This window comes from Papaver somniferum, chromosome 9 (genome assembly GCF_003573695.1).
Source record: "Papaver somniferum cultivar HN1 chromosome 9, ASM357369v1, whole genome shotgun sequence".
NCBI lineage: Eukaryota > Viridiplantae > Streptophyta > Magnoliopsida > Ranunculales > Papaveraceae > Papaver > Papaver somniferum.
Window position 1 is genome coordinate 118813126 of NC_039366.1, and position 72089 is coordinate 118885214.

Genomic DNA, 72089 nt, shown 5'->3' on the forward strand with positions numbered 1-72089 from the left:
CTCAAAAAAGAGAAAAACAAGGCTTTTTTTTTGCTAAAAAAATAAAGTTTTATAGTTATCATACCGGTGAAAAAAAAACCTAATCTAATCTCTTCTCTCTTACGAAACCTTACATGACCTAGGGAATTCTTCTTCTTCATGTTTCCTACGGGCTACGACAAGAAAACCCTAATCACTAATCAATGGCAGTTTGTTTTTTGTTCCTTTCACTCCTTCTCTCTGTTTACTTTTCTAAGTTATGTATAATCAATAAACTTTAATCCATGTTTTATTTTACAGGTACAATCTTGGTAAACCGTAACACTTTTCTTTCCGTCTTTTCGTTTCTCTTAATCAACATGTTTTGTTTTGTATGTATAATCAATAAACCCTAACCCATGTTTTATTTTGCAGGTATGATCTTTGCTCATAAGGGTTTTTGCTAAATCCAGGTTTATATTCTTCTTGGTAACCCATTTTTTTGCATTACCAGTTCGTGAGCATCTGTTTTCCATTAGGTACAGATATATTTAGAAAATACTGAACTCTATGAATAGTTATCTTTCATGAAATTTCTTAAGATGTACTCTTTGAATTGTTATCTACAGGAAATCCTCTTCCTTCGTTGGTCGGTTCCGGGACGCTTTCAAACTCGCTTTAAAAGAATTAGTGAGGTAAGTTAAAAGAATTGAACTCCACCCAGGACTGTTTATAAAAATGCTATAAAGAACAATGTGCCCTCTAGGATGAGCATCATATTTTCTGAATTAGATGTAAATATCTTATTCGCTTAACAAATTTGAGTACGTACAAATTGTGTTGCAGTTGTGGTTCCTATTGCTGATGAGGACGATAAGGTCATGCCTGTTTGCTCATTGCCAAAGGTTTACACTATGTGTCATCAATACCAATTCCCCCGTACTCTTTCTTCTCTGGTTTTCTTACGGTGATTGCTCTTTGTGCTTTAGGTTTCTTTATGTAATTAATTTATATTGTTTGCTGCAGGAAATTTAAGAGGCATGGTTGAGTTGGGAGAAAGTGAAAAAGAAGGTAAACATGTAAAAACCTAGAATTTTTTACCTGCAATTCTTTTTTTTTTAATGATTGTTGTAGGTTGATCTTTTTAGTATATTAAAAATCAACTTTGATATGTTGCATTAATTGAACAGAAAGAATAAAGAAGATAGGTTGCATTAAAAATTCTTTTTGCTTTAGGGTTTAATTATGCATGCGGTTTGCGTTTGGTTTGTTGATGGTTCAATTATAAGGCTTGCTGACGATGGATTTGGAGTTTAAGTTGTCAATAATGCTACCGAATTCCTCATAGACGTAAAGACACTGCATTATTTTAGTGGTTCATCCACTGGATGTTTACAAGAGTTTAGTTTTGAAGAGAATATGGGCAGGGAAGAAAAAGATGATGATGCCATCCATTGTGGCTGATTACAGCGTTCTATGTTGAGAGTTGTCTTTTTGGACCCTAGATGGATTTGGAGTTTAAGTTGTCAATAATGCTACCAAATTCCTCATAGATGTAAAGACACTGCATTCTTTTAGTGGTTCATCCACTGGATGTTTACAAGAGTTTAGTTTTGAAGAGAATATGGACATGGAAGAAAAAGATGATGATGCCATCCATTGTGGCTTGATTTGAGTGGTCTAGACGAATTTCGTTAAGGCTAGGATATTAAAGAAGTGGGAAACTTGGGTTTGAGTCGAATCTGAAGTTGGCAGTAAGATGGTGCTTTTTTGGAGATTTCAATCGTATTTCATCACAAGAAAACGCGGAATGATGAAGATTTTGTGCCATTGAGTGTGTTGCTGAAGGAGAAGATTAACGGTGATTACGAGCTTTAAGAAGATGGAGTTAAAGGTTATTATTATTCTCAAAAAAAATAATTAATAAGGTTATTATCATTCTCAAATTTGCAGGAATTGGTTTGCTAGGAAAAGGGTTTCTCATTAACAGCAACACCTTCAGGTTGCAAATAAAGAGGATAAGAGAGAATAGGTTGCTCTCCGCTTGGTTTTGGTGTCGGACACTGGGTCTGATGGTTTGGTCACTTCTTATTATTTTTAATTCTTATTTTGAAATTTAGAGCAATAAAAGCAATGGAAGATAGAGTATAGTGAGCCATATATATTTTTCGTTGTAGTTTAATATGGATACTCTTCGTTTCTAATATGGTAGAGACATCTCCATGAGCTTTTCGTTGCCAGACAATGAAGGCGTGGATAAAAATAAAAATAATTTATGCTAACGATAGTATTGAGAAACTAAAGGAGTGGCCCGTACATGTTGTTGCGTCGGATTCCAAGTTTGTCACTGGATTCCCGTGCAGCTTTGCGATGTGCAGCTTGAGCAGTATTAGGATATGCTACTTTTTATTCAGCATTACTTCGTTCATGCTAAAAAAATAAAACTGCGGAGGAAGGTGAGACCTTCTGTAGCTGCAAGTGATTGTATTTAGATGAAAATTTTAGTTGCATATCTAATACTTAACCAATTAGTTGAGTGTTTTTCCTTTTTACTTTGGTATTTTCTTTGTATGTATTATCAGGAACAACAGGAGTGAGATATTATGTGGGATATATTTTTGCAGTGTTGCGACTATCTGCATTTTATGGATTCTTCTTTTGCAGAAAGTGCTCACGAATGGTCTGGCAGAAGCTAAGTATTTGAATGTTGGAATGAAATAAAGCGGCCAGCTACAGATACATTATAAGATCCTTTCAGAGACAAAAAAATCAAGGCTTAAGAGTAGTAATCATTTGTCAGGTACATGATTTACGGAAAATAATTATTAAGATTAGCGAATTATTAATTTTCCCTTCGTGCTACCATTATTCTTATGTCCACTGCATTTCAGTAATAACTACACTACTGATTAACCTGGCGCAGATTGTTTAATTTTGTTATTTATCTACCCAAAATCCACATGGTTGGTTGCTGAGCACACATTTTTCACTCCATATTATCATCGCAATTGTACGACTGAATTCATCATGGGTGTAATATCGAACCTTCTTTCCCTCATTGTTAAGAAAGACCAAACTGTATTTAAGCTTTACAACTACTTCAATTTTTTTTGATTTGGGTCAAAAAATGCTATAAAGAACAAACTCAATTATGATACATAAGCTACCTTATATTATTTAACTTTCTCGACGCAATTATGCTGCTCTTATTTGTGTCTTAGGATTTCAATAAAGAGCTTAAGGGATTTGGATTTGGGCATACTGTCCGAATTCCAGGACTGTTTTGGTGAAAGAAATTTCCATCTCCTGTCCTTTCATAGTCACAGCTTTATGTTATACATATATGTTAGGTAGTTCTATACCGACAACAAATGTACAAGCCAGTCTTGAATAAGCAAAAATTCCCCAATGTCTTTCGTGATTTTCTTGATACCAGGAAGCAAATTAAGAAGTGTTTTCTCACTAGATATTTTTTTTTATATTTTCTATGCCTTTCGAATTTTTCGGTTGAATATGTTTAAGACGTTGTTTCAAAATCACCGTGTGTAACAACTGACTGTTCTGCATAAGGTGACATGAACTACCTTTGACCTTCTATAACACTAAAGGACCAATAGCCTACAAGTTGCAGTCAAGCAGCGTACTAAGCAATGATTTCACAACCATTTAATAAGTTACAGCTAATAAATTGGGGCATTTTTCAGCTGTTGACATCCATTACTACTAAGCAGTAAAACTATCATATTTCCAGGTAATAATAGGTGAATACGGCAAAAGAAAAACTATATTGTTCATGATAAGACATGACTGAATTTCTTCTTTTATTCCCCTATGGGGGCACGGGATTAAGTTTGTATTTTTATTGAGATTGCAATGGAAATGCAAAGTCTTAACAATTGTAATTTTTTCTAAGTTATGTGTGCTTTGCAGATAAGGAAGTGCAACTTAAAGATTTAGTCTTGCTCGGTTGCTTGCTAAGACATTTCATGTCCAATTGAGATCTAAAAAGCTTCAGCACAACAGACAAACTTTGCGACCTTTAGTTCACGGAAAAGAGAAAACTGAAAAACAAACTTTGGAACAAAGATGCAGAACCAACAGGAAAAGGTTGCTAAGAAGATTGCGGAGTACAAACAAGTGAAAAGGTTCTAAAAACAAGCGAAAAGGTACAAAAACATCCATAAATCATGTTTTTTTACTGAAAATTTTGCATATTCAGAAGGAAAGTTTACATGTTCTTTTTGCTTACATATACGGTTTCCTATCAGCAGCACCCCAAGACATATCTGAAAGAGCTATGAAACAAGCAAAAACATTCGATGTCAGTTACATGAATGGTGACAATCTTAATTGCATAGGGCAAGCACATCTCTAATGTGAAGCGAAAATATTCTCTAATTTCGATGTTTTGTTCATGAAGCACTTATTTCACATAGGTAGATTTACCTGCTCTTACTTAGGTTGCAATGGGTGATTTGAGAAACTTCTAATAAGGTGAGATTTATCCATCTCTTGAGAACTATATATAACTATCTATATTTTCATTTTTTTTTTATTTCGAAACAGAGGCCAATTCACTTGCACTACTAGATTACAGGTTGGGGAAATCAAGGAGAAGGTAGCATATATCGAACATGTTTAACAATGGTCGACACACCGAGTTAGAGTTGAATGTGAGTTTTTAGTGATACGTATTATGAAATTTAATTTCATCCAATGTAATAAACGTATAACTAAGTAATCAAAGTCATTTCAGGTGATACGTCTTTGAGTAATGAAGTCGTCTCTTACACTAAAGGTATGTTTCGATTGCTTAGAACTCTTGGGTCTCCACAATAATAAATGATCATTGTTTACTTTGGCCAGTTCTGTATTTCATTTTTATATATTGCTTTGTAGTGTTTGGATTGTTTAGCACATTTATATGAAAAAGGACTCCTAGAGATAATCAGAAACTCGATAGTTTATTCATAGAGAGGTAAATATTTTCAAACTTTTATGTAAGCGTATATTAGGTTGTGAAAGGCATCAGATGCTCGCTCAAGTAAAGAGTCAGAAGATTCCTAGGGCTATTACCTGTTAAAGTAATTGGCATGTTGTAAGTCATAATTTTGAAAGCGTAAACAGTGAAAGGCCTTATATGTTGTCTTCAGGTAGAAGAAATGCGGTTTTTTATTTACTGATTAGTCTGCAAAGGAAGCAACATGGAATGCAAGATTTGGAGCAGTTGAGAGATGGATTGTTTGACATTGTCTTGGTAATTCAGTTTTCTTTTTTTTAATTGTTGCATATCAGTAATTTACAACATTTAACTTTAATTCAGTTGCTGAGCTTTCAGGAAGAACTGTTGTGATAAAAAAAATTGTGTAGTGGATATAATATGTAACTAATCATTTCTTTACAATATCCTAGCAATTTATCAAGTTTTGCTAATCAGTTATTGGGTGCAGTCACAATATAATAACTACATCGTCTACCACATTGCATATGAAGATGATGGTGCCGCTCTAAATCGCAATCAAATCAGGACTGGGGCAATGCGAAGCCGTTCTTTACTAAATAAAATCGGGACTAGGGCGAGGCAAAGCGAGCTTTACCATATGGGGCGAGGCGAATCCGAGCTTAACCAAATCAAATGGGGACTTGGGCGAAGCCGAGTTTTACCAAATCATATCGGGACTGGGGAGAGGGGAAGCCGAGCTTTACCAAATCAAACGGGGACTTGGGCGAAGCCGAGCTTTACCAAATCATATCGGGACTGGGTCGAGGCGAATCCGAGCTTTACCAAATTAAATCGGGACTAGGGCGTGGCGAATCCTAGATTTACCAAATGGGGCGAGGCGAAACCGATTTTTACCAAATTAAATGGGGACTTGGAAGAAGCCGAGCTTCACCAAATGAAAAATATTGTTTAAAGAAAGAGGCATTGATGTATTGTATTTGTAGTTATAGATTGAATTGGTGAACCAAGTTTGAGAAGCTACCCGGGCGTAGCACGGGAACAAAATCTAGTTTTAATAATAATTTTACACATCAAATAACAGACGATGATATCTCCCGAGGGGAATGAACTTTGGTGTGCCCTCTGGTATTCGGATTGCTTCAATTTAAATGGCCCCCACCCGTTTTAATTCTATCGGGATTTTTTTTTGGATTTCTCCCGAAATAAATCTATCATTTTTATTGTTTTTTATTTAATGTTTCGGCAAGTATTTCTAGTTTTCTACGCCATAAATTGCACATTAATGTACCCAAATATCTGCAAAATCAGGTTGCACCATAAACTGCTTATCAATATATCCTATAATATCTACAAAATCAAGTTGTACACGCCTTTGCATGGCTGCACTACTATGAACTTATTCAGAGGTAATCATTTAGATCCAATCCAGTTATTTTATTCAGTGTAAAATGAGAGGATATTAAGTATATCACCAAATTTTTAGTTTCGAAACCTATAGATATATTTATTGTGTGAAATTCAATCAAAGATTAAACCAGACAAGAAATATCCTTGGATAATCTCTAAAAGAGATTCTTGAGATTAACGTACAACTTACTTGTACTTTTAACTATAAAGATAAATCAGTATAATGCGGGAAATAAAAGTAAAGCAAGAAAACATAAATTGTTTTAATAAGGAAACTACGAAGTAGAAAAACCTTGGGACCTTGTCCAGTTTGAATATACATTGTATTGAATCATTACAAACATTAGCCTATTATATGACTTTGGTATTGAATGTAGTTGAGACAAAATAAATATTTTTAGATACTTTGTTGCATTTGCGCTCCTGCGTCTCTTAATTCCCACGGGAACCTACGCACTTAATTCCCTTATATGATGTCTTTTACAGGCCTAGGAGTTACTCCACAATTCTTCTTGAAGAATAGCGTTACCCTGCCTCAAACACGAGGCTATGATTTCCTTTTTTATTATTAATCAACAGAAATAGTTTCTTTTATTTAGTCGAATATAAATAATGACACTAGGTTGTCTACTTCAAAGAATCCTAATCATCAATATATCTCACTATAATATCAAGCTAGATCTTTGTCTAAGATGTATTTTTATTTTTATTTTTGAAAACTTCAAAATCGGATTTCAATAGATAAGCGTTATACCTGATCAATAATTCTATAGTGGCCTTTTATCAGAAGAAAAAGGCCTTGGAATAGACAAGAATTATGAATATATCACATCGCGATACATATTACATAATTAACTTAGAGAAGATAAGTGAACTTGTACTTCACGATCCCCAAGTGAAGTCTTTCAAAGTTTATAACTTAGTTCTGGAAGAACCCTCAGTATTTGAGGGAAAATTTTACAACAAAGATACACATTGGGTAGAGGGTTGATTTTCCTTTGTTGTTGATGTATCCAATATATATTGATCGATTAAGTCACGGTTTCTTAAGATGTAACCAGCGATTTCTTTTAACCCAAGTAAATTTCTCAAACTGCTAAGTCTAGGTTCTTTCCTAAGTTACATAAAAACTTGTTTTTTTAGTTAAAATTTGATTTGTGTATTAGGTTATTTCTAATTTGAGTAGTAGACATATTTAGCGTCTATTAAATTCCATAAGAAAATTACTTTCAAAAATAACTTCAAACTAATAACAATAGAAAATTTTCATACAATGTAACAATTACCTAAAACAGGTTCATAAGTTAGATCAATTCTTGGAAAGAATTAAAATTTTATTGCAAGGGAACTAACTAGGAATAACAATTTCCTGAGCGTGTGAAAATTTTATCCTAAAAAACAAATAAGAAAAGTGAATAGACCCCCAAGAATAGGAATTGATCGATTGACTTTTAGGATCGCGAACTCACCAAGGTAGGTTTAGGAACTCAAGTGTGTTCCGGGTTCAAGTAAGTTCGCGAACTCCAAATGATTTCGGGTTCAGGATCATTAAATTTTATTTGGGTTCGTGAACTCACCAAAGTAGGTTCGCGAACTCAAAGTGAAATTGGAGTTCAATAACTTCAGTTTCAATTGGGTTCGAGAACTTACAGTTAAATTGGAGTCCGGGAACTTCCGATATTGAGTAGGTTTGTGACACCAATTAGTTTCGTGAACTCAAATGCGCCAAGTTCAGAGATATTTCTCACTTGGATCGTAGTTTCTAAAACTTTCAAGTCAAGATTCGAAATAGAAACATCACTAAATATTTGCCATTTGTTTATCTTTGATACGATCCTTCTTCGAAATTTAATCATCTATTAAAGCTGAAAAAACGGGGGTCTAACAACCACACCCAATATTTTGCTTACCAATCTGTATGGACTAACTCCAATATACTTTCAATAGAATCAACTAGACAGTCAGACTCAATCTTAAGAAAAGTATATCAAAGAGTTATATCTCTGTTTCTTAATGTAATCAGCAAATCAAACAGATAGAAATCCGTGAGCCTGATTATTATAAGAAAAAACTTGAACGGTATCAAAAACAAATATCCAAGTGTCAATAAATTTAATCAACAACCAAAGGTTGGATTCAAGATTGATTGAACTTACGCACAACCTGTGATATTCCAATTATATAGAAAATATAATGCGGAAAAGAAATAACACGGACACCAGAAGTTTTGTTAACGAGGAAACCACATATGTAGAAAAACCAGGGACCTAGTCCATATTTGAACACCACACTGTATTGAGCCGCTACAGACACATCCTACTCCAAGTTGACTTCGGACTGGAATGTATTTGAGCCCTAACCAATCTCATATTGATCAAGGTACGGTCGCGTTCTTTATGCCTCTAGAACCACGTCGGATTCTGCGTACTTGATTCCCTTAGCTGATATCACCCACAACTAAGAGTTGTTACGACCCAAAGTCGAAGACTTGATAAACCAATCTGTCTCTCACATAAAAGTCTATTGAATAGATAAATGTGTCTCCCAAAGATATACCTATGAGTTTTGTTCCGTCTTTTGATAAATCAGGGTGAACATGAACCAATTGATATACCGTATTTATATTCCCGAAGAACAGCCTAGAAATATCAATCACCTCACAATAATCTTAATCGTATGGTAGCGAAACAAGATATTGTGGAATCACAAACGATGAGAGGAAGATGTTTGTGACTACTTTTTATCTTGCCTATCGGAGATAATATCGAGCAAATCTTAGAGAAGATAGTACGTTATACGATAGAAAACAGCAAGATCAGAATGCGCAACTACAGAGAAATAGTTCAGTATGGCTTCATAATCCTAATGAAGTGTTCAAGTCGTTAACCTACTGGGTTTTAGAAAAACCTATGGTTAAAGGAGAATCGACTCTAGTCGCAACTACTATCACACAGGAGTTGTGGGGATTAGGTTTCCCAGTTTCTGGAGTTCTCCTTTATATAGTCTTCAAATAAGGGTTTGAAATCAATGTTACCTTGGTAACAAAGCATCCAATATTCATTGTTAGATGAAAACCTGATTAGCCTCAAGCTAATTTTGTAGTTGCAGGAAATCCTACACCACACCCTTTGTATTATCATGACTATGATTTCTATATCTAAACTTATTTGATATGAAAATAAAGATAAAGATAATGAAAATAGAAAATAAGACACAAGATTTACGTGGTTCGATCAATGTGATCTACATCCACGGGGTTAGGGATCTTCACTATGATTGTTTGTAATTACATATGGATTACAATTGAGATTCCATTAATGAATATTTGGAGCTCTAGGTTGATGATGGAAGAAGAAGGAGATAATAATAATAATACAAATTATGTTTTCTCTCTCTCTACAAATGTGTCTCCCTCTCTGATCCTAAAATGTGTATCCCTTTATGATTATTATTCTTTCTCTCTCTTGCCTTTCTCTTTATATAGGTATTTACATAATGGATGACAGCTCATATATGGTGGGGTACAACTCATATTCCCCCATTTTCGGATCCCGTGCTACGTTCTTTCAGGCTCTCATTACAATTTCGCAGGCTCTGCTACATTCTCGCAAGCTTTACTATTGTGCGATATTTGGATCCTACAAATATCTTTCAACCGTTAGATCGAACTTATTTTGTTACACACAAATGAAATGTACCCTCATTTAGATATGAATAACCTTACCTAAACGTGTACACCTTTGTTGGCTCAACAATAGTTAACCGAAGTTAGCCATATGAACACTTTCATATCAACCATATTCATCTTAACCATAACTAGTTCAAATGACTCAAATGAAACTAGTTCTAGAGTTGTTCAATTGTTTATATTCTCATAGAAGTATACAAGACACAATTAAAGCAAAATCGATTTTGATCCACTCGAATCAGTTCATGAACATTATAGCCACGGTTTGTAAAAGATTGCATTCTTTATTATATAAATGCATTAGTTCATGAACAAACCGATTTTAGAACATAACCTACTCAAGTATGCAAACGGGTACGCATACCTAAGTAGCCGGACTTAGACTGTGTTCGCCAGTATGCAAACGTCTACGCATACTGTCGTACACTTCCAAACTTCAATTGAATCCAGTACGCGTACAGGTACGCATACTATAGTACCCAGATTTCAACTGACTTCGCCAGTACGTATACATGTACGCATACTCTAGCTCTCGGACTTTACCTTACCTCGTCAGTAGACATACGGGTATGCATGCTGCATTCTGGTCTTGGATCAACACATATGCAAGTACGCATAGTGTACCCATAATCCAATTATGGTTAAGTATTCTAAACTCCCATTTCAATCATTAAAACATTCTTAGAAGACGACAATAGTTGTCTCACACAAACTATTAGCTTCAGAGCAATTTTCAAGTGATCGAATGATCAGTACGAAACATTCCGAGTCTACATCAAATGACTGTCTCACACAAATCATGTAAAATGTTACAAGGCGATTTTCACATGATCATTTTTTTACTTTCGTCAAGAATATAAGATGAACTTGGTTAAATCGAAAGATTGCCAACACATATTTCGATAAATATGTAAGCGAGTTAAACTCAGCTCGAAATATCAACTGTGTATAATCGAAGTCTATATATCTATACGACTTTTGTCTCAAATAGGAGATAGAGTAAATAGACTTTTGAGTGATAGAGGATATATGGATTACAAAATAAAAAAACTTTGTAGCTTCTCATCCAAATGCATGATTTCCTTGGTTCTTCAACATTACTCGAAATCTTCGTCACTTCCAAGTAATCCAGTGATTCTGAACGTGTTCCAATCAGCATCATAGTTGTTGAAGATCCGTATCTATAACAATGATAAAACAGTAGCTCTCAATCATTGTTATACAGTGTCATAGTATTATTACACAGCATCAAAGTCCAATTGTATCACAACTTTGACAATAATACTATGGTGATATGTATCACTCCCCCTTAGTCAATACTTCATCTCACATGAAAACCACTCCCCCTTACATAATGATCCGTAAACCATATGTATTTGTAGTGTGAACTACATATTAATTCTCCCCCTTTTTGTCAATATAAATTGGCAAAGGTACGAAAACTAGTGGGATCATAATGAAATTCTCATAGAGATACTTCATGACTAAAAGAGAACATATCAAATTTGTTTCGATGATTTCACATAGTCGAAACTTAGTGTATTCATTAAGGAGTTTATAAGGATACAAGAAAACTCCTACAATATTTCACAGCCGCACTCCCCACAAAGATTTGGCAATTAAGCACAAGTTCAATTAAGAACTCTCCCCCATAAATTGTCATTCCCGAAAGAACAACAAGAGCGACCTTACTTTCACAAGAAAAGAAGGATTTATTTGGAGATTAATAAATCACATGAAACATGAATTTGTATCCAAAAAACTCAATTAAATTAACCACAAGAGAACCCATGATTAATTTAATCGGAAATGCTCAACATAAAAGAACTTACGGAGCTACACTGTACTTTCACATAGAAGTGGACCAGGGAAACACCAATACTGCAGAATATTCAAAGATTCATTCTATTTTTCATCAATATTTGCATAAAGACATATAATAGACATAATCTTTGCAATCAAAAGTTCATCCTATCTTCATCAATATTTGCATAATGACATAATAGGCTTAACTTTTGACATATATGGAACAATCATAGTTCACGGATGCAAACACACATATCCCATAACAAGTTGCAATATATAAAACCATAAAGATTAATATTGCAAATTCATCTTCCAAATAAACTTTAGAATTTAAATAAATAAATCTAAAAACATTGCAAGATGAAAAATCGTTGGCAATAGCTATGTGTACTCACAATAATTGTTATTCCAAACCCTAGTTATCCTTCTTAAAACACAAGAATAAATTCTCATAAGAAGTTTCCTAGACAAAAATAAAGTGTAAATCCTAAGAAAAAACGAAAACTGAAGGTCTTCAGACATAATCAGCAGAAATTCAAGATTCTTTGTTGCAATTTCAAGCTGTTCACGAACAACCCCAAAACTCGAAGAAGATTTCCCACCAATTGAGACGACATCTGAAATGGCAGATCTTTTTCATGATCAACTGCATGGAAGCAGCTTATGGAGAGAGGATTTCGTGAAACTCAATAACTTTGCCGCCTTCAACATTGTCTTCCTTTTTGCATCCAACCATTGTGCACACCATGATCTCACAGGAGAATTTTTGACGTTACCGAACGAGTATATATCAAAGGAAGAATTTGTGATATATATATATATATGAGATGTTTATATTCGATAATGGGACGTGCACACACACTCATGGTTATGAACCAGATTCAAAACCAAGAGAGCCATGGAGCCTAATTTAGAAGTAGTTTTCATAAAAAACAAATCCAAATTCTAAACACATTGACAGAAGATATTAGATCAAGAGGAAAGAACATAAGATAATTTTTAAAAGACAACAAATCAACTGTCATAAGGAAGAAAAACGAGGGTTTTCAAAGTGGGCAACAAAGATAACTTTCTCAAAAGTTACTGATCAAGTATACTACAAATGTAATAATTAACCGGGGCAGGGCTCAATAGTAAGATGACCAATTTATTTTTTAAACAAAAAATAGATACAACAGAGACCACTTTACCAAGAAGAAAAGCTTCTTTAGAATTGTGAGCATCCTCACACGGACTCAAAGAGAATGCTCATTAGTAAGCAGTCAAATTGTAGTTTGACAAGCAAATAGCTCATCAAGGGCATTGATATTTTCCATTTTTCTTTCCTGACTGTCATAAGAACCATCATCAGACTTTTCAAAAGAATTAATAGGAGAAGAACAAGTATTACCTGATGTAGCAGTTTTCTTCGCCTTCTTAATACTGCGTTTAAGTCTATTTATACTGGTCTTGAGTTCCGAGACACGATTATTGATGTGAATGTATTCGGGAATAGAAATTTTAGATTCAAGACATTCTTCAGCGAGAGGCAAGGAGTTTGAAATTTTCTTCTTCCTTCTATGACTTTTTCTCTTCACATAGCAATTTAAAGAGTCAGCCGTCCATATAACATTCTTTCTTTTACAATTGTAAATATATTTTGTGTCATATTTACAACCAAGAATTGTCCCATCACAGCACTTTTCTTGATTGCAGACTAGACCTTTAAAACCAGCATAATGAGAAGCAGGTTTGATTACTTCTTTAGACATCCATACAAGAATGTTATGAAGTTTTTCATTCCGCAGTCGAAAACGACATCTCCTTTCAAGATGACCCTTTTTGCCGCAATAATAACAGTTAAAAGGAATGTTTTTGACTGTTCTCATATGAGTTGTTTTTGAAGGTTGACAATCTTTGTCCTAAAGAACATCAATTGTTGAAGGTAGTCTTTCACTTTTCATATCAGTGAAATTTTCACATGGGAGTTTGCCATTAGTACAGACAAAATTGATATTACTAGTATTTGGAGCGTTTATTCCTTTATAGCCCAGACCACGTGTATCACGATGTTCTTTACATGCTCCCAGCATAGTGGATAATTTGTAGAGCTAGCATTGAATATTTTCAGATTCTCTTCCAGTGATTTGACCTTATCAAGAGCAGAAGCTAGTTCAGCCTCCAATTGTTTTTCTCTGGTGAGAAAGCTGATTTCTCTGTCGTTAATTTTTTTTGTTGAGAGTCATATCTTGCTTCAGTTTCTGCAAGTCTTTCTTTCAATACAAAAAGATTTCGACGAAGATTATCACATTCAGAATTTTTTGAACGCACATCTTCTTCACGATCTTTAAGAAGAGATTGTAAGAGTTTGTAACCACAATAATATCCCTTAAAGAGTGTTCTCAATTTCCTGTTTTCTAGACAGAGAGGTTTCAGATATTCAGCCAAACAAGCTGTTGACTTCTTTTTCTTTATGAGATGGTCGAAAAGATAGATATATTGTGAGACTTCCTCATCAACATCTTGTCCTTCTTCTGAATCACTTTCATCTGAAAGTTCATCCAACTGTTCATCTAGGCGTTTTTCCCAGTTGAACACAGTTTCAGTCCATGGAGAAGATGTGAGAGATTTCTCAGGAGATTCAAGGCCTTGAACCAAATCAGAGTGTTTCTGAACTGGTGTTGCGTTTTCATAGATAACACTATCGTCCACAGAGCCAGATCGCTACAAACACAGACTTATGAGGTCTTAAACGTGTTTTCCCGCTCTGATGCCAATTGAAAAAGCGGGGGTCTAACAACCACACCCAATATTTCGCTTACTAATCTGTATAGACTGACTCCAATATACTTTCAAGAGAATAAACTAGACAGTCAGACTCAATCTTAAGAAAAGCATATCAAAGAGTTATATATCTGTTTCGTAATGTAATCAGCAAATCAAACAGATAGAAATCCGAAAGTCTGATTATTATAAGAAACAACTTGGACGGTATCAAAAACCAATATTTAAGTGTCAATCAATTTAATCAACAACCAAAGGTTGGATTCACAATTGATTGAACTTACGCACAACCTGTGATATTTCAATTATATAGAAAATATAATGCGGAAAACAAAAAACACAGACACCAGAAGTTTTGTTAACGAGGAAGCCGCAAATACAGAAAACCCCCGGGACCTAGTCCAGATTGAACACCACACTGTATTAAGCCGCTACAGACACTAGCCTACTCCAAGTTAACTTCGGACTGGAATGTAGTTGATCCCTAACCAATCTCACACTGATCAAGGTACAGTCGCGTTCCTTACGCCTCTAGAACCACGCCGTATTTGGCACACTTGATTCCCTTAGATGATCTCACCCAAAAATAAGAGTTGCTACGACCCAAAGTCGAAGATTTGATAAACCAACCTGTCTCTCACAAAAAAGACTATTGAATAGATAAATTTGTATCCCACGGATATAGCTATGAGTTTTGTTCCGTCTTTTGATAAATCAAGGTGAACATGAACCAATTGATATATCGGACTTATATTGACGAAGAACATCCTAGAAATATCAATCACCTCACAATAATCTTAATCGTATGTTAACGAAACAAGATATTGTGGAATCACAAAGGATGAGACGAAGATGTTTGTGATAATTTTTATCTTGCCTATCGGAGATTAAATCTCGAGTAAATCTTAGAGAAGACAGTACTCAATACGATATAAAACAACAAGATCAGAACAAGCAACTACAGAGAAATAATTGGGTGGCTTCACATCCTAATGAAGTATTCAAGTCGTTAACCTACTGGTTTTAGAAAAACACAAGGTTAAAAAGGATAATCGACTCTAATCGCAACTAGTATCACACAGGAGATGTGGGAATTAGGTTTCCCAGTTGCTAGAGTTCTCCCTTTATATAGTCTTCAAATCAGGGTTTGCAATCAATGTTACCTTGGTATCAAAGCATCCAATATTCACCGTTAGATGAAAACCTGATTAGACTCAAGCTAATATCTTTCAATCGTTAGATCGAATTTAGCTTGTTACACACAAATGAAAAAGTGACTTCATTTAGATATGAGTAACCGTACCTAAACGTGTACACCTTTGTTGGCTCAACAATAGTTAACCGAAGTTAGCCATATGAAAACTTTCATATCAACCATATTCATCTTAACCATAACTAGTTCAAATGACTCAAACGAAACTAGTTCTAGAGTTTTTCAATTCTTTATATTCTCATAGGAGTATACAAGACACAATTGAAGCAAAATCGATTTTGATTCACTCGAATCAATTCATGAACATCATATCCACGGTTTGCAAAAGATTGCATTCATTATTTTATAAATGTATTAGTTCATGAACAAATCGATTTTAGAACATAACCTACTCAAGTATGCAAACGGGTACGCATACCTAAGTAGCTGGACTTGGACTGTGTTTGCCAGTATGGAAACGGGTACGCATACTGTCGTACACTTCCAAGTTTCAGTTGAATCTAGTACGCGTATAGGTACGCATACTATAATACCCGTACTTTAACTAACTTCGCGAGTACGCGTACATGTACGCATACTCTAGCTCCCGGACTTTACCTGACCTCGCCAGTACGCATACGGGTATGCATACTACATTCTGGTCTTGGATCAACGCATAAGCAAGTACGCATACTGTGCTCATAATCCAATTATGGTTAAGTGTTCTAAACTCCTATCTGAATCATTGAAATATTCTTAGAAGACGACAATAGCTGTCTCACACAAACTATTAGCTTCGAAGAAATTTTCAAGTGATCGAACGATCAATACGAAACATTTCGAGTCTACATCAAATGACTGTCTCACACAAATCATGTAAGATATTACAAGGAGATTTTCACATGATCATCTTTTGACCTTCTTCAAGAATATAAGATGAACTTGGTTAAAGCGAAAGCTTACCAATACATATTTCGAGCAATATGTAAGCGAGTTAAACTCGGCTCAAAATATCAAATTTGTATAATCGAAGTCTATATAGCTATACGACGTCTGTCTCAAATAGGAGATAGAGTAGATATACTTTTGAGTGATAGATGAGTTCAAGTCTCCACATACCTTTTGTTGATGAAGTTCTATAAGCTCCCCTTAGTAGTTCTTCATCTTCAATCGATGAATGTCGTGAAGTCTAAAGCTCAACTACACTTTCTATCCTAATCCGATACTTATCTATAAGTAGACTAGAAATCAAGACTTATAGTTTTGGCAACAAAAATTGACAAACAAGATTGAGATAGCAACACTTACGAGTTCGGCCGAGCAGTGCTCTACCAAAAGCCCTTGACTTTGTTACGGTAGATAAATAGATAAAAGTTATAAAAAAATAAAAAAATAAAAAAAAGGGACTACAAGGAGAATCAGCCTTTGTTACTGTCCTTTGATGAAGTTCCTCAAAATGATGTCTTCGTGTGATCTCAAATATTTGATTGCTAAGAGTATCTTAGATGATCTCAAGACTTACCTAATCTAATATAGACCGAAGCATATTTTAGTAAGTTATAAATCTAAAAATATTCTGGCATCTAAATATGACAATAGACTTGACATACTAATGTTTATGGGTTTAACCGAGTATTCGCTCTAACATTAGCAATTAATAATATGGAAGACCATCATTTTCTCTCTCCCAAAAGAAAAGAAGAAACAAAAACCCTAAATACTTTTCGACTAGCCCTCATCACCTTGTTCAGATCAAGTCCAAAACGAGCTAGACCTAAGCATGGATTTTACTTTATATCTAGTGCTACAAGGTTTTATATATTGAAGGATTTTAATTTTGTTGTAATTTAGTGTTTTTTTGTTTTTTTTTGACATTTTTCTTCGCTTTTGGGGAAACTATATCTTCGCTTTTGTGCGATTTTGCTTTCTTTTTTTTGGTGATTTTTTTGCTTCTACAGTGATTATTTCTAACTTCTTCAATGGGTTTATGGTTTGTTATTTTGGATTATTCAAGAAAATCAATGATTTAGTCGGGGCCACTTTATTTCTTTTTCAACTAAAGGGAATGAGGGTATTTGGGTTCAACAAAATGGAATTAGGGTATTCAGGTTCATTTGAAATAAGGTTTTGGATAAACTGCTTCTTTTCTTAGAATCATCTCTTATTGAAAATAGCAATTATCTTATCTTTAGTAGCCAGATTCGATTCTATCGACAAATATTGGATTTTATCATAATTCATTATTTTTTATTTCGTGGTGTATTTAACCTTTATTTATATTTTATTCTTAATTTTCTTGTTCGGTGATGATGTTCTTAATTATATTGTAAGCATTCACATAATACCATTTTGGTTTGAAATAAAATATTGCTTGTTATAATTCTTAATTTACCACTTTTTTTTTTTTTTGCTAAATCACATGAATTTTTTTAAATTGAGAAAAAGATTACATCATCTTTGGGAAACATAAAGTTTTAACTAATATACATCAAAATCAAATAAGCCCACTAATTAAGGCTCATTCCCAATTTCTTTAACAAAACCTATAATAGTCCACATTTGGCAATTCAATTCTGACTAAGGATTGAGGTCTCCCAGTATGAATTTGTCTTTCTCCTGGTACTAAGAAAGCTCCTTTTTTTGTTATACTGTCAGCTGAAAATTTACTTCTCCGTAACAATGACAATATTTGACTTGTGTGGGTTTACTTACTGCATCTTCCACCTTCCTCTGATGAAGGTCCTTGAGAAAATTCAGTAACTATTTTTTTTTTTTTTGAGTTAGAGATTATTATAATGTTCTGTTTTTCCCACTCAGATTCCAGCTCTATAGCACACACAACTGCATATATCTCAACCATATAATTTTAAGTGATACCAATACCTTCAGTGAGGGTACCAAGCACCTGACAATTGTGATCTCTGACAACAACTCCAAATCCTGCAACTGCAGGATTCCCCAAAGAAGAATCATCACGGAAAAACATTGTGAATCCTAGATCTTGAGGAAACCATTGACACTTTTTGATGCATTGAAATCCGGAATTTATGGAACCCAAGTTAAATAATGCAACGATCTTCTAATCGTAGTTTTGATTCCATTTATTTCCTGTCATCTTCAAACCTCATTGATGTACTAATTTAATTATTCTACTCTTAAAACATTGTAAATTTGGTTTGATTTCTTCAGAAAACCTTTTATTCTTCTGGAACCACAACACTTTTAGGATGATACAAGCTGCAATAAGCCAAACTTGTTTAACCAGAGAACTCTTATTTTTAGCACACTTTCATACATCATCAAACGGTCTAGGCTGAGTAAAATTAAAGAATGAGCAAATCCATCTCCAAACTGAATTCCCATAACAAATGATGAATACTATCCTGGTATTCCTCACAAATGCAACACCTAGAAGCAATTCCATATCCTTTACTAACCATAATTGGATCATCCAGATAGACACCCTAAATAAGTTTTGATAATTACTAGCTACACTTGGATGAATAAAATAATTCCAGGTGTACCTTGGCTAGTGCAGATTATTCTCTCTCAATCTGAGATTATTAATAGCTGCAGGAACTGAAAATGAACCATGTAAATCACCACTCCATATTAATTGATCTCTTCCTCCAGTAGTTACTGGCACAATGGAAGACTGAAGAATTTTTTGAAGCTCTGCAAATAAGGACCACAAACCATCGATCAAAATATCTGACACTTTTAAATGAATATTGTCATTTACATAAGGAGTAAATCCAACTTTTTCAATCAAATGACCATCTCTAACCCAAGTATTAAAGCACAAAGAAATCCTTTTGTCCATCACCTATACACCAACTTATATCTTCTTTAAGTGGTTCCCAAGCCCATTTCAAACTTGGACACACAGAAGACAACTGCCAATTTGTACTCCACTGCCCATTTTTGTTTTGATATTTTGCTTTGAAATATTTTTCCCAATATTTTTCTGAGTTATTGATCTTCCACATCATTTTCTGAGAAAACCTCTATTTATAATTTCTAATCTTTGAATGCCCAAGCCTCCTTCACTGTAAGGAGTACAAACTTTTCTCCAAAAAAAAAAAGTAGTGTACTTTCTTGTTTCACTATCTCTTGACCGAATAAAGTTCCTTATAATCCTTTCACAAATTTTGATTACTGGAACGGGACATTTATACACTGCCATATTATACATTGGAATCTTTTTTTTTGACATGGAATACATTGGAATGTTGCATAGAACAGATTTAACCAAAACTAGTCTTTCTTGAAAAGACAACAATTTACCTTTCCATGTAGCTAACTTCTTCTGCATCATCTCTACCATTGGCCATACAGTAGTAATTTTCACTCTACCAGTTGTAAGAATCATTCCAAGATATTTTTCAGGGAACTCACGTATCTCCATTTGCATTATATTTTTAATCAGAACTTTCCTCAAATAAGAAGTACCATCTATGAATAATTTGCTTTTACATTTGTTGATAATCTGACCTAAACTTCTTTGATAATCTTCTAACAACTTCAGAAGGTTCTCAATGCTCTTTTTTCCTCCATTAGAAAAAATGAAAACATCATCTGCAAAGAATAAGTGTGTAGGATGTATACCTTTACTTTCTACCATTGGTTTGATTTGTCCTTTATTAACTGATTCAGTAATCCTTCTGCTTAAAGATTCTTCCATTAACACAAATAAAATTAGAGAAAGGGGGTCTTCTTTCCTTAAACCCCTCCCAACAGAAAAGAAACCACAAGGAGCTCCATTCACCGTGACTGATATTTTGGCTGATTGAAATAAAATATGTAGCCACTCACACCAATTATCTGAAAAATCAATTGTTTTTAAAACCTGAAACATGAACTTCTAACTTACTGAATCATAAGCTTGAGAGATATCAAGCTTAAGACCCACATTTCCACATCTCATTTTCTTCTTCATTTAATTAACCCTTTCAGAAGACAGAAGTATTTATTCATGAATGCATCTTCCTTTGACATAAGCCACTTGTTGAGGTGTAATTAACTTGTGCATCAGTCTACTCATTCTGGTGGAAATAATTTTGGTGAATATCTTAAAGCTGACATTACTGAGATCAATTGGTCTGAATTGATTTAGATTTTTTGCACCTTCAACTTTTGGATGTAGAACCAAAAAACTAGAGTTCAAACCTTTAGGAATGAATTTTTTTCTCTAGGAAAGTTGAATGGCTTGCACTACTTCTTTATGAATAATATGCCAACAAGCTCTGTAAAAATAACCTGAAAATCCATCTGGACCAGGAGCACTGTCTGGATCCGTACAAAATATTGTTGTTTTAATTTCATCTTCATCTGGAATCACCTCTAACATTCCTTGATCCTCTCTTGTAATAACTTCAGGAATGACTTTCAAAATAGACTCAACTACTTCAACTTCTTGAAACTTGATTTTCTTTCAAAATGGTTTACCAACTTGTTAGAGCACTGCTCGGTCGAACTCGCAAGCGTTGTTATCTCAAGATTGTTTGTCAAGTTTAGTTGCCAAAACTATAAGTCTTGATTTCTAGTCTACTTATAGCTAAGTCTCGGATTAGGATAGTAAGTGTAGTTGAGCTTTAGACTCCACGACGTTCATCGAATGAAGACGAAGAACTACTCAAGGGAACTTGTGGAACTTCACCAACAAAAGGTATGTGGAGACTTGAACTCACCTATCACTCAAAATTCTATCTACTTTATCTCCTATTTGAGACAAAAAGTCGTATTGCTATATAGACTTCAAATATACACATTTGGTATTTCGAGTTGAGTTTATCTCGCTTATCTATTTCTCGAAATGTGTGTTGCTAAGCTTTCGCTTTAACCAAGTCCATCTTTTAATATTGACGAAAGTCAAAAGATGATTATGTGAAAATCGCCTTGTAACATCTTACATGATTTGTGTGAGACAGTCATTCGATGTAGACTCGGAATGTTTCTTATTGATCACTTGAAAATTGCTTTGAAGCTAATAGTTTGTGTGAGACAACTATTGTCGTCTTCCAAGAATGTTTCAATGGTTGAAATGAGGGTTTAGAACATGTAACCATGTTTGGATATAAACATAGTGTGTATTCACATTTGTGTAAAGTCCAAAACCGGGAACCATGGTATGCGTACCCGTACGCGTACTGTTTGGTTGTTGGATGCCCGGGAACTAAGTATGCATACCCGTACGCATACTGGCGGAAGTTCAAGTCCCGTGAAAATCTGCTGGAGTTTGGAAGTGTGAAGTGGTATGCGTACCCGTACGCGTACTGGCGTAACCAAACTTGGTCCGGCTACTTAGGTATGCGTACCCGTTTGCATACTTAAGTGGATTATGTTCTAAAATCGGTTTATTCATGAACTAATACATTTATATAATAAGGAATTCAATCTTTTGCAAACCGTGTCTATAATGTTCATGAAATTATTCGAGTGAATCAAAATCGATTTTGCTTCAATTGTGTCTTATATACTTCTATGAGAATATAAACAATTGAACAACTCTCTAACTAGTTTCATTTGAGTCATTTGAACTAGTTATGATAAAGATGAATAAGGTTGATATGAAAGTGCTCATATAGCTAACCATTGGTTAACTATTGTTGAACCAACTAAGTGTACACGTTTAGGTACGGTTACCTTTATCTAAATGACGTACATTTCATTTTTGTATAACAATCTAAGTTCGATCTAACGGTTGAAAGATATTACGTTTTCATCTAATCAGGTTTTCATCTAACGGTGAATATTGAACGTTTTGATACCAAGGTAATATTGATTGCAAAACCTGATTTGAAGACTATATAAAGGAGAACTCTAGCAACTTGGAAACATAATCCCCACACCTCATATGTGATACTAGTTGCGACTAGAGTCGATTCTCCTTTAACCTTAGATTTTTTCCAAAACCCTGTAGGTTAACGACTTGAAAACTTCATTGAGATTGTGAAGCCAGACCCAACTATTTTCTCTGTAGTTGCGTGTTCTGATCTTGCTTTTTTCTATTGTGATTGAGTACTATCTTTTTTAAGATTTGCTCGAGATTTATTCTCCGATAGGTAAGATTGAAAAGTAGTCACAAATATATTCGTCTCATCGTTTGTGATTCCACAATATCTTGTTTCGTTAATCGATTAAGATTACTATGAGGTGATTGATATTTCTAGGTTGTTCTTCGGGAATATATGTCTGGTATATCAATTGGTTCATGTTCACCTTGATTTGTCAAAAGACGGAACAAAACTCATAGGTATATATTTGGGAGACAAATTTATCTATTCAATAGTCTTTTCTGTGTGATACAATTTTTTTTTATCAAGTCTTCGACTTTGGGTCGTAGAAACTCTTAGTTGTGGGTGATATCTTCTAAGGGAATCAAGTGCGCGGCGCGGTTCAAGAGGCGTAAGTGATAAGTGCATAATTCATATGATTTAGTGTCCATTCCATACTTGTTTTAGCTATTATTCTTGCATATTTTCGTATTATTAATCTTATTTTATCTTATTTGCCTCTATTAGGTGAATCATCCAAAAAGAATCTACAAAGTTCTTAAAAGAGCTAATAAGAGAAGTATTCCAAGTATCCAAGTGCCTAAGTCCAAGAGAAGTGGAAGAAGTGCGACGGAAAGGAGCAAAACGCTCAAAATCAAGAGATGGGTCAAAGGTCGAGATTAACTCATTCAAATTAAAGATTTCCTATCACCATCTTGAAGAGAATTTAAAGAGGAAAATAATGCAAAAAGAATGAGGTCATTCCGAGTTCGGACGAAGGCGTTGTGGCCAAAACAAGCTTTTTATCCAATACCGAAGACAAGCAAGTATGCAAACGAGTACGCATACTTAGTTCCGAAAATTTCTGCTGGAATTTTAGGTACGCATACCGGTACACATACTTAGCAAGTATGCAAACGGGTATGCATACTTGTGAAGGTCTAAGGTCACGTTTGGGGTCGTTATTTCGTATTTTCAGGTCGGGTTCTTGAACCGAACTAAATACTTGAAGGCCAAGCAATGTAAACCTATAAAAGGAGGTATTAGGTCATGAATGAAAAATAATCAATAGGTCACGAAATTGTAAGGTTTGGAGAGAAGAAACATCACACGGAGCGAAAGCTAGGGTTTCGGAGCGATCGATTCCTCTTTCGTAACGTTATATCTTTACTTTTATCATATGTATACCATGGATGCTTCTACATCCATGAGTAGATAAACACCTATTGATTGAGGATGAATTCTAAGTTGTAAACAAGATTTGAGTTATTATATTAATCTACTTTGAAGTTCTTCATATGATTATCGTTTGTTTATACTATAATGAATATTTATGATTGATTGATAGATTGTTTAGGTAGCCAACTAAATTGATTTGTTGATGTAATCTATTGCTAGTATTGAGTTAAGAGATAAGTAATCGTTGAATAACCTTTACACAAGTAGAGAACCTGAGACCTTACAGAGGGATTATGTGGAGCGATTGTGTGTATAAACAACACTAGAAAGTGGACCTTGAGCTAAGATAAAGCATTCTACCAAATTACAACTTGAGTGAGCTACTACTAGGTGGTTTGGACGAATAGAATCTGGTATTGGAGAGCTTTCGTACTCAGTGATAAAAGGAATTTAGGGAATAACACTGAGCTAGCTGTTATTCCACGGTTGGTGATAATCTATGATTAACGACGAGTAGGTAATTATAATAACTCATTGACGGTTTATTAACGAAGAAGGATTCCTCGATCATATCTCTCTCTATTGTTTACAATTCAACTTTATTTGCTTTGATTATTTATTTTGTTTAAAATCTAAAACAAAACCCCCCTTTGTGACACTTTGACAACTAAAAATCACTGCTTTTCGTGGGAACAATCCTTACTTCCATTATATTTCCAGTTAATTGTGTGGAAAAAATATTATTAATTTGATTGCACTTACGACAGCCATCAGTAAGGAACGCAACTGTACCTTGATCAGTGTGAGATTGATTAGGGCTCAACTACATTCCAGTCCGAAGTTAGCTTGGTAGTAGGCTAGTTTCTGTAGCGGCTTAATACAGTGTGTTGTTCAAATATGGACTAGGTTCCGGGGTTTTTCTGCATTTGCGGTTTCCTCGTTAACAAAATTTTTGGTGTTTGTGTTATTTCTTTTCCATATTATATTTTGTTATATAATTGAAATATCACAGGTTGTGCGTTGAATCGATAAATTGGTAAATCCAACCTTTGGTTGTTGATTGAAAATGATTGATCCTTGAACATTGGTATGTGGTACCATTCAAGTTGTTTCACATAATAATCAGGCTCACGGATTTCTATCTGTTTGATTTGTTGATTACATTGTGAAACAGAGATACGAACTCTTAGATATACTTTTCTTGAGATTGAGACTGTCTAGTTGATTCTCTCGAAAGTATATTTGTCCATACATATTGCTAAGCGAAATATTGGGTGTGGTTGTTAGACCCCCTCTTTTTCACAACTCATCAGCTATCCTTCCTTGGTCTGAGATAATATCCCTATTTCTGTCTTCCAATTCACTATAATGTTTCTTGCTTGTCTAATTTTAAGATTTGCATGAAGGAATCCCTATTAACAACACCTTCTTTAATCCATTTGACTCTTAATGTATTGAGTTGTACTTCCTTGGAATTAAAATCATTTTGAGCATCAACTAAATTATTAAGAGCAGCTTCATCAAATGGATTATTATCAGAATTTTTCATGGCTTCTTGAAATTTAACTTCAGCTTCTTTAATTTGAACATTTATATTGCCAAATACCTTCCAGTTCTATTCCTTAAGCATCATATTCAACTTCTTCAATTTATTTTGAAATACAAAAGTAGGATCACCTTCTATAATTTCAGACCAACATTCATGAATCACTTCCAAAAAGTTTTTTATTTTTTATTTTGACAAGGCCCGCTGGGTTAAGGACACCCAAACCAAAGAAAAATAGAAAAAGAAACATAAAAACAAAAACAGAAAACAAGCAGAAAATAAACAAACTATCTTCTGTTGCGCCTATGGTAAATCTGTTGAGCCTTGTCAGCAGCTAGGATTTCTCTAAAGTCAGGAGAGAAATTATCATGTCGAAGATCCACCCAAGTATCAATAGGATACAACCCTGCAAGATGATCAGCTGCTTTATTTTTTTCTCTGTAACAATAAGTTACTTTCCAAGAGACAAATCTTCTTCTTAGAGACTTTATTCTTCTCCATATTTGTAAAACATTCCAAGGTGGTTCAGGCTTAGGATTGGTGAACAAATTATACACAACCATGGAATCTGAAGCAATATGCACTTTAAGTTTATCAAACTTCAGAGCCATTTTTAACCCCAACTCAACACCCTGTAATTCATGAGCCAAAACTGTAATAGGGGCACTTCCACCACTCACAACCTCAACATTATGATCTCTAAGAATGGCACCAAAGCTACCAGCATCATCAGATTTTGATCCATCAGTGTTTATCATAGTTTCATCAGGAGCAGGAGCAAGCCAGGTACAATTTATAATTTTTGGTTGCACAAAAATGCAATCAAAACTCCATCTGCTCATAAACCATCTCACATTAGGATTATCCTCTTCCTTGAAATTGAGAGCAGATAATTTGTATCTCACATCTTGAACAATGAGTAAACTAACTTGGTCTTGTGAGTTAGAAGAAGATCTAAACACCCTATTGTTCCTTTCTATCCAAATGTGGTAAATAAAAGCATTCAGCACCAGTCTTTTGATAGCAGCAACACAATCATGACTTGTAAAGTTTGAGCACACCAGCATATTTCCTCCTCCCAAGAGTTAGCAAGCTCTCTAATGAAACCTAGTTTTAAAAGAAGACCAATCCAAATACCAGAAGAGAACATACAATCATGAAACAAATGGTCTTCAGTTTCACTTGCAGCACCGCAGAAGATACAAGAAGCATTTGATATTATTCCCCATCTTAACAATTTACTTCTAGTTTTTAACCTTCTATGAAGAGCAAGCCAAGAAATAAAAGAATGCTTTGGAATATGCTTTTTAAACCAAACAAGAGAATGCCATAAAGGTGAAGGAAGGTGATCAGAAATAGCAAGGTAAGTATGTTTCATTGAGAACTGACCAGTAATGCTAGATTTCCAAAAAAATTGATCCCTTTCTTGAATATTAAAATCTGCAGTAGAAATTTGCTTCACCACTTCTTGGACAAAGTCTTCCATGTAAGAAGGAAAGTTCCAGCTCTCATTAGAAATAAACTCTGCAACCTTAGTATCATCAGAAGCTCCAATAGTATCTAAAGTGTTTGAATCAACCCAATCCACTAATCTGCCCTTGGAATGCCAATTATCATATAAGAAATTAGTAGAAGTTCCATCACCTAAAAGAATGTCAATATGCTGCTTTGCTAAATCTCTGTGCTCTAAAATTCTTCTCCAGCACCAAGAGCAATCTTGGGGAATAGGCATACTCCAAAAATCATGGTTTCTAATCAGATTGTTTTTAACCCAAGTTATCCAGATGGTTTGTTTTCCAGAAATGAGGTCCCAAATGTGCCCAAGATTAGCAGCAATATTAGTGTATTTCAAATTTTTAACACTAAGACCTCCTTCCTCATAAGAATGACATAAGAAAGTCCAACTGATGGGATTATAGGTCTTTTTCATGTCATCTCCAGACCATAAGAATCTCTTGAATTTAGAATTAAGCTCTTTTATAACCCTTTTAGGAAGTATGATGCAAGAGAACTAGAAGAATAGCATGCCACTCAGAACAAATTTAATAAGTAAATCCCTTCCAGGGTAAGCTAGAAATTTAGGCTTCCAAGAATGTAATCTATCATCTACTCTTTCCAACAAAGGAAGGAAATCTCTATAGGATAATCTAGTTGATAAGAGAGGAATACCTAAATATCTAACAGGTAAATCCCCCACAGAACAATCTAGAATATTTATAATGTGGTGTAAAGTATCATCATCAATGGCAGAATAGAACAAAGAAGTTTTTTGACTAAACTCATTCAAAGCATCTTTAACACTAGAAGCAGCTGAACTAGTACCTTTGAAGAAGAGCATAATATCATCAGCAAAACATAGATGAGTAAGTCTAGTAAGCTTGCACCTTGGATGGAAACCAAAGTTCTGTAACTGCACTTGTCTGAGAAGAGTAACATTTAGCATCTCCATAGCAAGAACAAATAAATATGGGGAAATTGGATACCCTTGTCTAAGGCCTCTTCTTGCTCCAAAAAATCCATAAGGAGAGCCATTCACAAGCACAGAGAATTTGGCTGAGGTTATGCACAGAGAAATCCAATTAATAAAAATATTTGGGAATCCCAATTGCTTTAAGACATAAAAAATAGCACTCCATTTAACTGTGTCATAAGCTTTTCTCAATTGGAGACCCATTTGATCTGTGGTAGTTCCTGACCAATTCATGTGCCAGCATAATGTTGTCTTGAATACTTCTCCCAGAAATAAAAGCTGATTGGTTCTGACTGATAAGACCCCCTAAGATCCTCCTCATCCTAAGAGAAATGATTTTAGTAATGCACTTGTAGATTACATTGCAGCAAGAAATAGGCCTGAAGTCACAGACAATTGAAGGATTCTTTGTCTTAGCAATTAAGGTGATGAAAGTACTATTAACTTCCTTTAGAAGTTTAGATTTAGTGAAAAATTCTGAACTACTGCGACCAAATCATCACCAACTATGGACCAAGTAGTCTTAAAAAATGGCTAGAAAACCCATCTGGACTTGGGGCTTTGCTAGACCCAATAGAATTCAAAGCAATAACTACTTCCTCTCTAGTAACAGGTTTAATGAAATCATCAAATCATCTTGTTTAATACAAGCCTCAAACCTTAAACTAGTAAAATCATCATGCCCACTTTCCTCTTGATCACCACCAAAAAGATTAGAAAAATAATCAACACATTCTTTAGCAATATCTTTGTCTTCAGTAAGTTTAACATTATCACCACTATAGAGAAAAAGCATATTATTCCTAGAACTCCTCTCTTTGAGAGAGTTATGAAAGAAAGAATTATTAGAGTCTCCCAAATGTAACCATTTAACTCTAGATTGTTTTTTAAGAGCACATTCCTCATATTTAGCCAATTTTACATACTCAGCAACATAAACTCTCTCTCTTCTAGCCAAATTATGATCAAGAGGGTGAGTTTGAAGAAGTAATTGAGCAGAATCCATATTATCTTTAGCCAGTCTCACTTCCTCAGATATAGTTTTGAACCTAGACTTCCTGAATTTAATAAGATCTACCTTCACATTCTTCAACTTATTAACCAATTTAATCATAGGGTTGCCTCTCACAGATAAGGTCCAAGACACTCTAACCACATCCAGAAAATACATTTCCTCAGAATGATAGTTATAAAACCTAAAAAGAGGAGGGCCATGTTTTCTATTCTCACAAATTGTCACAACGGCAGGAGAGTGATCAGAGATACCTGGAAGGAGAAACTCTGCTTTTGACAGTTGAAACAGTTGAATCCACTCCAAGTTCACCATTACTCTATCCAATTTTGATCTGATAATAGCACCATCTTGCTGACAATTAGTCCAAGTATAAAAACAACCAGTAAAAGAGAGATCCATAATTTGAGACATCTGGCTACAATTAGCAAAACCATCATAATGATAAGGTAAAATGGGAGAACCTCCAATTTTATGAGAAGGAACAAGAATTGAGTTGAAATCGCCAATAAGAACCCAAGGCTTGCTATTTGAGGCAGCAAAGGAAACAATCATATCCCATAGATAATTCCTTATAAGATAATAATTATCTCCATAAACAACAGTAACAATGAAATTCAGCCTAGCAGAAGTAACTTCTAAAAATAAAGCTTGATAAGAATCCAGAAGCAGATTAACTTGAATTATACTTGGGTCCCAGCCAACCCAAATTCTTCCAAAACAGTTATTAGTATCATTGTCAAGAAAACACCAAGAAGGATTTATATTATTTTTAATTCTTGATTTGTTGATAGTCTGAACATGAGTTTCAACTAAGCCAATAAGAAAGAGATTATTATTCCTAATAAGATTTTTAACTTCCACTTGTTTCAAAGGGTCATTCAACCCCCTGATGTTACACCCTCAAATGGTGAACATCATTTTAACTTAGGGATAGAGATGGTACCTCTAGCAGACTTGTTCAAGTCTGCAATCTTTGGATAAAGGTTTAAAGCTGGTGGTGTAAGAGCTCCTTTCTTCTGAAAATGAGATCTATAACCGTAACTAGAAGCTTCATTTGAAATTTCAGCATCAACTGAAATATTCCCTTGGATGTTCTCCTTATTTGAATCAGGAACTCTCAAGCAACTATCTTCATTCATCTTATGAAGTAGAATAAACTTATTATTTATAAGAAGATTTCCTTGTTCTCTTAACTGAATAATGGGGACTTCATTTAGAACAGGATTATCTAAATTAACATGCACTGTATTACTGCTAAGGTCCATCATAACTGGATGAACACTTTCATTATTTTCAAAAGCCACATTTTCTTCTGAAGTATAGGATCCAGTTTCTGTAGGGTCTCTAACTCTCTTACCATTCTTTGCAATCCTACCTTCAACATTATAAGAAGTACTATTTATATTAATATTCTTTGCACCATTCTTAGATTTTGAAATCCAACCCTCCTCATCTGTAGAAGTAGTATTCTTCTTCTGAACCCATTTGTGCACCATCTTCTGAATTGGTTTAACTTGTTTTGGACATTGAGACAAAGTGTAGGTTTCCAAGAGTAATACATTTTAATTTCTACTTTATCCTTTCCCCCAAGAGTAAATGTAAAGGAATCAGGAAAATCACAATTAGCATCTACTTCAACACATATCCTAGCATAACTCATTCTGGTTTTATTTAAAGTCTGAGTATTCATCATAAGTGGCTTACCTAGATAACTAGCAATCATGCTCAGACCCTTATTGTTCCACATAAATAGAGGAACATTCCTGAAATTCATCCATACAGGTAAAGATTTTAATTCAGCAATTTCTTGTTCCACCTTCCTAGACCATGGTTTGATAATGAACAATCTATTAGAGATAAACATAGACCCCATTTCCAGAGCACGAGTTCTATCTTCAGCTGATTGAAAATCAAAAATAAACATACTCTCACCATGAATAGTCATTTGAAGATTACCTTTTGGTTTCCAAGCACGGTTTACAGCATTTCTCACCCAATTAAACGGCAAACGTCTACCCACAAAAGCTCCAATAACTTTGTCTTCACATTGACGAATATCATCATTAAAAACCTCATAAGGTATATCCATATTTTTCTTCACATCAAGAATTGGGTAAGAATAGAACTCCATATCAGCAGAGATAACCGATTCCTTCTTCTGATCGAAAAGAGAGGACCAAGCAGCTGGAGATCCAATAGAGCCAGACTGAGGGAAACCTTCAAAACCCGGAGGAACAACTGGATCGAGAATCAAATTACTACCAGAAACTTGTGAAATAACACCATCCCCCATAACAGGAACCTCTAGAGACATGGGGGTAGTCGCTAGAGGGAGTATTTCCGGAGAAGAAAGCTGCATCTCACCAGAGGAGATGCAGAGATGACGATCAAAAACCTAACCTAGATCGCCACAAAATCGCCTTTGACTAAGTCAATGCACGACGGATCTAATATTAATTAGTTAGTGTATGTTGATGTTACTTAATTTCGCTGTCTCCACTTCCACTTCCAAAAAGTTAGGATGTGATAACCACATTTTTTTTAAAACCTCAGAGGATTCTTAGGTTTAGGAATATTTGCACATCCTCCCAGTAATGGAGCATGATCAGCAGTTACTCTCAAGCCAACTTTGTATCCCCGATCTTCATATTTTTGTAACCACAATTGATTAAAAACTGCTCTGCCCAGATTGCACAATATGCATGTTGACAATTTGACCAAGAATGTTGTAAACCTGTTTTTGGACTTTGGAGCCTACATAAGTTCACAAGTATCCAAGAATGAAGTAAAATCCATCGTTGACCTTTTATTAGGACTTTTCCCTCCAACCTTTTCATCTGCTGAAGTAATAACATTAATTTAACACTTAATTGGTTTTAGTATCAGAAAAATACCAAACTGCCAATAATTTTTTTAATTTTCCTTTTCCGGGTCTTGGTTGAAGTTTCATTTTTGCAACTGTATCGTTCAACCAACCAGCTTTGATTTCGTGTCGATGCCACTTTGTTAGAATACAATATTATGTTACCGGTCTTATAGACACAAATAGTGAGCACGTGCGATGCACGTCAGCAACATTACTTTTTCTTAATTTTTCCTTCCATTTCTGAAAAAGTAGTACTTTCATTTTACTTTTTAATTTGGTTTAGTATTAGGTAAAAATGAAAGAAATGAAAACATCACTTTTAGCGAAACGGAGACAATCTTTCGAATCTTTCGTATCCGAAACTAAAATTTATAAGTAATTTTATTGTATATCAATGAAGTATTTGAGCATCATATAGGCAACATGCAAAAAGTATATATGCTCTTTCAATTTACCTTTAAATTATAGCTATTTTTTTGGAGAACTACAAATATATTAAAAAAATAAAAATTTGATATAGTTGTTTATACTCGTCGCGCAGATGATTCAAAGAGCTTTGCAAATATATAAAATTCACAAAAATCCGACGTACCATTTGGAAGATATGAAGTTTTAAAAAATGGCATTTCTGTAAATAAACGATTTCACATATTATTATTTTTAAGTCCCTATTCTGTTAGGCATTTCAGTCCATATTGAGATTTGTTAACCAAATGGTCCCTATTTCGTTAAGCATTTTGGTCCCTGTTCCGTTTGGTGAACCAAAATCCGTTTGGTGAACCAAATTCCGTTAGGTGAACCAAAAATGGATAAGCATTTTTTATTTAGCCTGCTTGCATTAAAGAGTGGGAGATAGTCAAGGATAAATTATAAATATGGTCATCAGATGGATCAAAAATATTCCATCCAACCTTTCTATCCAAGATCTCTACTGATCCAAAACAAAGCTGAGTTGTTATCAAATAATCATTTGCATATTAAATATCACATTATGGGCCTTACTAGTGACAAAATGGGCTGTATAGATGCAAGCTTTTCTCTTTACGGTGATAAAATCGTTCACTTGTAATATTCATTAGTCCATCAAAACAAAACAAAACAAAACAAAATCGATTATATTCACTATTTAAGGGCCAAGTTTGTGTATTTTTCATTTACCAAACAGTTAAACAAAAGTTCGTACTTCTACAAGTACGGTAGCACGAATAAGCAAGGAGCAAATCAAACTAGAGATTTGGATATATCATATATAGATATTGAGAAAGATTGATGGAGAACTAAGTAGTATATTTTATTATTTTGATGGTTACGTCTTGCAATGTGTAATAAGAAAACAATTTGAATTGGAGTTGAGTAAAGACAAGTTCTGATGCGACTTTTACAAGTAACCTTGATGGAAGACCAAATTCCATCACTTTTTTTCTGTAATTTAGAGGCTAACAATAACAGCCATCTCATCATCCAGATATGGTATTACAGGAAATAGAAAGAACAAAAAAAAAAAAGAAAACTGGAAAAAAAATTACGGGGAGATAGTGTTGGCCTGCTGGTAACTTAAGTTCCTTGAAATTTTGTTGCAAACTACTCCCTCCGTTATTTTTTAATAGGTCAATTTTTATAAATAAATATTTCAAAAAATTAGGTCAGTTTCCTAATTGGGAAAGCCAAATGTTGCTTTAATTTTCTGTGACCACTTTTCTTTTAATTTCTTTTGATGACAAGTGTTATGTGGACCATTTCACTTATTTATTTGGTTGACAAGTGTCATGGAGATCATTTCACTTCACTTCTTTTATTGACAAGTGTCTAAAGGACCATTTTCAATAATTAGTTCTCTTAATTTCCTTAATTTTCTCAACAAAAAAAAAACTGGCCTATTAAAAAGGTAATGGAGGGAGTAATATATATAGTTTACAATAAGTGAAAAATTGGAATATTAAGGTCTTGAAAATCGGCTGACCCCTCACACTCATGTTCATCTTTACACGCCAAAAGATAGAAAAATATGTTAGGATGCCTGCTAGTGCTAGATGATACAACTTGCTCTCGTATGTAACGTGACATTCGCAGATGCCTTAAATATCGAAATGGTTAGCCTATTTTGGGTAAATACTATATTTACTTGTTAATAGCGAATAAGTACTGTCAATATGTGTTTGCTATCTTTCTTGAAAAGTATGCTACTCTAACTAGCTAACAAACGTTATTGAAGAGTTTGATCAACAAAACAAAAAAATGATTAACGATTACCCAACAGTGAACGTGCTCTAATTTTCTTAATTACCAGAAGGTCCAGAACCACAAGTGATGGATGGTATCCTTGAGTTAAACTTACAACAACATTTTCTTTACAACGAGATTATGAAATTTTCATTTTAATTTGTTTGATCGGCAAATGAGACTTTCGTTCGCTAGTTGAAAAGATATCAGCTTTTGCATTAATAAGAACCAAAGCTTGCAGAAAGGGTACGTATGGATTAAATCAAAGCAACTATATACCTTTTGTCTCCAACGTCTTTAATGTTCCTTCAGATCATATTCTTCTCTCCTCTTGTTTAGGAGACATGCATGATGTTGAAACTTCATATTTTCAGAATTCAGAGAGATCAGGCACAGACAAGCATGTCAGCAACAATTAATTAACACTCTTCTTTAACTCTAGATTGACTGTAATACATGATATAGTCGACTATTTATGGAACTCACCCACACGTGCAATTTAAGACTGCCTAACTTTCTCTACTTCTTCAAGCTTCCCATGTAAATAATATGACCTTTTTGATCCCGTATTGCCATAGGGTTTAAGGTATATTCGGACCGGGTTTTAATCCGGCCCTGATGGTGAGCATGCCACCTAAAGACGACCATGAGTGTTGCGGTCATCATAACTCGCCGGCGTGGCCTGACCGCCTCAGCGTCCTTGTTGGAACCAAGGAGAACATTCTTCGGCTCAACCTGCCGATGCCGATTGATTAGATCGGCTTTCCCAACTCGATTTATAATCCTTCTCGTGTTTAAGCAATGATCCGTCTCGATTTTTAGACCGTATACAATTGTTGGGTCTATTCCACTTCCCCGATGACGCCCCTACCAAGTACCTCCACCCTAACCGATGATGTCCAATCCGGAATAGCGCGCCCGGGCATGGCCAACAGGCTGCTGTTCGAGTCGGATCGGTCATCATCATTTGTCGGCTAGTCGTTTTCGTTATCGGGGCAAGCTGATCCGCCAACAAGGGATTGAATGCCCTTGCTTGCACAATCTATCAAGCTTCCCATGTGTCATATCATATGTCTACTTGATCATACACAGACTTTGTTTTGCTTGTTTTAGAGTACACAATGCTCAACTGTTCCCAAGGAATTCCCATTTATCTGTCTACGCAATGTTGCGAGAAATATCGGTGGTTGTTAATTTTCACGACCTTAATTCAAAACTCATCACTTTAGTGACCAATCAGAAAAAAAACAAAAATATCCGAGAGAAGTGTACGTGTGAGAGAAAGATATAGAGTTGTATTTTTGTTTCATTTGGTTGCTTGAAATAATAAAGAAAATTCAAATTTCACCTACTATTAGATAGAACTACATGATAGAATTGTTAACTAATGAATAAGAAAGAAGAAACAAGAACAATAAAAATTTGGTAAAAGTATGAACTCAAATATTTCAATCAAGAATCATAATAACAAAATTCAGGTGGGAGGAGAAATGAAGTAACAAAGCCCCGAATATGATCCTATATATATCTATATGCTCTTGCTTTATTCCAAATGACTCATAAACATAGAGATGAAAAAGAAAATTTATAAGGTTTTGAGTAATATTTTTAGCTTAACAAACTCTTAGCCAAAATATGAGACATTTTCATTAGAAATTGAGCTATAATCAGTTGTGCTAGAAGGAGGGGTCGTATACATGGACGAAGAAGAAGCATCGGGATGTGTAGAAGGTGGAGGTGGTGGTGGTGGGGGAGGAGGTACGTCATGGTTTGTTACGGAGACAGATGAAGATGGTGGTGGTGGTGGAGATACGGATATAACACCGGATGGCGAAATTAAAGCATGATGTGAATTGTGATTATTGATATCATGAGAAAGAGTACTACTAACTTCTCTATATCTATACTTGATTATCTCAGCCCTTACTACATTAAGTTCTGATTGTAAAGACTGAACTTGTTGCTGCAAAGCTGAAATTGCTCCCATGCAACCGTACACCGGATCCCTTAGTCTAACATTTGCTTCATAAACAAGACTATTTGCTGCATCTGCTCTTTGATTCTCTGGCACCTCCTAAAGAAAAGAAACATGAAACACGTTGGTAACGGTTAATTACGTTAATCATTTCATAATTACGAGTTACTAATATCTTACAAAGGAAAAACTCGCTTGCGTGTATTAGGGTATGTATAATTACCATTAACATCTTGGAGACATTGCTAGCACCAAAAACTTTGTGAACAGAAGCAAATTTTTGAGGTTCATGAGGTGAGAAATAAGGAGAGAAAGGGCATTCTTGTGCACATCTTCTTCTAAGAAGCTTACATGCAGCACATGGTGTGATGGTGTTTAGGGTACCAGGAGGGCTTAATAAGGGTCTCCTTCCCATTCGATCTGATATAGAAGCCGCATCTGCTTCTCTCTTTATTTTCTTTCTTACCTCATGCTCAAATATCTCCCTACACATAAAATAAATGCAAGCTCAAAATATATATAGATATAGATGGATTTGAAAATTTAGATTCAAAACTTTAAACAAACATAGTATACTATCACCAGGGTTTTAGGAAATAAAATTTGAAACAGAAGTGTTTTGTCTGATCATATATGTAAGTACCTTTCTCTGGACATCCAAGCATGCTCTTTGCCTATGGTGATGGATTTGCAGAGAGAGTGAGATGTGAGGGAGAGAGACAAAGAGAGGATGGAAGAAAATAATAGGAGATGGATATAGATTAAAAGAGAGAGAGAGATAATAAAGAGTGCTTAAAAGGCAAGATATGTGAGAAAAAGTGGGCCAAAAGGGAAGGATTGAAGGGAATTATAAGTTTGTATATATTTGTTGTCGTTGTTGCAATTGGTACGAGGATCTTGATTAAAGGGAGAAGCTGAATTTTGCAGAGAAGATCAAACGATGGACTGAGAAGAAAGCTGTTGAATAGATGATGAGGATGATGATCAATGTAGAGAGAGAGAAGAATTGATTAAAGAAAATAGAGAATATCTTCTTCTTCTTCTTCTAGCTAGGCTTTCGAGCAAATGTAAATGCCAGCTTCTTCCTCACGTGTACTTCTTTAAAGGCTTTAAACCTATTGACTTTCTTCTAAGCAACCGTGTGAACTTTTTTTACTTTGGAAATTTTGCTATTTGTTTGAAGTTTTTAGCTAATGAAAACTGAATCAATCATAGGTTTTTCTGTAGGCACAACATCAGAAAGAGACAGAATTTGCAATCGGCCTCTTGCCACGGACGGGAGGCTATTGCAGCACTAGAAACAGTCATATGAACGAAGTAAAAAAATATGGAATTACAAGTGTCTCAGAATGGAGACCGTTTAAACCTGACCTTGATGCAGACTAGAAACATGTCGTTGGTGTATCGTGTATCATTTTGCTCTTTGTGTTGACAAAACAGCTAAGCTAATTTAAAACTGTTAGACGCTCACCCTATGTGCCCCCCTAGATCTCCTCTCACTAGTATAATATTTCCCATTGATTATCAGGTGTAAATGTATGATCGTGGCATCGTTTAACGCGTTATCGTTGAATTTTCGTGGGTATCTAAGCTAGCTACCTACAATCTAATTAAATAATTGTAATGGTTTTTAAATTTTAATTAAATACTAATAAGGATTAACTCGAATTCAAGTATGTGTCGTATACTATCTGAACAGGGTTTTGGTGACATTTTCAAATCATTCAGTGTGTAATCTGTTTTGTCATTTGTAGGGACTACATACAGTTAAACTAGACCTGGATGACATATTGTCATGTTTAAATATATAATCTGCGTGCAGTCACATTCGTACATGGCGTTAAACAGGCCTTGGTATCTTGATACTAGCAAATTTCCTTCGATTTTATTTGTGTTGCAATCTTCTAATTTGATTTTTGAATGTTTGTTTATCTTTCAATGGTAAAATAAATTAAGCAAATGGATAGGTTACCTAAGTTAGACTATTGTCATGCTAAAATCAAACATCACAGTGAGCTCTGTCGGTGATTCACAGAAGACACAGTTGTAGCTAGTAGAAATATTATTATTGTTTTCAATAAAAACAGTAAACTGGAATTCGTTAACAGTAGATGAAGAAATCCTAATAACACATAGTATATTAGATGAATCTTCCCACAACATGGTTCAAAATTGAGATCCATCCTCAATGTTTAATATAACCTATAGTAGTTGGTCACTTGAAAGAATAGATGTGGTAGCTCTTACAGTCATTAATTACTCCAAACATTTAGAAATGCAAGAATCTAGCTATAATTTGTTTAACTAATCATTTGACTAGATTCAATTAGAAAGAAAAGGTTCTGATTTGATTATAACTGCATACTGTTTAAGATGTACTGCAATTGGTTTATGTTGATTTGTGTGCTTAGAGACAAGTCATAACGTGGCACATGTGATCTTCACCAATTCGTACCATTATAATACCATAGTAGCCAAGTGATCAAACTAGTTGCTCTAAGATCGTTTTCCAATGGAGGCTATCCTAGAAGCTACCTTGATTCTCCTCAATTTCAATAAGTTGACATCTAAAATTCTAAGTCTAACTAAACATGTTAAACCTCCTAATCGAGGAGAGTACGAGGGACTAGAGTGTCGAGATACTAAACATGTTGAGCTATAAAGACAGATGAAAATTCTGACTTTCTCAGCGAAAACTTGTGTTAAATGAGATATGAGATCGTCTCATCTGGTGTGTGTGGAACCAATTAGCCCATTTGTCGAATTGACAGTAAAAGGGAAATCTAGAGATGCAGAAAACTTCCTTAAACTGCAAGTGAACGGAGTCTACTACTCTTCTTGTTTGACCCTAATTTTTAGGCTCGAAACTTGGATTCCCACACTTCTCAAGTTCCCTACCACGACTACTTCAGAATTCAGACATCTTATGTGAGTGCCAAATCTAAGGCCCCAGAGAAACGTCACAAACATTTTCGGTCTCATCATCTCAGGAAAAAAACGGTCAATGAATCCAACACAACTATGGTTAGACTGCTTCGGACCGCATTAGATTCAGTTCATTACCTATTTTTAGAAGTTGGATCAACAAAAGCTATTTAAATCTGATTTTTATTTCAAGACAAAATTGCTACACTTAGTATAGCTGTTTAACCAACATGTCCCTCTAAAAAGTATCAAATTTGTCATACCTTTTGGGACAATTACATGCACCCGATACAAAAAACAACATAAACTAGAGATTGCTTAGCTTGTGTCTTCGGGCAGCACTGCTTAATGCCGCTACAAGGGTTTCCTAGCTGTATTCTTTTGGATTTTCTCTGTTTTGAATCACTGGAACACCGTCCTCTCTCCAAATTATCCTATCTTCACATAGAGCCTTTGTAACCTCCACGTACAATTGATGTTCCTGTGTTAAAATTGTTGATTAGAATGCAAAATACTAGACACAAATATTTGATGGGAAAGAATGTAAGAGAATACCTCACGGAGAACCCGTGCAGCCAATTCCTCTGCTGTGTCATTTGCTAAAACAGGTACAACTCTTTGAGCAAGGATACGACCAGTATCAAAATGTTCGTCGACATAGTGAACAGTAGGACCTGAATACCTGAAGAAGGAGGAAACACGTCATATAACCAATTTCTTTTCTGGGCATAAAGGTAACCAAGTAAAGGACATGACACAAACTCGTCAAAAATATCCCTAGACAATAAAAGCAGTATGCATATAATATTGTTTGTTGCATCAAATTTCACAACTCTCAAACAGAAGAGTAGTTTAACAAATAGTGCAGATGCTTTAAATTGCAATAGATTGGCCAGGGGTTTTGTGCTCTAAAGCAATGTTGCCAGATCTTTTACTTAGATAACCAAAAGGGAACATATTGGAAAAAATAATGGACAAAGAAACTACAAATTTAATTTTACCTGGCTCCTGAAGCGATTACAGCTTTATGCACTTTCATACCATAGTAGCCTTTGCCCCCGAATGCTGGAAGAAGCGATGGATGGATGTTCAATATAGATCTGTCGTAGGCTCTAATCAACTCAACTGGTATGAGCTTCAAATATCCGGCCAAAAGGACAAAGTCAACCTCAAATCCCCTGTTTAAAAATAGAACATCCATTCAATTGGATGCTAAATGATCTGTTGTTTAATAAGAATGGATGTCCATTTATAAATATTCTAGTACACACTAAGCCTATCAGAAAGATTATAAAAGCTCATTGAAAGTATATTTCTCTTTAAATTTTTCAATATAAAAATTAAGTTGTTGACAAACACCCGGTGTATGGGCCTATCTCGAAATTTTGGTATATGCTTGGCAATCCCAAATAACATAAGAAGCAGAAGTGATTTGGAGCTTGAAATCTTTAAAATGGGCAAATAATTGCACTGTGTGGCCGAAATTCATCAGCTGGCCTCTGTATAATTACACTAAATGATTAAGCATCAACGCTTGAGACTGTTATACACTTATACTAGTGTACCTGATAGGAATATTTCCTTTCCATATATTAAAGTTTACATTCAGAAGTTCCTTGGTTTGTGATTCGTTCAGGCACTTAGATGATTAGGTGGCTGACCTATCTATTAAAATTTCAATCCAACCAATCATCTGGCAATCTGGCATCCTTTCTTTCAACAAAACCCAAACAAAGAGAACAAATAATAGCAGTTATTCAAGAAGAACATCACCTCAGAGAAGTTACAAGGTCAGCAGATGATAGTCCGTCAGGTACTTTTGAGGTTTGGGGGAACAAAATAACTGGGATGTTATTCTTTCTTGCATATTCAGCACCTCCACAATCTACTCCTCATTAGATTAACAATTAAAAAACAGTCAGAAAAACTTTAAGAATATCTCCATAATTCAAGCTCTCAGTGTTTATAATGTCAGACGAATTTCTACAGGTAATCATTAATAAAAATTCTAAAATACAAACATAACTGAGTTGCCAAAGTACAATGTACAAATAAGCTAAAGTTAGAAGAAATATTGAACATGAAGGAGGGAGGGAGGGAGGGAGGGAGATACCATGTTTATTGGTAACGAGAACCACAATATCTCCATACAGCGATCCTTGAACAGCTGCATCATGAATTGATCTAAAGTTCGATCCTCCGCCAGAGACAAAAACAGCCAACTTTTTTCTTTTAACCTCAACTAAGGAATCCTCTTCAGGAAGACAAACAACATCCTTTTCAACACTGTTTCTACACACCAATTTCTGTTGAGCTCTAACCCTTTGGGAGACACATGTAGAATGAAAATGAGTTTTTAGATGATCAAATTTTGGAGATCTAATGAAACTTACAAAGGAAGTATCTTTGATTTTTTGGAGTACTGGTTTTACTGATATTGTAGGAAACTGAGAGGTCAAACTTTGGGTCTGCATTGATACAATAATGAACTTACGGGTGGTAACTTTATGAATTGCCTAACCATATAAGCCAATAATCCCTGTCGTGAAACCTTAGCATTCAATCACTTACTACGTCATCATCTTCAATCCTGAAGATGGACCAAAAAAAAATAAAAAAAATTAGACTTCAATGCTTATCCACATGAACTTCGACCATTAATCAGTGTAAACGAAAACATAACAAATGGGGAAAAAAAACACAAGTTCATCATTTTCAAGATAAAAATTAAAAACTCAACAGCCTGCTTGGTTTAAATTTTGTGCAGAATTCTCTGGAATTGTTCTTAAGTAGTACTACTGCTACTACGATAATGGTGAAAGAAAATAAGCAGTAGATGTGAATAAGCTGAAGAAAGTACATAAAAATCTTGTCGGAGTTTGAAGACTACAATAGCAGTAATGAGATGGAGAAGAAAATAAGCAGTAGATCTAAATATTATGTTAATGGTAATGATGCCACCAAATTGTGCTTATTCTGTTCTAATAATAACATCAAAACTAGCACTGCTACTAGCACCACTAGGGGTCCATTCCATATTAGAAAATCTTCCCAGGCGCAAACTGAAAATTCTGAGTCTTAAGAACAACCAAAAGTAGCTTCCCACCACAGAAACAAGAAAAAAAAATGGGAATGGACAGTAAACAGAAATTTGATAGATATTAAGCAATCGAAACGGTTTGACGGTGGACCGCCTGCACTTTCTAAAGTATACTACTTTAACAGAATGCATGGTTTAACAACCTGAATAATATTCATAACTTACAAGCACTAGACAAAACAATGCAGTGACGCGACTGAACAAAATTTTGGAAGACTATTCTCTACAGGTACTTATAGTTACTCTAACTAAAACGCATACTCAGTTAAATTACTACAACCAGCGAAGACTAGCTTCATGCAACATTGAGGAGCTAATGATCATAACAGGCCAAAGATGCACAAGTGATGCGCTTGCAGTTCTGTTCCAAAACCTGTACAACATCTCTTTCGTTGAATGGTTTCTTACCAATACACAAATAAGATGTTCTATTAAAAAATTTAAAAACGCAGTCACCGCGATGCACCAAAGAGTTAACAACTCAGGTGTCCAAAGCAAAAACCCATGTATTATTTACTAAGAAATGGAACATCAATGACGATGAAAAGGAGAAAAAAGAAGCAAAAACACCTAAAAATGCAATTATTGAGTTATATCCCCATTGTGTATATATACAGCTCTATATAGAAAGGGAAGTTCTAAACAAAATGCACAACATCGACCAACAAGGCAACCAAAATTTGCTTTCTACCCATATTACAGTTTCTAATCCACCAGTACTTGTTTCTTTTTCCTACTCATCACAGATTTCATTTCCAACTCTAATATTCTATGCACAGTAAAACTATATTCATGGACTAGATCTTTTACAATTTTAATCATTGAACTTTGCTTTACGCTACCTAAAATACAGCATGTCTATAACTAAAGTTTCCTATGTTCTGTGTGACTCTTATGTTGCCGCTTCTTGCTTCCTTCGATCTCTGTACCCTCCAATTCTGGATGCCAAAGTTGCTCCATATTCTAGGGCTTCGACCAAGATTGGAGACTTTGTTGCACCTTATTGGTGCAATTCTTAAATGAATACCATTTGAAGTATGGGTGGAAATGTAAGTTGATATTCACATCCCTTGATAAGATTTTTCACTTCCCAGATTGCTGTAAGCTATAGTATTATCCATTAGGGATTGCTTTATAAGTTTATCTATATATATACATGGATGTATCTACCTCATCCCAACCTAATCTATACTAATCTAGACATGAAAAGAAAGACGCAGAGTACTTTATACAAGAGACTGGAATCTGAAGATTCAATAAAAGAGACTAAACCCAGCTATATATACATGATTCATTATTTGGACTATGTACCCATGGTTGCATTTGTAGATAACCCAAAAATGCTTGAAGTTATAGTTCTGAAGTTAGATAACTGTACATTGCAGGAAGCCAAACAGACTTGACTAAACTGCAAACAATGAGTACTTATGTGATATTGTACTTTTATATTAACAAGATAAGAAAACAGCAGTATACAATCCTGCCGCCCACAAATTTAAGTAACATAGACACATAAAGGAAAAGAATCAGCCTCAGACTGTTGCGTCACAATTATTTTCTCCTACCACATTTTGAAGGAAAAGAAAAACAGGCAATCCCAATCTATTTCATCTAGATGAGAAATTCCCAAATACGCAGAAGAACTTCAAAGATATTTTCATCCAAAAACTGCATAAAAGGAAAAGAAAACTAAGCTAACTGTGAAACCCACATTGAGATAGATGAGTAGGCTACAACAATTAACCCAGTTTTCGATGGCAATTGCAAAGGAATGTCATAACATATGCATTCTACAAAAAGTGTTAGCCTTTTCCAAAGATGTTTGAATGACTGCAAGAAACCAATACAGGCTGGTTACTGTTATAGGGTCAGTGGGGGGTGTAGTGTGGTGTATTGACATCCGGCGACTGCATTTTTGCCTTGATTAGGTGTACTGAAAAGTTTAGAACCCTCTTAAAAGCAGCCTTAACTTGAGCTGATAAACTCTCCACAGATGTGTATCCTACATATGCTTCATAGCTAATACCAGGCCCTATCATACCGGTATCACTCAATTGTTTTGCAAATTCCCCATGAAAATTTGGGCAAACTTATGCAAAAGGAGTATACATAACAAGCATCTATAACCTATATGCATAGAGCAAGCAAAACTTATATAAAATCACCAAAACTTGTTTTAAATATTTGCTAAAATACTAACTTTAAAACCCCTAACTATACACCATAACACTGTTTAAAAAACCTAAATGCTCTATATAATCACAGTAATTTCATACCACATTCGATCATATCTTAATTAACAAATACTATTTTTCATTCGGATATATAAATAGACACAGAAACCCATTTTTGGAAAAAATCAAATCGCAAGATGAAAGACAGTCATGTAACAGAAATTAACAGAGATAGGAGGTGGGAAGAGAACATACCTTGATGCAGAGACTGCTTTCTCCCCTTCACTTCAATTGAAGAAAGAAAAAAACTGTAGAAAATGAAATTTTATAGTTTCTCTTTTCAGTAATCGAAAACGAAAAGTTATTAGATTACCGTTTTTAAACCCTAAGACATACAGGCCATTAGGAATCTTTCGATTGAACAGAATTTTTTTGTAATGGAAAATCGAAAGAGGGGCTTCTTCCCGTTCACAGAAGAGAGGAAGTGGAATATCCGTCTCTCTAGGGTTTATCTACACTAATTATTGAGTAATTTCGCGCCTGAAAGGAAAGGTTTATGGTAAAAGACTAAGTTGCCCATTAGGACCGTGAGGAAAATCTCTGGAAGAAGCCCAAGCACATATTAACTATTACTAAGAAATCCAGTTTTTATTCAAACAAAACACACCACAGTGTTTACTCTCAGTGATGGCCTTACAAGCAAGGTATAATAGGCTTGAGCCACAAAAATACTGAGTTAGACCAAATATGTGAAGAGATGGATGGTAAAGACTAATAGGTCAAATCAATCAAGTATACAGATAAACACTGGTTCCATTAATTACTCCTTCGATTTCTTAAATCAGTGTCATATAGCTACACGCCTACACCACATTCGATCTAATAATACGCATCCCAATTTTCCGCGCCTGTCTATAAAGGTATAAGGATGTACATGTCGTCTATACATGCCTGAACACACTGATGTTACTAACTACATGAGCATCATATGGCTTTCCCTTCTGATGGGTTAAATCTTTTTCCTAGTAAAATTAAGTTTGAGAGCAAACTGCTATTCTCAGGCAACCAGCTGCTTCCTCCCCAACCTTCATCGTTCGCCTTGGTCAATCCTTTGGAAAGAAGAGTAGTAATGACACTCAAGCTCTTTCAGGCAACCAGCTGCCTCCTCTCCAATTCTAAACAACATTCGCTCTGTATTCTCGGCTTGTTGGTCAAATTCAGCAGTCTTCTGCTCAACATGCTCGTTCAAAGATGCCAACCCAGAAAAGATAGTTGTCTGCTTCAGCTCTGACACCAACTTCAGCAGGGAATCTGCTGCCTGAACCTGTTCGTTAATTTAGTAACTTTGATCAGTGAAAGCCAGAAACCTTATAGTAAGTTCGTACTATGCCGTAAGATAAAGCCTAAAATAAGCATTTCACAGAGAACCACTAGTTGCTCAACAAAGAGTAGCCGCAACCCACTTACTAGAGCAAGGGCAAAAAGACAACCGATAGATACAAATTAAGTCACGGCGTACATAAAACATGGAGGAATCCACTAGCACATACAAACCTGGAGAAGACTTTTTGACAACATACGCACATATATTTATCTTGACTTCATCTAAGTTTTTTCCTGGGAATGCTCAAAAATATGACGAGGAGAGATGGTCTAACCAAGTGAAGAAAGGACTCTTCTTTCGCCCTTCTTGTCCTTTATCCTTATCCGAAGGATGATGATACATAATACAACAAGTAATGATTTTTCTAGTAGATGTCACAACTTGAAGGAGCATAGGTGGACATTCAGGAACTGAATTCAAGAGTTGGCTATTACATGTAGTGTACATAACCTATAAATGCAATGCCATCAATGGGCAACAGAATGCTAGAAGTGGAAAATCTAGCAAGTTCATAGAAAATTCAACATAGACCTACTTCCGTTTCTATGTTTTAAAATGAATTCAATAATGAGGCTAAAAAACTTGCCATTCTCGCTCCACGCATCTCCATCATGAATGCTTCTTGTGAATTCCTAACTGGTGGATCGCTTACCTACAAGAAGATCAGTACGGCAAACAGATATAAATGATAAATATGGTAACACGATAGATACAATTAGCTTATGCTACAGGACAGTAGAGAAAAAGCTCTCATGAAGGAAAAAACAAATGATAAGATATTTCTGAAGATATTATAGTGACTAAGAAACGAGGTCACCAAAATGGATAAGCATGCCTCAAAATTAAGAAGTATCTCTAAGCATGACTCGAAAAAAATTGTCAAAGACGGAACCCTCCTTTAATATCAAAACAAATATGACTCAGACATCCAAATTAAGTTCCAACAAACTGGAAAGTGGAAACAAACCCATTATCTCCATTCAAATTTTAGTAATAGTCGGATGAACTATTTGAAAGCCTAGGCTGGTTTCAAATTCAGTACTATAAGAGCATCATTAAAGCAGGTGGTTTTCACCGACTGATTTTGAGTGATCTAAAACCATTTACAGAATTTTGAAACTTGCAGTTCCACGCAGCAAGTGACAATATTGCTTCAAGGTGATGATTGACCCTGACATGGGAACTCCATTTAAGTCTTCTTCAAGCCAGCATTTCAATAAAGATGCTTTTACTTTTTTTTTATTTTGCACCCAAAACTACACATTTCATGAATGCTTATATACAACTACAAGATAAAGAGCGTGTCGTTCAACTCCCTTCAGAGAAAAGAAATTGATAATAAAAAAAAAATCCTTTAGCAGAAAAAAAACGCTCGAAGTCTTACTCGACTAGCGAACTGGGTTTCAGAGAGATCGTCGGATACAGCATAAAGAGAAACTTATCAACCACCTAAAAAATAGTTATTTCACTATTTTGTTGAACACTAGTGTGACGTTCCAAAAGCATTCCACTGGACCTTGTACGAGGTATACTTTTAGGAAAAGACTTGCATGAAACAAAGAAACCAGGAATTCATACACTCTAATCTAAATTACAGTGTTCAACCGAAACTACAAAACCAGGGTTCAACCGATATCAGCTTTAGTAATCAAATGAACTCAAGGACAATGCAGCAATAGTAAGACCAATCAATGTACTTAGAAACCGAAAACTGAAATGACTGATCAAGTATATAGTATGCATGCACCTATAGAAAGATACCCTTGCAACGTTAACCAGGTGATTGACATTATCAACAATATTGGTTATGTCGGTGTCGACTCTTTGCAACAGGGTCTTCTGCTTCTGAGCTGCTGCTGCCGCCGCCGCTGCTGTTGGCCCACTGCATCCACCAGTGAGACCTACTCCACCTTTGTTCATTTTCCTTTTGGTTTCGGCATGATGAAAAAAAAATATAAAAACTAATATTATAACATCAAAGATTAGGCTTTTTTTTTTCTTTTTCTTTTTTTTTTTTGAAGATTAGGCATGAAGATACTGTTTATAAACAAAAAAGAATAGCATGTTTTTTATATTTCTTCAAGAAAGGGAAAAGAAACACATGAAGAGAATGTTTTAAAGGGGGAGTACAAAATTTACATGAGTGTATGACTTACAGAAACCACTATAATTAAAGTCAGCAGTCTATCGTTAAAAAACAAAAGTTGATAATAAAACCAAAATACTGATAATATGGATGTTTAAGTTTTCTTCCTCTAGCTACATCACGACACCTAAATATAGAAATCTAATATACTCAAATGAGAAAATTAAGGGCAAGACATCCCACATTTAAAATTGACGCCTATGGTTACGAACCCCAATTAGATAACAGTAGTTCATATGCATATACTACAAAGAAACATACAATGTGCAACTTTAGAGTAAGGAAACAATATTAATCCAATATTGAAGTTCATGTTAACAGTGATGCTGGAGTGCTTTGTCGACACTTCTACCTTTGAATCACTTGTATCCCTGCTCCAAATCATTAACCGCGAGACTCAGCCAAATATCTTGCAATGGTTTGACACACTTCTGCTAGACAATCATGCATTTGAAAGCTTTGGTTGGTCTATTAGGAGATTCGGGTTTATGCATCAAAGCAACAATCAGACAGGCAGATGGTGTTGGAAAAGCAATAAGAATAACGAATTTGACATTTACAATGTTGTAACTGGAAAATCAAGAGACTAGAAACCATATCCATTACCAATTTATCTTATATTATCTGGTCAATAGGTTGGGTCTTCTTCATCCAAATCGTACTTTGGTCACTTGTTTAAGAGCAACAATCAAGTTCATAGTAACAAGTAAGCAATTAAACTAGCTAAAGAAGGAACTTTCAAGAGCAACTATGATGCAGCAGCGAAGCAACGGATTCACGACCAGAACCCAAATAAAATTGATAACGAGTTAGCTTAAAAATAGCATTACTTTTTAGTTCTGGTTTAGATGAACCCTAAACTCTAAATCTGTTGAATTTGGGACTTTTACAATATAAATGTATCCCAAAAATCCATCGTCAAGGTCACAGCACTCTAAACCTCACAATCATGGTCCCAACCATCCACATGATTTGTGGGTACACCAGGGCCAAGCATTGACTTCCCTGCGGGCAGGGTGCTTGTGAATCCATTTTCCTCATCATCGTTACATATGATTTCTAGGTACTGCACCTCTTAATAATCCTTCTAAAGCAACCTTCAACTTTACAATGTAATCTACTCCATCTAGTGTCGCTCAAATCTCCCAGAAAATGTGTGTACAACATGGATAAAAACAACACACATACAGGCACAGCAAATTGCAGAACAGGTTCTGCAATAAAATTCTATGAAAAACATTTGCATCCAATGAAATAACTGCTGTAGTCAGCTATACAATAATGACGAAAATGGTTATGTAACTTCTTGAACATTTATAGGACTAGTACTGAAATTGCAGTATCAAGGTTTTGGGTGTTCATGGAGTAGATGACAGTGTCATGTTTTCAAATCATGGTGAGTATTATAAAGGAATAAATCCCAGAGACGTGTCAATCAGACTCCTAATGGAAATGTTTCAGTTGAAAAAACTCTGCAGTCAATGTCTACAAATCTATGATCTCGTTTGTTTCCTACACTTGATCTTACAGTTACACAAAAATGTCTTGGTGTGCATAATGAATTTACCGAGTGAAGAGACATTCCCTAACAAAAACACTGTCCAGAAGACGACATTGTGCTTGCATCTCCAGATGCAGATAACCATGTTTTGTTATCCAATGTAGTAGTGATGAACTTCAAAAACTTGTAACCCCTTTTTGGCTTCTTTATGAACCAATCCAACAAGATAATAATATTTATCACACCTGGTTAAATCCTATCTAAAACCTAAGCAAAAATAGTATACATAACAAGTGTACTGTCTAGATAACTCTGTATGCAGGAAACAAAACATTAGAGAAAAAACCCCAAATTTGCTTTAAATTGTTAAAATTATAACTTACAATACCCTAAAACGAACCTACATGCTATCTCATTACAGTAACTTCATACTCGTATCGTGATTAGGGTTCTTAGTAATCAGAAGTTAGCAAATCCTAGAGTGAAAAATACTACTTTTAAGTAAGACCAGAACCCATTTTCAGGGCAACCAAATTGCAACGATGAAAAAGACAACAAAAAATTAAAAAAATAACAGAGAAGAGGTTTTGGAAGAACATACCTTGTTTGTAGGAGATTGTTACAGAGAAACTTCACTTCAAATTCGCAATGAGACGAAAAAAAAAACAGGTGGAAATTGACTTTTACTCCCAAAGTTAGTAGGCTTTGGACTCTTTATTCCACTCATCTGAAGCCCAGTACTCTCTAGTCCAAATAAACCCGCGTCCAACAGTCTAGTCTAAATAGTAAATAGTAGAAATTGATGTTTAATCCCAAATTAGTTGGGATTTAGACACTCTAGTCATATCCCTTCAAGCCTAGTACTAGGAGGTCCAAATCTTCCAATATCTAAACGAGTTAGTCCAAATCCTAACGATTCAGTCCAAATTTAAGTTTTACCATGACTAAAATAACCTCCTATCAAACACAATCCAATATTCTTCCAATCTTCCCACATATGTTTCTACTTTTCATCCACCGAGAAAACCTCATCTTTCTTCCTCTTTTAGATCTGCTGAAGACGGTGATGGTGATTTTGGCTACCGTGGATGCTTAACAAGTGGTGTGTGGTTGTTGGTTCCGAAAACATGTTTTTTTCAGAAAACATTTTCAGATCTAAAATTTTTAGGTGAGAAAAGACGAAATTTCGAATCATTTTCATAATTTCTTCTTGTATATTTTCATTTTATTCTCATATTTTTCGTTCCTCATCTCCAATATTGTTGTTGTTTCATCATATTTTAACTTTTGAGGTTTGATTTTTTCTTTCGTTAAAGGATTCTTTGATCGATCCTTTTATTTCAATTGAAGCTTTTGAATCTGTAGCGGATTAATTTAATGATAATTAATTCATGCAAATTTCTTTATTGTGATAGTAGGTTGAGGTAATTCATTTGATTGTCTCTTTAATTTTTCATTTATTGTTCTTTAATTTTGATCGTAAGCGAAATATTATAGACGGAGGGGGTAGGTGTGTCTTTAATTGGACATTCTGCTGGAGGATGGCTTGCTCGTCTCTACATGGAAGGATTTGGAACCTCCAATGTTTCCTTACTGTTGACTCTTGGATCTCCTCTCTCGTACGTTCCCTAACTTCCTTTATACTGATTGATCTCTTAGTAGTATTATGCATAAATTATTTCAGGATTGCCCACAGTTGTGTAACTCTTAGACATGTTGATACTTCTTACCGAAATGTTTACAATGATCCACTTCCTTATATGAAATGTCTTTCATTTTGTTTAATAGCTATATTGGTTTATGCTCTACATTTTCCATGGGTAAATATAATTCTCTTGCTGCATGTTTGGTTCAACATATTGGCTCTAATTCCTGGTAACAGTATTTTTAAATAATAATCCAATTGCATTTGTAAATGTAATTCATTTACTTAAGAAATGGAAATTTTATTTTCTTCTCTGCAATTTCTTTCGAATTGCAGTTTGACCTTTGTAACCAATTTAAGAATTTGGTTCACGAAGTCGTGTCTACTTTTCAAGGACTTGACAACAGTTACAATTTTCTTTAGGTCCGCCTCCAAAAGATTCACCAAGAGTAATTGATGAAATTAGAGGCCTCTTGGATTATGTTGAAATACATTACGCTCCTGTTGTTTATACTTTGGAGTTGAGATATGTATGTGTTGCAGGGAGGTAAAGTAAAATCCAGCTCTAACGAAATTCATTACTGCCTACGTTGTCAGCAGATGGGTCTTTACTCTTTAGCATTAATGTTGCTTTTATCTACATCACTTCCACATTTGTCAGTTTGATTTGGCTTTGTTGCTTAGCTCAACTACTTTGAGTGAATGAATTGTAATGGCTAGAGATAAATATATTGAAGTCTGGGCTTAACAACCTCCATTGTTCTTGTGAAATGCAAGGTCAAATCACTTAAGTTTTATTCCATTTTGTTTCATCACCGTCAACCATATGTTTTATCATAGTAGAGGTAGATTTTCTAGGATTTTTGTTTCACTGTTTTTGTTTAAAATTGTTGAGTAGTAAACAATTAAAGATCCTCAGATTTTGAAAATCTTTATTCTCCGTTCAAGTTGTAGATATTTTGTTTGTGTCAAGTGATACTGTTTGTTTCTTTATGGCAAATGGATGTCACAGTGTGCACATTATTGTACATATGTTAATTCTCAATGTGTACATAATTGTACATATGTTGATTTTTTACTGTGTAGATAGTTGTACACACGTTCTTTAGGTGCATATAATAGTGCACTTGTTGATGGTTAAGATTATGTGTGGCTTGGGGTACTGAACACGTGGTTCCTAGCTAAGATTTTGTGTGTCCTGGGGTAATGAAAATATTTTTTAATATATAAATTGAGCTATAACAGAGATTCGCCATGTTCAAGGTAGAAAATGAGAAACCGAGAGAAAAGAGGTTAAGGTTTATGAGTTAGCTGGAGGGTGCTTTATAACCAACTGTTACTCAAAAGGGACAAAAAAGAAAGAAAATGAAAAGAGATTAAAAACGCGTTAAGAAAAAACATTTTGAAAGGATTAATTATAGTCTGAGTAGCAAAGAAAAGGAATTGTATTTATGGAATCAGATGGTCCACTAACAAATTAGATTTTCTTCGTGCACATTTAATTAGTGTTAAATACTTAGCAAAGAAAAAAAATGATATTTATGGAATCAGATGGTCCACTAAGAGCAACTGCAGTGGACGAGTAAACCCAAATATTTGGTCCAGTGGGCTGGCACAGTGGGATGGATTATCGATCAAAATTTGATCAAAGAGTAAAAACCAGACCAAATTTGGTCGGCGACCAAGACCAAACCAAAATATAGTCAGACGTTTATATAATCTCCGCCTACACCACGGACGTTGATATAGTCTACGCCACTCATCAGGCACTCGTATAGTTAACGCCCAACGAACAGGCGTTGGTAAAATGTACGCCTGGATGGGGCGTTGGTTAAATGTACGCCCCGTCGGGCGTACGTAAAGTTAACGCGGGCAACAGGCGTTTATATAGTCAACGCCTAAAGTTTTAAAACTTTAGGAAATTTGCTTGGGGCGTTGTCTTTATCAACGCCCCATTTTTTTTTTTGAACCCGGGCGAACGTATAATCTCCGTCCCACACACCAGGCGTTGCTATAGTTCACGCCCCATACCAGGCGTTATCTTTATCAACGCCCCATACCAGGCGTTATCTTTATCAACGCCCCATGCCAGGCGTAATCTTTATCTACGCTGGACGATGAAGCGGACTTTATATCAACGCGCGACCAAATTTACTCGTCAACCGCTACGCCACAGGACGGACTAAACCCAAATTTGGTCTTTTTTTTTAGTCTTTGATCTTTAGTTATACTCGCACCACTGTGGACGCTCTAACAAGGTCTCCTTGGTGTTTACCGTTTCATCCGTTATACTGAATAGTCTTGAGCACCAATGATTGGGGAAAATAAGATAAGCTACTGGCCCACGACTTTTGTACTTGCGTTATCCAGGGTATGTACTTCTATCTATCCATGATTAATTTGTATGTTTTTGTTGGGATACCAATACCAAGTAGACCTTGCACTTCAGCTACCTTAGGATCCAATTTGTTTATGCTTCCAGTAGAATTTTGTTTATGTTGTCAGTATTTGTTTAGCAGTAATTAGGTCCTTAGTTATATCATTGCGTATAAGTGCCCTTCCGTCATAAATATTCGTTTAATCTTTCAGTCAATAGTCAATATAGTTAATTAAGCTCGCTTATGGGTAGTCTTGGAGGTGTTTTTCTTTGAAAATTTGATACGTCTTCCAGTTAAATCGTTATTGCTATAAAAGTCTGTATGTGTACATAGTTGTACACATGTTGATTACTAATGTGTACACAGTTGTACACGTTGGTTATACTATGTACACATACATAATTTTTTCTAAAGCTGCGCATAATTCTGTATTTTTTTTGTTTTCTGTTTATATTTTTTTTCTTTAGAGAAACTCATTGATGTAAATATAGTCCGGCAACTTAATGTGCACATAGTTGTACATATATTGATTATATTATCTTAACAAGAAAGTAAGTTGCATCTCTAATCACATGTCTTGATACTACTTCGATGCGAACCTTCTATTGTTGGAGTTTGAGTAGAGAAGTGAGCTTGCTTTCCAAAATAACAAGACTATGTTAATATTGAAGCGTCATTTGTTAGTTATATAACCCAAGAATGTAATACGGAAGTTGGTTGCCATTACATTCCTGAATATGCAATTGTACAGCATAGGCATGTGAATCATTCAGTTCCTTATGTGTGTTGTTGTATTGATCGGAATGCAGACATCAAGACCAGAGTACAATCAAATCCTTGTGAAGATGCCTGGGGTTGTGACTTATAGGGAAATCAGGTAAAACATCCTTATTAAACAGTTTTTCATCTATATGCAGATATATGACATTTTACATAGTAACATATGACAAAAATTACATTTGTACATATTAGTACACATGTTATATAAGTCTACATTTTTGTGCACATGTGACAAAATTACATGTGTACATATTAGAGAACATGAAATTCAAGTGTACATTGTTGTGCACTTTATTTTTTTTTAAGGCTGGGCATATCTCTGCAATTCGTAGCTAGTTTGGCTTGGCGGTAGGCATCACTGATGAGTAATAAAATATATCTTTCATTTTATTACTACCAAAGAGTTGTGTGTTTCAGTCTGAAACTAGTTTGGCTTGGCGGTAGGCATCGTTACACCAACTTCCCTTGCTTTTGGTTACCAATAGTGACTACAATTACTGACATGGAACAGGTGCTCTAGCAATTGCAGTTGCTAATCCTACTGAATCTTTTGAAAGTCCAACTTCAATCAGAAGGAAAATTGTCACTTGTGTACATAGTTGTACACAAGTGAAGATGGTGTTACTGAGATTTCAAGGGTGTTAGAACTGTTGATTTTATGAATATGAGATGGAGACAGTACTTACTTTGTGTGATTTAGAGTCTGCAGTGACTAAGATGATAACAAAATGAAGAAGCGCTGTGTATTGTTGTTGGCTGAGCACTTACAGGGTATGGATGAGCTGCAGCTAGATATGAAGCAATTGCAGGTGATGCTATGGGAAATTTGGAAGAATGGGTTTGCTTCTATGTTGCAGTACAAAGAATGGTGCATCTGAGTAATTGGTGCTATTGAGATGGTAGAACTCTAAAGTGGTGATCAGGTGAATAAATATCAAATGCCGATGGAATTGCAAAGATAAAATCTGAAATGTGTGATGTTGGTGGTACTGAGGAGCAGAATTTATGTTGTTATTGGATGGGTAGTGTTGCTGCAGAAAAGTGCAACTAAGATTGGAAAGCTACAGAAACGGATAAAACATTTGAGTTGAATGGTTGAGGTGTTGTAGTTGTTTGCAGCAGAAGGGTAAAGAGTGGTTGAGCGTTGGAGCTGGTGTTGGTAATGAGTTTCGGTTGTAAACAGGTTGTATTTTGTAGATGTGTACATGTTTGTATGCCAATGTAAACTAAATATTTTAAAAAATGAGAACTATATAGTCATATGGGTACTCTTTTTGTATCTCTCGGAAAGAGCTTTCCGAATATATAAAGTTTGTGAATTTTGGACAAACGGTTTGAAAGATAAATTTATTTTATTTTATTTTTTTATTATTTAAAACTGCTGACATCATTATGAGTCACTTTGGACTAAATTGCAAATATTTGGATTAAATTGTAAACATGAAGGTTATTTGTGTATTTTCCATAAAAAGGACTAATTTGTACCTAGTTGAATGGGTTAGGACTAACTAGTATATTTTGATGGGATTTTGGACTAAACCATATTTTTCCCAAGTAAATATGGACGAGTTAGTCCAAAAGCATGACGATTCTGGATTTTTTGTACTTTCAATACACCCTAATTATCCTTGAACCGATTCCATATATATAATCAGTGTTTTGAAATTGAATATTTTGGATTCCAAACATGAATATTTTGGAGGCGATTTAACAGTTTCAGAGAGGATTTTTTTTATTTAATTGTTTCTTAAACATAATTCAACTTCAAGTTACTTTGGAAGCGTTTTGAAATCGATTTTTTTGATCTCATATTTGAATTCACGATAGATTGAGAGATAGGTCGATCCAGTATAAATTTCATAGGTGATTTAACAGATTCATAGAGGTTAGGTTGGATTTGATCGTTTCTGCAGCAGAATTCAACTTTAGGTTAGTTTGTTCTCTTTTTATTTTTAGTTTTCTTTTGCTTCATCATTGAAATTTTTTTCTGATATTTAGTTTTATTTTATTTTACGAGTTGATGATATGAATACAATCTGTTACATCTTATTGTTTGTATGTTCTTCATTTGATTTTTGTTATATTTTAGCTTTTGATTTTCGTCAAATGATTTTGATTATTGTTTTTTGATTTTGGTGTTATGATATATGATATGAAATCGAGATATTAGATCGTAGGCTTCTGATTTATTCAATTATGTGTTCTAGTAAGATTTTGAAACTTATATCTTCGATTAATCGATGGAGTATTTGATTTAGGTTTACTATTATTTGATTTTTGGCTTCGGTTAAATGTGTACTTTCCTGTACACTGTTTAAGTTTATTCAAATCTGAAATTGTGATTTGAAGCTTCAAATGTTTATTATTATTTCTTTTGTAATATATAGGGGTATAAAATATATCTGAGAAGGTTATTCATGTTGTTTTGAATCATGGTGAGCATTCTGCTGCTTTTCGTGTTAATACTTCAACAACCATAGATGAATTAAAGCATTTTGCATGTAAGCATTGGAGGTCTTTGTATCCTGAGAGTATACGTTTCAACTATATGGATAATGATCAAGTAGTTTTTGTACAAGGTGATATAAAACTGCAAGGTTTAATTGCTCTTGTTATTCTTATTAAGAATGAAGATTTCTATTTGAATGTTGACGTGATTCGGAATCATACTTCTTGTTCTAAGTCTCGTTGTAGCACTAGTTATGGTTCTAGTACTGCAAATTCTTGCGTAACTTGAAGTCCTAAGCTTCGGAGTCATGATGCAGACAAGGCCAGGCCTCTGATTTCTGATGAATGAATTTGTGTTTTTGACAAAGTTGGTAGAGAATTTATGGGTGGTGTTAAAGCTGTTAGACTTGTTGTTGATAAGTACAAGATGGCTACTGGTTACAAGATTGTTATTTTTTAAAATGACAAGACTCGTTTTACTGCAAAGAACGAAGAAAATGGTTGTGGTTGGAGGATTCACTTTGGGCATGTGAATGGTGACATTTCTCGGTTCGTGCTGAAAGATTCTAATGTTATTCACAGGTTAGTGGTGTTCATATTAGTCCACATTACTAATTCTTGTTTTTGTGATCCACGTTACTTATCTTTAGGCTTTTATATGTAGGATTGTTTTAGGTGTACATTGTAGTGCACATTAATTGTTGTAGTTTTTTAGGTGGCACATTGTGGTGTAAATTACATATTATTGCTTGGTCTATGTTTTCTTTTTGCCTATGTGGTATTGTGATAGACGCATTTATGTGTCTATATTAGTCTCAATTCTCTGTAATGTTAGTACTCGATTTTGCGCTTATTTTGGTATTTTATGTCTTTGTAGGTGTTTTTGGAGAAATAAGCTTTTGCAGGAAAATTGGCTCGAAAAGTGGTATTTGGGCTCGTAGGAGAAAATTACTATTCGGACTCTCATTTTGGATAAGGGCAACCTCGGGGTACATGTTATTCGCACCCCATCAGAGGATGAGGGGAGGTCATCTTCAACAATTCAAAAACGAGATTTGGCGGGAAAACTAGTGGCAGCGAAGTTGCAGATTAGGGTTGGATTTTTGAATGGGTATTAACGAGATTCAATCACCAGATTTTAATGGGATGGACTTGAATTAACTAAACAGGCCTGGTATGATGTTTTTGATCGAATAACTTGGGCTGGATAATCCGGATTTCGTTAAACAGGGAAGGATAGTTCTCGGTTTGAACAGGGAAGGTTTTGTGTGAGATTTACTCGGGATTTCTCACATATTTGGATAGTTTGGGCCTCTTAGGTCGAGTCAGGGTTCGTATGTGTTTGAGACTCGATAAATAAAGAAGTTTATCTAAAGCAGGGCACGAGAAAAGTTTCCGGGATTGCCTGTGATAAATTAAGACATTACGTGGATAATATGGAAGCGTTTATCTCGCAAGATTGCGTTGTAACGTTGGACAGGGTCGGGAACAAATCAAAGATGTCACGTAAACACGATAAAGCAGGGAGTTGAACTATCTCGGGTTTCTGTTTATTGTTGCTGCTATTTTAGGAAGTTGCGTGCAAGTTAAGAGGAGGATATTCGTTAGGATTCTGTTTTTCCGTGGAAAGGAGTTCTGAAAACCCGTACGAGGAAAGAAGAGCAAAAAAGAGAATGTATGTCCGAGACTTGAGGGGAAGGAAAAGGATTTAATCGAGTTATCTTCTCATATTTGGTGTATATAAGAGTTTTGGATAATATCAGAAGGAGAGTCGAGACTTTTAGGTACCAACAGAGGCAGAGAAGAAAAGAAAATCGAGTTGCAGGAATTATTTTCTGCTGGTGTAAAGGAAGAACACGAAGAACATACAATGTCCTGGAGCAGTCGTTTATTCTACAGCAGTTTACAATTATCGTTTCCTGTAACAGTGCGATTGCAACACTTGTAAACTGTTGCGAATCTCTGTATTAGCACTTTTCTCTTGTTTTTCACCTATTTGAGCTATGAACACCTATTTTGATCAAGTGAATAATATGAGGAGTTAAACCCCTTAGCTGAGACGACGGAGGAAGCCATTGTTCCATGAAAAGTGGTATATTTCTATTTTAATTAATTTTTGCAATCTCTTTTATGATTATTTGCATGGAACTAATATTGGAAAACTGATTTATATTGAATGATTGTGATTCGTTTTGATAGAGCATGATTAGTTTAAGACTTTTGATGTTTCATGCTTAGTGTTTACAATTGTTACTTCGAAAATCTACTGGAGGCAATAAATTAGAATCACTTCAAACGCAAAGAATTGTATGAATATTTATTAGATTGAATCACTTAATTGGTCAATGGTGGAATCCTGAGTCTCGGTGCTTTTTATAATCTTGATAACAACTTCGTAAGTTTTCTATTGAGTTTGAATCTAAAATCGAATCTTCACAAGTCTGATTTGAACGAATCTTTACTATCACTTGAAAACTACATCATATTGGTTTTGAGATCTTATTAGTTGTACATTGTGGTGCACGTTACTTATTCCAGCTTTTTTTTGTTGTAGTTATGGTGTTGGTTTGAGGTTGAAGAGTCCTGAAGTGACAACCAAGTTAGTCAAGCATTTAATCGTTGACAATATACAGGGTGATCCTAGTTTAAAACCCAAACAGATCATGTCACTTTTTAAGAAGACTTATGAGTCTAGTATTAAGTATCACCATGCCCGTAGAAGGAAAGAAGTCGTATTTGAAGAACAATTTGGTGATGACGAGAAGTCGTTTAACGATTTAACTTGGTATGTCAAATCCATTGAGCAAACTAATCCTAATAGCTTTGTGAATTTTGAAGTTGATCATGCAACCAGAAGATTTAGAGGATTTTCATTTGTTTCGGTGCTTGCAAGAATATCTATATGTATCTCGAGCCCATGATTTACTTGGAAGCTACTTTTGATGCGTGTCGTAACCACAACAAATTAATCAATATTTTTCCACCTAATTAACAAGTAATATAGTATAGTCAAGTTCGTTCCCACGAGGAGCAAGAGGTTTTAGTTGTTTAATTGTCACAAAAAGGGGGGGGGGGTTTGGTTTTAGATTTTAAAAGCAAAAGAAAGTAAATAAAGTAATTAAAAGTGTAAGTTGAAATCAATAAGAGAAGTTAGATCAAGGAATCCTTCTTCGTTGCAAAACAATGATTCAAGTTATGTTATTTTCCACCTTTTTATTAGTCACAAATTATCACCAACCGTAGGATAGCAGGTTTGCTTAGATAACCCCAAAATTCCTCTTTTCACTGAGTAACAGGTCCGCTTAGTTATCAGATTCTACTCAAAAGAACCACCTTGAGGTTTGCTTACAAGATGTAATTCCCCGAACGCATTAAGATATTTGAATTTAGGTTTAGTACTAGTAGTTAGACTTGGTTTGCTTGGTCCACTTTCTAGCGTTGTTTTCACACACAATTGCTCCACAGAATCCCTCTGCAAGGTCTTGTGTTTTCTACTTGTGTAAAGTGTCGAGAACGATTACGTATTCCCTAAATTCTACTAGCTTTAGATTGAATAACAAATCAATTCAGTTGGCCACCTAAAATATCTATCATGCAAGCATAATCATTCTTATTAGTAAAAATAAACGATAATCATGTGAAAAACGTCAAGATAAAATTGAAACAAAAACTCAAATCATGTTAAGAACTAGGAATTCATCCTCAATCAATAAAGTTATCTACTCATCCTAAGAAGTTCACACAAAGAATAAAGAAAAGATAAGTTTTTGTGTGTGTAAAGGTGTGTAAAAGTATATAAAAAGTGTCTAGAGAAAAGTAGAGAACTTCTCTACTTATAGGCTTCAATTTGCTTGCAATCCTTTTAGGAATAGACTCCCTTTCCTTTAGCAATTCAATTTCCAAGTCCAAGTTTTTATCAAATCCTCCATCTTCTCTTTCCAAACCCAAACTCAATTCTTCATCTAATTCCAAAGGAAAATTTCTTGTTTGGTCCTAAGCCCATAAGGTTATTTATAGTAGGGTCCAACCAGAATTTTCTTTTATCTGAAGGTCCACAATTAATTAAAACATGAAAATGACCACAATACCCTGACTACCAAACGTTTGTGTCTACATGCTCATTATATCGAGTACATATCTGCTACATCCGCTACACTGCTTACATAGTTTGAGTACATATCTGCTACACTGCTTACAGGTTAAAAAAAAGCAGGATCTCTCTAGTGCTCCACTCCCATTGGACCACTTCCTCCAAAAAGCGCCAACACTCTTAGCATCAGACATATTGAACCTGTAAATGTGACCAAAATGTAACAATTAAAACACAACAACAATCCATATATGAATAATAGAACAAAAATGAATAGTACAAGTAATATGACAACATCAAGATTAATACTACCTAACGATGGTTCAGTTTTATTTCGGTATTCTATATATGTGTTGACAAAATCATAAGAATTAACTGACTAAAATCTATGTATAAAACAGATTCAAGAGCAACTTTTTCATTATTCAATATATGTATTGTTAATTCACTGTCTAAAACAACTCCATGAAGAAAAATAACTAAATCGAGAGAGTCTTATTTCAGTATCACATATATGTACTTATGGATGAAACAACAACAAGTGATAAAACTAAGAATAAAACATAATCAAAAAGCAGTTTGTATCAGTATGCCACATATGTACTGCTGATTCATGAACTAAAAAACAACTGCATGGAATGAATCTATAAAAAAACAGAATCGAAAAAGTATTATTTCAGTATGGAAGATATGTATTTATGGATCAAACAACAACAAGCGATAAAACTAAGAATAAAATAGAATCAAAAGTAGTTTGTATTAGTACGCGACATATGTACTGCTAGATAATACCCCTGAAACAATAAACAAGCATGATTTTCTTAGAAAATAAAGAACGAAAATAACAAAAAAATCAAATTGAGAGTTCAAATAAGCTAAAAACATCATAATCTAATCAAAAAATCGAATAATTACGATTAAGATTCATACGAACAGTACGTCATATACGTACTGATGGTTAATACACAAGCAAAACATATAGATGCATAGTAAATACAGAAAATCAGTACGTCATATACGTACTGATGGTTAATACACAAAACCAAACAGAAACAAAATGAAACTAAAATATCAGATCTCCAAATGAAACGAACGTAAAACATGATTTTATAACTAGATCTGGACTATTTTCATCAAAAACCACCAGTACATCATATACGTACTAATGATTAATACATAAAAGCAAACTAAAAACAAACCAAAGACCAACAAAATGAAACTAAAAAATCTGATCTACTAATGAAATGAACCTAAAACATGATTATGTATCTAGATCTGAAGTATTTTTATAAAAATTGAAGTAAAAAAATTAATGAATCAAGAATAAAGATCGTAAACACACAAAAAACCGAGTTCAATTCCTATTTCCGTAACCCAAAAATCTTAAGTCTTAATTTCTCTCCAAGGAATAAAGAGATTTGGATCTCAGATTAAGATTGAATCAAGAAGAAACCTGAATTAAAGATCAATAATAGGTAAATCAACTTACAAGTTACAAACAATCAAAGCTTGATTTCCCAAAATCGCATGATCTCAATAAAACATTCGTTTCCAGAGCTCCTTCGAGACGAAAAATGATCAGAGAGAAATGAAAAGAAGGTTATGATAAGAATTTTTTCTTATATTCCTACATATTAAGGATATTATTGGTATTTAGACCAAAATTCACACGTGTGCTAGGACCTGTTGATAAAAACATGGGTCCATAATTTTCCTTTTTATAAAAAAAGGACCTCCCGTTATTGGGCTTTAGTGGGTGGACCTGCCACTAACTAATACCATTATAATATGATCTATAGGTAATTCCTACAATTCCAAACCCAAGTCTTCATACCCATGAGAGAAACTCACACAAAAATCTGTTATTTTGGTCGCCGCAATATCATTTCCCGTCACCGGAATCCGGCCAGAAAGTTGCCTGCCAATCACCGGATTATTCTTCTCCGTAGACGGAATATTCCGTCATGGCACCGTTAAGCTTAATGGTCAAATTAGTCTTCCATTAGTCAACGGTCAAGGTCTGAGAGTCAGTCAGCTGGTCTTAATCAGGGCTGAGTTAGCTTACTCGGCTGACTCACCGAGTTGCAGTACTAGATCGGTATGGGTTGACTCGCCGGAGCATAAAAATGGACAGAGTTTCCTCTGTTTCTGGCTAATTTCCGGCCATTTTTTAGGCTTATTTTTGGTCTTCTCCTGTGACAATCCTAACATACATCTATTGTAGCTTCATTACAGCATTTCAGTCACACTCCCAGTTGTTCATAGCAGCATCACTGCAGCTGTATTTACTCAAGTCAGCACCATTAGTGGCAACAGCTTCAATTCCTCCTGGTCTTGTAATTCTGCAACACCAATTCAGGTCATTTCATTCTTCTTTCTCAGCTCCAGTTGAACATCAACTCCAATTTCTTCTTCAACCAATTTCAGGAACGACATCAGTTGTAACCCATCTTTCCTCCTTGTTTGATTTTTATCTTCAACAGCTCACAGGACCAACAAAAACCCATATTCCTTTCTTCTATCAATTCACCAAACCCTTGAATATGAACATTAAATCAAACCCATTTCATGGCAGCAACTAGTTGTTCTTCATCTTCTCTCACGGCTCAGATTCAATGGTAGCAACAACTTAATTTCTTCAACACAGCAAAACCCTAACTGCTTCAATTGCATTAGATTCTTTAACAGCTTCAAGATGAACTCAAGTACCCCTTCTATGATTCCTCTTTTTCGTCTCATCAATTTCATCTAAAACCCATACGAACATTATCCGCAGATCCCCTTTTCATCTCTAAGTTCATCTTGATTTCAATAGTAAACCCTTATCAGATTCAATTGTCGTAGCATCATCGTCTCCATTTCAGTTTCATCTCTGAATTTCATCCTCTCTGTGTTCTCGATTTGGACAGCAGACGCTCTTAAATCCCCTTTTTATCTCTCAATTTCTCTGAACTTTAAATCTCTCGGACAAACAATAACAGCAGTGACTGCTTCTTCCCTTTCTTAGTTTTAGGGTAATGAATGAACTGATGATTGAGAGTAAACGTCTCTGGAATTTAGGGTTCTTTGGGTGCTAACAGCACACCCATCTTCTGGATAAGGGCTACCCAGATGGCGACCCCTTAACGATGGCTGGCTGTCTTTAGTACTCCTCCAAATAGAGTTGCCTCTTAATCTTGACTGGGCTCCAGATAATGTTCGCCCATGAAATGATAATTTTTCCCTTTTTTTCTCAAATTGGGTGATTTCTTCTTCTTTTTCTCCGTATGACTCCAGAGTACTTAATAACTCAAAAACACACGTAAAGTACATAATTTACAAGAAAACATAGCAGAGAAAGCATAAATAATAGATAGTAAATAAGGTGTATTCTACACCTATCAAATTCCCCCACACTTAGACTTTGCTAGTTCTCGAGCAAATCAAACTAATACATACAACTCCATTTCGTCGAGGATACGGTTAAACTTAGCATGTATAACAGACCTTTAAACCCCAAGGTGTCCCTAGTGGACGAGTTATAGTCTCGTGAGGGCTTACTAGAGATATACCCACAAAACCTACTCCAACTTCAAAACGTTCCAGCGTCGCAAGCATCCAAAGAGCTATGAGGACATAGAGTTTCTGCATGCTAGTAAAAAGAAGTTAGAAATACTAAAGAACATATTCTCATTCATAAATATTGAGTGAGAAATAACCACACCATAATGAGAGAACGCGTGTTTGAGAGCGATCAATAAGCATTTCGCCTCGTCTTCTGCCTTACCAAAAAGGATTTTATGATAATTGCACTCAATAAGACGGCTTTTTTATGGTTCTCACATGTGTGCAGGTAGGAATGAAGGTAGAATTCCTACAACACGTTGAATGGTGGGAAGGACAACTTCCGAAATATTTTAAAAACCCACATCTTTTAACATTTTGAAAAACCATTTTTTCAGACGATCTCTATGAAAGGAAATCAACCACTATTATCGAGGATGGGATTACTTACTCACCTTCACTTCCGATCTCCAATTATGATAACACCACTCTCACAGCATCCAATAGAAACGTCTTCCGCTCCTCATCTTCATCTTCTTGGTCTTCGTCTTCGGCTTCAACTATTGATGATAAACTCTTGAACTTCGTAGATCCTTTACAATTTGTAACTCTTTACCTTAATCCTTGTCGCTTGAAACTTCTTCATATATTTTTCCTTCCCCACGGCTTATTAAATATAAAAATAAAATTTCTCTCGTCTCATTTTTTTTTCTTTTTTTTTAATCATTTTTCATTTTATTTATTTATTTATTTTCAATCTTGTTTTTTTTTAATAAAGACAAGAGAAATAAAATACAAAAAAAAGTGAAAATAAAACAAACCATGGCCGTGGGAAAAGTACTTTACCGCTTGATTCTTCACAACTTGTATCGTCTCGAAATCATAAACTTCAATAACTCTCACCTTTTGATTTTCTTTGCTCTTGTAAAGTCTTCATACTTGGATATAATTATGCTTATTGAATTGTAAGTCTTCAACATATATAAAAATATGCTTATTATATGTTGCTTTACTTGGATTTGAAATTTGCTCTTTTTCTCGTTCTGTTGCTTGTAAACCTTGAACGTCTTCAACTTTCCTTGTAGATTTTGATGTCGCTCCTTGTTGATAATTATGGTGTTTCTATGTACCCGTTGTTGTCGAGAGAATGGTGCTAACTGCAAATCGAACTACAAGAAGGAGGCTTTCATCCATAGACGTCACCCTCATGATTGACAAAATTAGCACTCAAGAGATCAAAAATAGTGATGAAAACGGTGTGAAGATGGGTAGCTCACCATTCTACCCGGAATTAACGTACGGTGACACACACTCAAAAGAAATCTTTTTAGTCAGCTACAAATAATTTATAGTCGGTGCCTCACATGATATAAACGGGTAGTCTTCACTAATGATTGATCAACAAATCTAATAATGCATTTCCCTCCGCACCTCATTTGCCACCGGCATGATTAAATCCATTATTTAACACTCTAACAAGTAAGAAATCCGAACGTAGTTCCCTAACACTTCCAAGTTCAATTATGTCGGTCATAATTCTCTATGTAAACATACCTAAAAGTATGCTAGTGACTCTAAAATCTCTACAAGTTGGAGGTTTTATGCAAATATTTTTTTTAAATATGCTTAACCACTCCCCCACACTTAAACCTTACATTGTTCTCAATGTAATTGAATCGTCCTAGCAAAGTCAAGGTGGGAAATCCTAACATGATATGGAACAAGAAAAATAAATAACAAAATAAAAAAAAATCAAAGGATAAGAAATACAAAACCTATGGGTTGCCTCCCATTTAGCGCTTGTTTTAAAGTCGACGGCCCGACTTAACTCTTGCAAGATTCATTAGCCCGCATCAATCTCTTTAACGGGAAAACTTGACTTCACATCACTTGGGTATCTCATTGTCTCAAAGATATTGAAGTGGATGACTGCACTATCAAACTCCAAGGTCAAGGTGTCATTTTGGACATCAATCTTCGTTCCAGCGGTACTCAAAAATGGTTTACCCAATATCAAAGGTTTATACTTTGAAGAATTATCATCATTCATGTCTAAGACATAGAAATCGTCCGAGAATGCAAGCTCATTAACCTGCACCAAAACATTCTCAACAATCCCTTTCGGGTAAACATTAGATCGGTTAGCAAGTTCAAGAACTACCCCGGTCTCTTTAAAAGGACCAAGATTCAAAGAATCATAAATCGAGGAAGGCATAACATTAACCGATGCTCCCAAATCTAGCAAAGCTCGAGTAAACCTTGTTTTACCCATTGTGCAAGGTATAGTGAAACTATCGGGGTCTCTCAATTTAGGTGGGAGTTTGAGAATGAAAGTCGAGGCATTCTCCCCCACACTCATGACTTCATTCCCTTTTAACCTTTTCTTCTTCATGCACAACTCCTTTAAGAACTTTGCACAACGATAAATTTGACGAATAGCTTCAATGAGTGGAATATTGACTTGTACTTTCTTAAGAATGTCCCAAATATCCTTGTATTCCAACTCTTTCTTCGACTTAGCAAATCGACTAGGAAACGGGGATGGAGTTGTGAAAGTAGGAACCGGCTCCTTGGAATTCTCCTTTGGCGTGGTTTCCTCTTTGTCTTCGACTAACTCTTCATGCACCTTATCGTGTTGATTTGGTTGCTCCACTTGTTTTCCACTCATCAAGGTAATCGCATTAACACTCTCTCTTGGATTCACGAATGGTTGTGAAGGGAGTGTTGTGGATATTTGAGCTTTCATTAAGTTTATATCGGTCGCCAATTGTCCCGTTTGAGTTTCCAAAGCCTTGATTGCCGAGTCGGTCTTTTGTTGGTTTTGTTGTAACATAGAAGTGAGACCTTGCATGCTTTGCGTTATCACATTGAACTTGTCATCATTCGAAGAATCTTGCTCCTTGACTTGTTGTGGTTGGAATTGTTTTTGAGGTTGGAAGCGTGATTGTTGGAATCCAACTTGTTGCACATATGGATTAGGAGCTTCCGCTTGCTTGTTTGCATAACTAAATTTAGGATGATCCTTCCAACCGGGATTGTAAGTATTGGAGTATGGGTCGTACCTTGGCCTTTGATTTGGATATAAAGCATTTACTTGTTCGGTCTCATCATCCGGAATAATTATCGCGGCCATTCATTGCACTAGCCTCTCTATGCTCAACATCCTTTGATCAAGGTGTGATGATAAATCACTAACTTCATGCACCGACCTAACCAATAGTTCACCTCTTGTATAGAATTGTTGCGAGTTCGCCGTCATGCTTTCAATAAACTCGGTAGCTTGGGCCACCGTCTTGTTCACTAGTGCACCACCACTCGCGGCGTCGAGAAGAGATCTATCACTATGTTGGAGAACTTCGTAGATGTATTGGAGTATCATAACGTCACCGAATTGATGGTGTGGACAGCTTGCCACTAACCTCTTGTATCGCTCCCAACATTCATACAATGACTCTCCCACATTTTGCTTCATCCCACAAATCTCCTTGCGAATTTGAGTATCTTTTGATGCAGGAAAATATCTCTCGAGGAAAAGTTTCTTCAACCCATTCCATGTTGTGACACTTCCGGAAGGCAAATAATACATCCATTCATCATCATTGCCCGCCAAAGAGAACGGGAAATTAAGCTTTCAACATTGCTCCATCCTCATTAGTCTCCGGTGGAAGCATGGCCATGACTATGGTATAGAAGTCTATAAGATGTTTGTTTGGATCTTCATTCACCACGCCATGAAACTTTGGTAACTCTCTAATCAACCCCGGCTTGATCTCGTAGGTTGAGTTAGTTTGGATACACCATTGTTGTGTATCGAGCTTGTGAGAAGCTAGGTCCTTGAGTGTACGATCAGCCGTTGCTTCTTCTTCTATGTTTGAATCTGCGAACTCACTTGATGAAGGAGGAAGCGGAGTGTTAACTACTCGAATGAAGTCCTTTAGTAGAGTGCTGGATCGAAGACGTATACCAATTGGACTCGGTCTTCCCTCTTTAAGCATTCACCAAAGATATAGTACCTGAAACAAGATTCACAAAAACTAAGTTAGATACGATATAGAATCTAACAAAGCAAGAATAAAGCAAAAAGAAAAATAAAACAACTAATATCGTCCGCTGTCCCCGGCAGCGGCGCGAAAATTTGATGCGTGTCGTAACCACAACAAATTAATCAATATTTTTCCACCTAATTAACAAGTAATATAGTGTAGTCAAGTTCGTTCCCACGAGGAGCAAGAGGTTTCAGTTGTTTAATTTTCACAAAAAGGGGGGGTTTTGGTTTTAGATTTTAAAAGCAAAAGAAAGTAAATAAAGCAATCAAAAGTGTAAGTTGAAATCAATAAGAGAAGTTAGATCAATGAATCCTTCTTCGTTTCAAAACAATGACTCAAGTTATGTTCTTTTCCAACTTTTTATTAGTCACAAATTATCACCAACCGTAGGATAGCAGGTTTGCTTAGATAACCCCAAAATTCCTCTTTTCACTGAGTAACAGGTCCGCTTAGTTATCATCAGATTCTACTCAAAAGAACCACCTTGAGGTTTGCTTACAAGATGTAATTCCCCGAACGCATTAAGATATTTGAATTTAGGTTTAGTACTAGTAGTTAGACTTGGTTTGCTTGGTCCACTTTCTAGCGTTGTTTTCACACACAATTGCTCCACAGAATCCCTCTGCAAGGTCTTGTGTTTTCTACTTGTGTAAAGTGTCGAGAACGATTACGTATTCCCTAAATTCTACTAGCTTTAGATTGAATAACAAATCAATTCAGTTGGCCACCTAAAATATCTATCATGCAAGCATAATCATTCTTATTAGTAAAAACAAACGATAATCATGTGAAAAACGTCAAGATAAAATTGAAACAAAAACTCAAATCATGTTAAGAACTAGGAATTCATCCTCAATCAACAAAATTACCTACTCATGCTAAGAAGTTCACACAAAGAATAAAGAAAAGTGAAGTTTGTGTGTGTGTAAAGGCGTGTAAAAGTATATAAAAAAATGTCTACAGAAAAGTAGAGAACTTAGTTCTCTAATTATAGGCTTCAATTTGCTTGCAATCCTTTTAGGAATAGACTCCCTTTCCTTTAGCAATTCAATTTCCAAGTCCAAGTCTTTATCAAATCCTCTATCTTCTCTTTCCAAATTCAAGCTCAATTCTTCATCTAATTCCAAACCCAAGTCTTCATACCCATGAGAGAAACTCATACAAAAATCTGTTATTTTGGTCGCCGGAATTTCATTTCCCGTCACCGGAACACGACCAGAAAGTTGCTTGCCAATCACTGGATTATTCTTCTCCGTAGACGGAATATTCCTTCTGGCACCGTTAAGCTTAATGGTAAAATTAGTCTTCCATTAGTCAACTGTCAAGGTCTGAGAGTCAGTCAGCTGGTCTTAATCAGGGATGAGTTAGCATACTCGGCTGACTCACCGAGTTGCAGTGCTGGACCGGTATGGGTTGACTCGCCGGAGCATAAAAATGGACAGAGTTTCCTCTGTTTCTGGATAATTTCCGGCCATTTTCCAGACTTATTTTTGGTCTTCTCTTGTGAGAACCTAACATACATCTATTGTAGCTTCATTACAGCATTTCATTCACACTCCCAGTTGTTCATAACAGCATCACTGCAGCTGTATTTACTCAAGTCAGCACCATTAGTGGCAATAGCTTCAATTCCTCCTGGTCTTGTAATTATGCAATACCAATTCAGGTTATTTCATTCTTCTTTCTCATCTCCAGTTGAACAGCAACTCCAATTTTTTCTTCAACCAATTTCAGGAACGACATCAGCTGTAACCCATCTTTCCTCCTTGTTTGATTTTTATCTTCAACAGCTCACACGACGAACACAAACACATATTCCTTTATTTTATCAATTCACCAAACCCTTGAAAATCAACATTAAATCAAACCCATTTCACGGCAGCAACTAGCTGGTATTCTTCTTCTCTCACGGCTCAGATTCAATGTTAGCAACAACTTAATTTCTTCAACACAGCAAACCCTAACTGCTTCAATTGCATCAGATTCTTTAACATCTTCAAGATGAACTCAAGTACCCCTTCTATGATTCCTCTTTTTCGTCTCATCAGTTTCATCTAAAACCCATACGAACATTAGCCGCATATCTCCTTTTCATCTCTAAGTTCATCTTGATTTCAACAGTAAACCCTTATCAGATTTATTAGAGCATAGCTCGGTTGAACCCACCAACCGTTGGTATTTCAAGTTTGGTTGTCATATTTTAGTGAATCAAAACTCATTTAAAGAGTCGCTTGATTATGTACTAGAGTCAACTTCGTATAGGTTAGCTTGAAAGTATTAGGATATGAGTCTTTACAAGTATTACGAAGACTTGAAGATGTGAAGAAGCAAGGAGCTACAACAACAACAATCATCCATCCACTTGAGGTTAGTGATATTTGACTTGAAATGTTTCATTCCCTAACGTCTCTTTCAAGTCGTGCATATTGAAAACAAAATTGCGAAGCATATTTGAACTCTAGATAGACATAGTATTAAGGAATACAATACGAGGTATATTGCTTAACCATTAAACTTTGTAGATAAGACATCGCCATAATCATTTGAATGCTATTGTGATTATGTATGGGTATGAGGTGAGGATTTCATCATAGGGAACAATGTTTTACATGTGTTCTAAGGAAGTAAATTCATAAACTTGTTTGTGAATCAAAAAGAAAATCGCCAGGCGTTATTAGTTTTGTTATTCATTGCATATCTTATGAACAACCAATATGTGTGATTGAATATAACCGTTCACGACTTGTTGTGTTCTTGGTAAAACTATTCACAAAGGCCTGACTTATGTATTGTTATGACTTTCATTAGTGAAACCGATCTTAAGTAATCACCTGAGATGATATGATCGGGTTTGTGATTTTTGTCTGACCAAATATGGGAAAGGGGAACCGATCCTAGTAAGAGGTGCAGTACATCACAAAGGGGAACCGATCCTTGTATGAGGTGCAGCAAGGTTTATAGCAGAAAGGGGAACCGATCCTATGAACATGTGCAACAAGTTTTTAGGCAAAGGGGAACCGATCCTATGGACATGTGCAACACATATAAGTTAGATACCATATAGATGTGGGGAACCGATCCTAGTACCTAGTCAACCGAATTTTGGAAAGCTAGTGTGACTATGCACAATACTCACATGGGAGGTAGAACCGAAACTTGTTTTGGTAGAACTGTTAAACCCATGATTGTGATTGAATGTTATTTGATCAATCGCAATTTCTTGAAAGTTAGATGAACCAATTCTAAACTTGTTTGGAAGTGTGGCAAATCGGTTTCAAGGTTGTAAGCGTGAAAGAGAACTTACAAAGTTAAGATGTCGACATACTTTGAACACGTGCTATGAATGTTTATTTATTTAATTGTTCAAAGTTATTCCTTAATAGCTAAGGGAAAAGAATCCCAGGATCGAAACATAAATAAGTTAAGAATCTTTTAATTAAGGTAATTAACTTCATTTTGTAGGGATATAAGAATTAGTAATGTGCACTTTCTAATTAGAGATTTTCCGAGAGATTTCCATCATTATTTTTGGACAGAGCATTTCCAGGAATTGTGGAAACCAAATTTGTGCTTTAATGAATATATTGAGAATATTTTCGGTTTTGGAAATTCCTTGGTGTCCAAACTTCCTTGTCTATAAATACTTGAAGTTTTCCTTTCTAGCAAACTAATCATTCGTAACAACAGATTTCCTATTTGTTGTTGTTACTGGTGTAGCCGCCTATTCGGAGAGGAGAGAAACCTAATTATGCGAAATCTCTTACGACCGCTCAGTTTAAAGTCTTCTTTGGGATTGAGAAGCTCTACGAGTATCGTCGGTGAGAAACTAGATAATTACAGTTTATATTTTGTTTTCTTTGATTTGATTGACTAACGGTGGTTGAAC

General features: G+C 35.2%; 5 protein-coding genes and 2 long non-coding RNA genes across 10 annotated transcripts; 2 read left to right on the forward strand and 5 right to left on the reverse strand.

Annotated features, from left to right (window-relative positions):
- Nucleotides 1–28559: 28559 nt before the first annotated feature.
- LOC113312490 lies at nucleotides 28560–31341 on the reverse strand. The gene is made up of 3 exons (XM_026561240.1): nucleotides 30687–31341; nucleotides 29926–30495; nucleotides 28560–29791 (listed from the first exon to the last, which is right to left on the reverse strand). The coding sequence occupies exons 1-3, from the start codon at nucleotides 31339–31341 to the stop codon at nucleotides 28560–28562; spliced, it is 2457 nt and encodes an 818-aa protein (XP_026417025.1).
- Nucleotides 31342–35489: 4148 nt separating this feature from the next.
- Nucleotides 35490–37104, reverse strand: LOC113313349 (LOB domain-containing protein 15-like). The gene is made up of 3 exons (XM_026562112.1): nucleotides 36687–37104; nucleotides 36267–36528; nucleotides 35490–36142 (listed from the first exon to the last, which is right to left on the reverse strand). Exons 1-3 carry the CDS (start codon nucleotides 36698–36700, stop codon nucleotides 35693–35695), a joined length of 726 nt encoding a protein of 241 aa, XP_026417897.1. The 5' UTR covers nucleotides 36701–37104; the 3' UTR covers nucleotides 35490–35692.
- Nucleotides 37105–39135: 2031 nt separating this feature from the next.
- Nucleotides 39136–44748, reverse strand: LOC113310005 (phosphoribosylglycinamide formyltransferase, chloroplastic-like). The gene is made up of 6 exons (XM_026558540.1): nucleotides 44498–44748; nucleotides 41082–41558; nucleotides 40742–40853; nucleotides 39970–40146; nucleotides 39524–39650; nucleotides 39136–39449 (listed from the first exon to the last, which is right to left on the reverse strand). The coding sequence occupies exons 2-6, from the start codon at nucleotides 41440–41442 to the stop codon at nucleotides 39336–39338; spliced, it is 891 nt and encodes a 296-aa protein (XP_026414325.1). The 5' UTR covers nucleotides 41443–41558; nucleotides 44498–44748; the 3' UTR covers nucleotides 39136–39335.
- A 259-nt stretch (nucleotides 44749–45007) lies between these two features.
- Nucleotides 45008–49943, reverse strand: LOC113310006 (mediator of RNA polymerase II transcription subunit 22a-like). Of its 3 annotated transcripts, XM_026558543.1 has the most exons (5): nucleotides 49875–49902; nucleotides 48125–48203; nucleotides 47388–47550; nucleotides 46213–46278; nucleotides 45008–45566 (listed from the first exon to the last, which is right to left on the reverse strand). In XM_026558543.1, exons 3-5 carry the CDS (start codon nucleotides 47544–47546, stop codon nucleotides 45330–45332), a joined length of 462 nt encoding a protein of 153 aa, XP_026414328.1. In that variant the 5' UTR covers nucleotides 47547–47550; nucleotides 48125–48203; nucleotides 49875–49902; the 3' UTR covers nucleotides 45008–45329. The 3 variants fall into 3 exon arrangements, with proteins under 3 accessions (XP_026414328.1, XP_026414327.1, XP_026414326.1); XM_026558542.1 differs by lacking the exon at nucleotides 48125–48203 and having other exon boundaries at nucleotides 49875–49943; XM_026558541.1 differs by lacking the exon at nucleotides 49875–49902 and having other exon boundaries at nucleotides 47388–48017; nucleotides 48125–49865.
- Nucleotides 49944–50230: 287 nt separating this feature from the next.
- Nucleotides 50231–51736, forward strand: LOC113309036. Of its 2 annotated transcripts, none has more exons than XR_003340289.1 (3): nucleotides 50231–50441; nucleotides 50758–50892; nucleotides 51342–51736. It is a non-coding gene; the product is annotated as an uncharacterized LOC113309036 (long non-coding RNA). The 2 variants fall into 2 exon arrangements; XR_003340287.1 differs by having other exon boundaries at nucleotides 50233–50441; nucleotides 50771–50892.
- A 2227-nt stretch (nucleotides 51737–53963) lies between these two features.
- On the forward strand, nucleotides 53964–55355 carry LOC113307836. The gene is made up of 2 exons (XR_003339348.1): nucleotides 53964–54173; nucleotides 54588–55355. It is a non-coding gene; the product is annotated as an uncharacterized LOC113307836 (long non-coding RNA).
- Nucleotides 55356–66000: 10645 nt separating this feature from the next.
- Nucleotides 66001–67008, reverse strand: LOC113312491. Its single transcript, XM_026561241.1, has 2 exons — nucleotides 66319–67008; nucleotides 66001–66249 (listed from the first exon to the last, which is right to left on the reverse strand). Exons 1-2 carry the CDS (start codon nucleotides 67006–67008, stop codon nucleotides 66001–66003), a joined length of 939 nt encoding a protein of 312 aa, XP_026417026.1.
- Nucleotides 67009–72089: the final 5081 nt, after the last annotated feature.

Coding starts and splice junctions, on each gene's coding strand:
- LOC113310005 (XM_026558540.1), bottom strand. CDS start 41,442: ATGCAGACCCAAAGTTTGACCTCTCAGTTTCCTACAATATCAGTAAAA. Junction 40,854..41,081: donor TCTCGTTACCAATAAACATG/GTATCTCCCTCC, acceptor AATGAGGAGTAG/ATTGTGGAGGTGCTGAATAT. Junction 39,450..39,523: donor CTGCACGGGTTCTCCGTGAG/GTATTCTCTTAC, acceptor ATTTTAACACAG/GAACATCAATTGTACGTGGA.
- LOC113312490 (XM_026561240.1), bottom strand. CDS start 31,341: ATGCAGCTTTCTTCTCCGGAAATACTCCCTCTAGCGACTACCCCCATG. Junction 30,496..30,686: donor CATGATTGCTAGTTATCTAG/GTAAGCCACTTA, acceptor GTCCAAAACAAG/TTAAACCAATTCAGAAGATG. Junction 29,792..29,925: donor CTTGAACAAGTCTGCTAGAG/GTACCATCTCTA, acceptor TTATTGGCTTAG/TTGAAACTCATGTTCAGACT.
- LOC113313349 (XM_026562112.1), bottom strand. Junction 36,143..36,266: donor ATGTCTCCAAGATGTTAATG/GTAATTATACAT, acceptor TCTTTTCTTTAG/GAGGTGCCAGAGAATCAAAG.
- LOC113310006 (XM_026558542.1), bottom strand. CDS start 47,546: ATGAACAAAGGTGGAGTAGGTCTCACTGGTGGATGCAGTGGGCCAACA. Junction 46,279..47,387: donor ACCTGGTTAACGTTGCAAGG/GTATCTTTCTAT, acceptor ATCTTCTTGTAG/GTAAGCGATCCACCAGTTAG. Junction 45,567..46,212: donor AGATGCGTGGAGCGAGAATG/GCAAGTTTTTTA, acceptor ATTAACGAACAG/GTTCAGGCAGCAGATTCCCT.
- LOC113312491 (XM_026561241.1), bottom strand. CDS start 67,008: ATGCAAGGTCTCACTTCTATGTTACAACAAAACCAACAAAAGACCGAC. Junction 66,250..66,318: donor GTCCTTTTAAAGAGACCGGG/GTAGTTCTTGAA, acceptor GTTTTGGTGCAG/GTTAATGAGCTTGCATTCTC.